This window comes from Macrotis lagotis, chromosome X (assembly GCF_037893015.1).
Source record: "Macrotis lagotis isolate mMagLag1 chromosome X, bilby.v1.9.chrom.fasta, whole genome shotgun sequence".
Classification (NCBI taxonomy): domain Eukaryota; kingdom Metazoa; phylum Chordata; class Mammalia; order Peramelemorphia; family Peramelidae; genus Macrotis; species Macrotis lagotis.
Window position 1 is genome coordinate 500194922 of NC_133666.1, and position 72089 is coordinate 500267010.

Here is a 72089-nt window from a genome sequence, read left to right on the forward strand (position 1 = left end):
TTTTTGATACTAGTAATTTTATTTTCTTCTATCTTTCTTAAATTAGATAAACCAAAGATTTGTCTATTTTATTAGCTTTTTCATAAAATTAACTCAGTTTTATTTATTATATCAATTGTTTTCTTCATCTCAATTTTATTAATCTCTATCTTGGTTTTCAGGATTTATAATCTGGTACTTAATTGAGGATCTTTAATTTGTTCTTTTTCTAGCTTTTTAAGTTGTATACCCAAATCATTGATCTCCTCTTTCTCCACTTTATTCATAGAAACATTTAGAGATATAAAATTTCCCCCTAAAATCTGCTTTGACTGCATCCCATAAATTTTGGTATCATGTCACATTGTTATCATTTTCTTGAAGGAAATGATTTATTATTTCTATGATTTCTTGCTTGATCCACTCATTCTTTTTTTAGGGTTTTTTTTTCAAGGCAAATGGGGTTAAGTGGCTTGCCCAAGGCCACACAGCTAGGTAATTATTAAGTGTCTGAGACCGGATTTGAACCCAGGTACTCCTGACTCCAGGGCCGGTGCTTTATCCACTGTGCCAACTAGCCGCCCCTCATTCTTTAAAATTGGATTATTTAGTTTCCAATTAATTTTTGGTTTATCTTTCCATGGCTCTTTATTAGATATAACTTTTATTGCATCATGACCTGAAAAACATGCATTTATTATTTTTGCCTTTCTGCATTTGATTGTAAGGTTTTATGCCCTAGTACACGGTCAATTTTGGTACAGGTGCCATGTACTGCAGAGAAAAAAGTATATCTTTTCCTATCCTCATTAATTTTTCTCCAGAGATCTATCATATCTAAGTTTTCTAAAATTTCATTTGCCTTCTTAACTTCCTTCTTGTTTATTTTGTAACCACAAAATTTATCTAGTTCTGAGAGTGGGAGGTTGAGGTTCCCCATAATTCAAGTTTCACTGTCTATATCTCCATGTAATTCACTATTTTTCCTTTAAGAATTTGGATTCTAGGGGTGGCTAGGTGGCGTAGTGCATAAAGCACCAGCCTTGGAGTCAGGAGTACCTTGGTTCAAATCCAAACTCAGACACTTAATAATCACCTAGCTTTGTGGCCTTGGGCAAGCCACTTAACCCCATTTGACTTGCAAAAAAACCTTAAAAAAAAAGAATTTGGATTCTAAGGGGGTGGCTAGGTGGCACAGTGGAGAAGAGCACTGGCCCTGGAATCAGGAGTCCTGAGTTCAAATCCAGCCTCAGACACTTAATAATTACCTAGCTGTGTGGCCTTGAGTAAGCCACTTAACCCCATTTGCCTTGCCAAAAAAACCTAAAAAAAAAAAGAAAAAAAAATTTGGATTCTATACTACTAGATGCATATATGGTATACTAATAACATAGCTTCATTGCCTATAATGACTTTTAAGAAGTAGTTTCCTTCTGTATCCCTTTTAATGAGATCTATCTTTGTTTTTTCCTTATCTGAGATCAGGATCCCTACCGCTGATTTTTTTTACTTCAACTGAAGCATAATATATTTTCCTCCATCCTTTTATCATTATCCTGTGTACATCTCTCTGCTTCAAATATGTTTCTAGTAAGCAATACATTTTAAAATTCTGATTTTTAATCCATTTTGTTATCCACTTCCATTTTATGGGAGAGTTCATCCCATCCACATTTACAGTTAGGATTACTAATTCTGTATTTCCCTCCATGCTATCCTTCCCCATTTATATTTTTCTCTTTCCTTTCTTCTTATTCCTCCTCACCAAAGTTTTACTCCCTTTCCCCTTTAACTTTCCTTTTAAATTTTAACTTTCAGTTTATCTTCACTTATACATTTGCCTTCCCCTTTATCAGTTCCTTCTTCTCTCTTCTTTCCCTTCTCCCCCTCTCCTCACTTCACTATAGAGTAGGACAAATTTTTAAACCCAAGAGGGAATCCTGGGCCAATTCCCTCTCTGGATCAAATCTATTGAATAGATTTTATGCAGTGTTCACCCCCTCCCTTCTTTCCCTCTGTATAATAGACCTTTGTGCCTCTTCACCTGGTATTAATTATCCACTAATGCCTAACCTATTCATTTTTTTACATTTTTATTAATTTATCAGGTTTTGTACTTACATTCCTTTTATCAAATTATGTTCCTTTTAGGGGCAGCTAGATGGTGCAGTGGATAGAGCACAGGCCTGGAGTCAGGAGGTCTTGATTTCAAATCCTGCCTAAGACATTTAAAAATTGCCTAGGGGTGTGACCTTGGGCAAGTTACTTAATCCCATTGCCCTAAATAATATATATATATATATATATATATATATATATATATATATATGTATATACATATATATATATATATACTTTTTTATCTGACTTTATAGTACTTAAAGTACATAGATCAAAGACTGTTTAATTGATTGCTTGATTTCTTGATAAACCCAAAGTACCATCAGTCAAAGTACAATCAAAAGTTAAATGATTGATTGCTTGCTTGATTGGTAAGCAGCATTGCTGCACAATCACTAAGTACCCTTTCCTCTACTGTCTCATTAGAAATATACTTCTCAAGAGTCATGATTCTCATCAAATTATAATCTATTTATACCTTACTCCCTGTTCTTTTTTAATTTTTTTATTTTTTCATCCATACGCACATGTATATTTTTAAGTTACAAAATTTCCTCAAGTACCTTCTGTGAACACACAATCCTCCTGACTCAAAGCAAAACCAAATCATTTCAAGAACCATTTGTACTTCCCCCACAATCATATACTCTTCCATTCTCCCTCCCTTTAGCTCCCTAACCACAGTACTCAAGTCCTTTTCTTTAAAGTATGGATTAAGATAAAATCACTTCTTAATCCCTTTATGGTCAACCTTTCTAAATATGTTCCCACCATCTGCCCCTGGGGTACTACAATCAAGTTAAATCAAGTCACTTCCAATTTAATTATCTATAGTCTCTGTAAATGTTCAAGTACTAGGATATTCTGAGGACTCTCTTAAGAACTTTATAATTGATTGTAAGTTATGGGTCACATTGGCTAAGAACTACCCAGCATAGAATGCCCTCAGAGAAAAGTGCAAATCTCTATGAGCAAAACATTTAAAGGAGGTCAAAGGAAACAAAAGACATATAAGTTTAGAATAAACATCCCAGGTTTTCTTTCATCTGGACTATTTATCTAAAACACAATGATGTCATCTTAGTCCTCTTCAACAGTATGACAAGAACCAACCATACCCATATCTTCTAAATCCATTCTCCTCAACTATATTCAACCCTTTAACTATTCTAAGAGAAATACAATTGTCAAGAGCTATAAGTGTTATATCTTCCTTTTGATGTTCTTGACTAACATTTGTTTTGTTTTGCTTCCCCCTTTCCATTTGTCTTTTTATGTATCTTTTTGAGTCTTGTATTTAGGGATTGAATTATCTGTTTAGCTCTTGTGTTTTATCAAAATTTTGGAAGTCCTCTATTACATTGAACATCCATCTTTTCCCCCTAACAGAATATGTTGAAATTTACCCATAGTGAATTCTTGGTTGGAATTCAAGTTTTTTCTCTGAAATATAGTATTCCAGATCCACTGGTCCTTCACTGTTGAAATTGATAAGTCCTATGTAAGTCTGATTGTGTTTTGTACGTATTTAAATTGCTGCTTGCAAAAGAAAAAACCTTTATTTGAGAATTCTGGAATTTGACTATGATAGACCTTTGAGTTTTTATCCTGGGGCCTCTTTCTAGAGGAGTTCATATATTCTTTCAATGTCTATTTTGTCATCTTGCTTTAGTATATTTGAATAGTTTTTCCTGATGATTTCCTGAAAGATATTTTCCAAGCTAATTTTTTGATCTAGGCTTTCTAGTAGTAGTCCAATAATTTATAAATTATCTCTTCTAGATCTATTTTCTAGGTCATTTTTTCAGCCTTTTCACTTTGTTTAATGGAATTTTGTAGTCTGTTAGATTCATTGGTTTCTATTTATCAAATTCTGATTTTTAGGGTTATATTTTTCTTCAGTTAGGTTTTGTGTTTCCTTTTCCACTTGATTAACTTTACTTTTTTTTCTGAGTTGCATTTCCTTTCCACTTGGTTGATTTGAGTTTTAGGTGAATTATTCTTTTTCCAATTGTTTGATATTAATTTTAGAGGAGTTTCATTTTTTTCCAGTTCTTCAATTTGAGTTTTAAATGAGTTGCGTTCCTTTCCAGTTGGTCAATTTTTTTTGAAGAATTACATTCTTTTTCCAGTTTTTTTTTAAAGGAGTTGATTTCTTTGGTCAGTTTTTCATAATTTTCCTGCATGACTCTCATTTCTTTTTTTTTCCATTTTTCTTATTCCTCTCTTCTCTGGTTTTTAAATTCTTTTTAAAGCCCTTCTATGAGCTTTTAGATTTGAGTCCAGTTCATAGGCACCTATGTGACTTCCTCCGTAGATAATTTTTCACTGCTTTCTTCTTCTGAGGTGGCATTGTTATAACATTATCTGCATAGTAACTTTCTATGGTTACCATTCTTTTAGCTTTATTGCTCATTTTGAAACTTTTTAGCTATGTTCCTGGGATATAGAGAATATAGACCCAAAGTTTTTATGCTAGGGCTAGGGTCTGATCCATGGCTTATCTTTGGCCAAGATATTTCCTATGTAGCCCAGGCATTGTCTTTGCAGAGGTTTGTTTATTCCTTTATGTCCTTTATGTCTGCCTATGCAGTGGTTTTTTCTCAACCAGTCCTGTCTTTTGCCTCAGTGTTCCCAGGGTTTAGACATTATTTGGGATTGTGACCCTCCTTACTAGCTTGCTATATAGCTGCTGGGACCTATGTTGTTGTCAAGCTGCCAGGACCTGGACTTCACTGTAGCTCAAAGCCTGCAGTTGATTTTCCCACTTTCCTGCCTAGCTGGGTTTTACTTCCCCCTTTCTACCCAAAGAGACAGACCTTCACTGAAGATCCTCCATGAGGTCTATAGCTGAAAACTTGTTTTGATCTTGTTTTTTTTTTTTTGGTGAGTTAGGTAGGTTTAATGTCTGTGTAGAGGCCTCATTTAGCATTGTATAGGGAAAAGCTCTGGGAGCATGCTAGCTTCACTTTGTCATCCTAGATCCATAAATATTATTTCTATACTATGAAGCAAAATGGTTCAGGATTATAAAAATTTCAAAATGGAGAAGCAATTTTGTGATGTGTCCTTGTGTTATGCTATCCATCATGAAAAGTTAAGTAGTGTATCTGAGATGCTTTAATAATGATAACTATTGAAAATTTGTGACATTTCACTCTATGCATATATGTGTACAAATATGTATGTGTGTACATATATATGTATATATACATATATGTATATATATACATATATATATATATATATATATATATATATATATATATATACCAGAGGTCTCCTATAATGCTTTCCTCACATTCTATTATTCTGTGGTACATGGGAAGTAGGCTTCTTTATTAAGATAGATTTTGCATGTTGGTAATTAAATCATCTGAAATAGAATCAAAGATTGAGCTGAATTAGAAGGAATTTTATGGCACAGTGAACATTATTGTGATATTATGTCTCCAAAGCTTTATAAAGATATTAACAGTTAAAACTGTATTAACACTTTAGGTCATCCTATATTTTATAGTGATGAAACTTTCCAAGAAGAGAAGTCTTATTTGTAAAATGGGATGAGTAGCCTTAGTGCTTAACCAACTTAACCATTACAAGTCCTACTTCCAGTCTAGCCCTCACTGCCATTATCTAGAAATATGAGCCCTATGAAGAAGGGACCAGCCATCCTCACCAATTTCCATACACAGGACCAATAAGACAATCTAACAGAAATAGCAAGAAGACAGATGGCACCACCATTCACTACTTTAACCACCATATTCCCTAGGGTTCACATAGAAATAACCCAGGATTCTGAATCTAAAAGCCTTGGGAATAACTGATGCTCCCAACCTAGTGGTCACAGTCATTATCTTTCAAAGTCACACCCTTTGAGATGAAACCTGACAACTGTTGCTGCAGGTATTAAAGTCAAATCTGTTGAAGAACCTGAAAATAATTCCTTAACTCTGTCAAATATTTCAATATCAGCAACTGGTATGAAATTATATTAAAGATCAGACATACTGCCTCTCTTGCTGCCATAATTACAGATCTCAGAACTTTCCATATGCCTCATATTGCTTATACATAGTGTTTTCCCTATTTGAATGTAAGCCTCTTGACAATAAACTGTTTCACTTTTCTATTTACATCCTTAACACTTAGCACAGCACAGAGTAAGTTCTTGTTCGTTCATTAATTATTATGAGGATCAAAAGATATAATAAAAATGTGATTTATTATTCTATCCTCACCTGAGTACGTCATTGTACCTAAAATGCTCTTAAGTATGTTTAATCAAAGTAAATTCATACAAATATTTTCAAATGAATCATTATGAAAATAAATTAAAATCATTCATGTATATATGAATTCCAACAAATACTGTATAAAATTCAAATTCAGAATCTTTAACTTGTCCAAAAAAGAAAATTTTCTCACAAATACATTCCTCAAATGACCCTTTCTGCATTGCCCTCTAAGGCTGACCTTCCAACAATGTTGATGCTGATGCTAATGCTAATGAGTTCAAACTCTGAGCATCCCTTGGAGGGAGCTGAGTGATGAAACCTGTTGGCTTCCATATATGCACATTGTCCACTGATCCTTCTGACTGACCTTTTTCTCCAGGGACATTCTATGCAAGAAACAACTCAGAGTGTTAATTATGATTGATTTACTAGACTCTTAGATGACTGTTTATATTATCCCATACTACCAGTATGTCCTCAATGACCTTTCTGAGTCTACTATACAGAGGATAATAGCCTACATGATTCATACAAAACAAAGAAAGAAAGAAATCTTATCTGATTGGTTGCCTCCCAGTGCCCAAATTGCATAAAACAAAAATCTTTGCATTTTAGGGTTTTTTAAGTTTTAAACCAATTTTTAATTAATTTCTGGGAGACTAGGATATATACATATACATTTATAAATCAGAATTATGGGAGCCTGAAAAAAATTGGATATGTAACATTTCCAGGACAGTAAGGAAAATAATTAAGTACACAAATGGTCCTTTAGATATCTTTAAACTATCAGTATAAGTGAAAGGTATTAGAAGCAATAAGAAATAGCTGGTGGGGAGGAGGAGGAGAGAGGAGAAAAAAAAGAGAGAAAGAGAGTGAAGTAAAAGGAAAATAAATTAAAAATAGAATAGGAAAAGGGGAGAAAGAAATAGAGAAAAGTAGGAGAGAGAGAGAGAGAGAGAGAGAGAGAGAGAGAGAGAGAGAGAGAGAGAGAGAGAGAGAGAGAGAGAGAGATTTAAGGCAGGAAAAATAGTTGTTACATTTTGAGATTGTTCCTAATGTTTAAGCATGATGATTCTATTTTGTGCTGTTTTAATTAAATTCAGACATGCTTAGCAAAGAGCATTCAGGTTTTAACTGCATTGATTATACAATATAATATACAAATATTTGCATTTGTTTTTAACATCATGCTAATTTAGCTATTATGTTACACTACTTATTTGAACCTTAACAGTTAAACAAAGTGTCATTACATAGCAAAGAATACTGTTTAAAGTTTAGATGCTATATTTTGTACTGTGTCATAGCCTAGGAAAGGAATATGATACCATCCAAATATTTTATTTATAGTTCTCTCTGTGTAATTTTTTCTCTTTATATGTGTGAACATGTAAATTAGGTACATAAGACTATAAGATAAAGTAATATAAAAGTAACACATTCCTCAAGAAATTGTAATAAAGGCTTCTTGTCAAATCTAATTAATTTTACCCTTCATAATGTAAGCTTAAAAAAAGTAAATGTTTTCCCAAATCCAAATGATATTCGCTATAGAGAACTATATGGACAAAGAGTGCATGGTCAAATGATGATATTAAGATAGATGGACTCAGTACTTCCATTGTGACTAAGTATCAGAGATACCAATAAACTAAGGCCAAAACTGAATAGGAGGTGAATAGGAGGATTTATGATGTTTGGGAATGGCCCAGTGCCATTTTCAGTAATTTTAAATTGGTCCCAGCCACAAAAACTTTTTAAAGCCAATATTCTTACAGTGAAGCTCTACGGCTATATATAATGAAAATATTTTTCTCATTATATGCTCAGCACCTAGCAATATGCCTGACACATAGTTGGCACTTCATAAAAGCTTGCTGAATGAATGAATGAACTCCATGATCTCAGAAGAATTAAAACTGAACACAACTCAAAGGCCATGAAAAAAAAGTGTAGTAGGTTAAGTAGGCTTATAACATCTGACTTAATGATGCAATGCATCATTAAATGGCAATGTATGTAATAGCATATGGTGATTCAAATATAGGAGGTAAAATTCAAACCATTATACATGACATGTTTAACAAGAAAGGAATTCATCTACTTTCAAAGAGATGCGGTGGAAAAAGAATCACAAAGATCTGAGTTTGAATCCTACCTTAGACTTAAAAAGTGAGTGAACTTAGGTAAAGTTACTCAGGTACTCTCAACCTGTTTCCTCCAATTTCTGATTAAACCAGTTAGAACCAACTCAAGCCAGATCAGACACGTTTAAACAAATTCAGACCATTTCAGACCCTTTCCAACTGGGTCAGACTAGTTTAAACTTGTTAAAAACAGGTCAGACTTGTTCAAATTTGTTCAGACCAGTCAAACCAGGTTTAAACCAGTTTAAACTGATATTACTATTAGATAGCAAAGATGGAGATGAGCAAATGTTTCTCTGAGATCTATTAAATATTAAGAGACCCCATCACATGGATGAATGATCTATAGAATGTATCTGAATGATTTTTGTCTAAAATTGAAGAATATAAGAAGGTCTAGATATGCTGGGATCTAGAAGTGAGGAAGTATAGGTCCACACTAAGAAGCAGTAAATATTTTATTTACATACAATAATAGCTAACATTTAAATAGAACTTTACAAATATTTTCTCATTTTAATATCACAACAATCCTGAAAAAGTAGGTAATATCATTATTTACATTTTACAGAGGAAGAAATTGAGGTATATCAAGGTTAAGTGACTTGCCCAGGGTCATAAAACCAGGAAGTATTTGAGACTGGTTTTGAATTCAGTTTTCCTGACTCCAGGTCCAGATCTGCCCACTGTGCCATGATGAGAAATGTGGAAATGTGGGGGCATGTATTTTGAAAGAAATACATCCTTGCAGTAAGCTAACAAAAATACATAGTATGTGTGTTCATATATATACATATATATGTATATATATACACACACACATGCACACGCATATACACACACAGGCATAGTACACTATCTATACAAGGTATAGATTAATATAATGTTTGACTAACAGCTCATGTATATTTCAGAGGTTATCTGGTATAGTCGCAAGAACTGGATTTAGAATTAAAGCATTTGGACTACAATCCCCGAGTAGCACTGTGACTTCATCACAAACTACATAACCCTTCCCAAATGATCTCACCTGCCTCTCCTAAGGTTCCATAGGATGCTTAATCATGTAGAAATGATTCAGTGAGCCAGATTTTCCCATTGCTTTGCTCTTTTCTGGATGCAAATTAAGTCCTACATTGTGTCTCAGGTCACCAGGCTGTTAGGCAGTATACTGAAACTGTAACTTACTGAATGGCTTCCAAAGAGAACTAGCTTCCAATCAGGGAATAGTGTAGGCTCTGAGAGATTCTGTCTCAGGAAATTCTAAAGAGCTAGCCAGTCAAGCTACACTTTTCACATGCAAATCTAGAGTGATTTGCAGAATTACCCTCTTCACTTATTTGTACCTGTAGGAAAGAATAGATTTCTTGTACCTGTGAATATCTAAGGACTAGTGTCTTCTTGGACAGAGTTTCCACTAGGTGACACACTCACAATCTTGTGCTCTGAACACATATTTAAAGTCCTTGTTGCCTACAAAACCGCAAAGGGTGGGTTCGGGTTAACAGACCTAGGAATACCAGGTGTGTCAGACTAGGACAAGAGGAAAAAAGCCTCAACAACTATATTGCCTCAACAGAATAAAATCAGGAAATGTACTAATTAAAAGAACATTTAATTGGTTAATGAGTTTTTCCAAGATAGGCAGAAAGATAAGCAAAGAAAGAAATGTCCAGTTAAACTGAGTTGTACATTTAAAAAACTGAAGCAAGATTGTATTTGCTGTTTTCAGTGAATGGCTTGCATTGAGATATATCACTTCAGTATGTAACAATTTAATTCATTTACAGCAATGTGTAAATTCCACCAAATGAGCTGTATTGAGACAAGTTATTTTTTTTCTATACTCTTTGTTTGGTCTTAATAGGCAAGCTACCTCTTGCATTACTAAGTAGATTGAACTCCAGTCTTATTCTCAAGGGAGAGCAAAAAGTTGCATTCAGTGATAGGGAAATTCTCAGCTTTCTGCTTCATTTGCTACCCTCACTCTCACTCCCAACCTTACCCCTTTACCATCCCCCATTCTCACCACTCCATACCTCCATAAACATTTTCCCTTGAAGTAAAGCAGTTATTCTGAGCTTAAACAATTTCAATCAAACAGTTCTACAGTAATGATAAATTATATTGCAAAACTAATAGTTAATAATACTCAAGTTGTTTTGGCATCCTCCTGTATCAGGTGGTCCTTACCTTTCAAATACTTCCTCTCCCCATCCCCAGAAATTTTCTGAATTATCAAATGATGAGTGATTTGCCCTCTTTCTTTCCTTAGGGATAGTTGGTTGAATTCTCCATGCATCATCACAAAGACATGGAAAAATAAATGTGGATGCAGGAAAATGAAACAATATACCTCATATAAAGGAGATGTAAGTGAGGTGAAGAATAAGACCTATTTGTGGTATCTTCAAAAGATCACTGTATATTAGATTTTATGAAAAATTATTAGATTCACAAATGACAATATGGAAAATGGACACAAAATATCCAGTACTTGAATAGTTTAGCTGTTTTGTTTTTTTTCTAAACATGGAAGTTCTATACATACTTCCTAACAATGTCTCCCTGTACCCATAAAAAATACACTAAAGTTTGAAATTTTCTGAATTTTTTCTCATTGGAATACAGCTGTGTAACTAAGCAACTGGACATTTTCACAGATGATACCATAAGACTTAATACTTATAAGTAATTTATGTGATTATAAATATAATCTAGAATAACAAAAGTTGAAATCTTCCAAAAAAAAGGTAAGCAAGAAAATGGAAAAGATTTTGATTTAAAATGGCTTTGAAACAATAAGTTTGACAAATCTTTTTTCTGCTTATTTATTTAGTTTGAGTAAATTTATCTAGCTAAAGAAGGGAACCATAAACAAAGTCTTTCTATCAAGAGCAATGACTGACAAGCAACTTTTGAGAAATGCAAACTCTCAGTTATTCTTGTGTCTGTGTGTGTGTGTGTGTGTGTGTGTGTGTGTGTGTGTGTGTTAACTCTACTAATCTAATTTGCATTAGAGCTCCTCTTTGTTCAATCTGGGGAGGGGGTTATTTATTTAAGCAGTTCTTTAATACCCTCACTTCATAATGGAAGATTTACAGGTATGAAACCAAACTGGTGGCAACTCCTTACTACTTTAATGCAAATGGGGAAGTGAATGCTCGTGGGAACAATGCAGAAATGCTTCCACATGACTTCCTTCAGATGAATTGCTGATAGAGTGCCCCACTGTTATAGGGTGTATTACTGACAGCAGGAAAAGTTAACCCTGCCCCCCTACCCCTTCTGAATAAAGTTATTAAAGCAGATCAAACTAATTAACAGTAGCTTAGCTCTATTGATTGTACTGATCCCTTCTTTGGAGGTGTTGAAGAATGTCTTTCCTATGCCACAAAAAAGTCTATTTTGGAAGAGGTTGATAGGCATCATGGATGGTTTTGGTCTCTTGGGGGAATTTTCATTCTTTGTGCATTGCTTTAGCTAACAGACCCATGTATAATAGCAAAAGGCTTAAGTTCTATGGGTATTACTTTCACTTCTAATAGCTAGCATTTTTATGGTGCCTTAAGGCTGGCAAAGTATTTTTCTAAGCACTATTTCATTTGATCCTCCTAACTATCAGTTTATAGATGAGAAACAGGAGAAATGACCTACCCAGGGTCACAAAGATTGTATAAGTTTCAAGTGAGGCTTAAACTCAGATCATCTTGACTCCCTGCTAAATTCTATATCCAATGTACCACTTAGAAGTTAAAGCTAATCTATTATCAGCAGTTGGAACTTTGATGTTTCATAAAAACAAATTGGAAAATCTTGATTCTGAAAATATTGGCAAATGTCTTCAAATTTCCTACGGATAAAAATTACATGAGAAATTTGTCTTTACTAAGTTGATTTAGTGAGGATTTTAATTCTCATTTTGTGTGGTCATAGCAGGTTAAGATATTCTGTCTTCCTTTCTTCTTTATTCCTTTGGGTAATTCTCGCCTCCCTAAATAAGAATATAAGGTCCCTAAGTATATTTTTGTTATCATTGAAAACTACAATTTGACTTTATTTCATAAGTGGTTGAAGAAAGCTATAAATCTTCACTTCACTAGAATGTAATTCTGTGAGGTTTAGAACTGTTTTTTTTTTATTTTTACTGTAAACCCAAGGTTGAGCATAGTACTTAAAGGCATGTGAGATACTGAATAGAAGTTTGCAAAATTAAATTAAGTGAGTATTCTCATATTTGATAGTTTTACATGTAAGCATCAGTTGATTTATTTACTCACTTTATGCAAGTGAGTAATAAATAAACCATATCATAAGCTTAGACTATGTGTAAACATTCCTTGAAACTTGATTGATTTTGCATAGTGATTTTGTTCCAATAGGGTAGGAAATTTGGCCACACTTTATAAAAGTCATCTCCAAGCTATCTGAGAACTGCAGTCATTTGAAAGACTAGGATAAGTTGACTTTCCAGTAAAATCTCTGGGAAGAAAACATATTTGATAGAGACAGAGTTCTCCTTTTTGGCTCCCCTTTGGCCAGAGAAGGGCCTTGAGAGCTTCAGAGTTCAAAGAATGCTGTTGTCATCTTCTCAGGTGTTTTTCTTTTAACAGTAATCATCAAAGGGTCTTTACCTCATTTTTTATCCTTTTCTAAAGCTACTTAAGCTAACTGACTAAAATGATTTTCAACTGATAATTTTGGAAGGGGGGAACATAGCAAGGGACTTGAGGTAAAGAATCTTTACTGATTTCCTCAGGGAGCCAGAATTATATCAGGAAAATACAATCTTGTTCTACATATTCTAGGGTCTGAGACTTATGTGTGAGAGTGGGAGTGGGATAAACTCCCTCAGAGCTTATAGGGGCTCCATATAACTAACTATACATGCAAACAACAATATCTCCTGAGCAAATATTCTTTTCTTCACACACACCTACTATCTTGATTTAGGGCCTCATTACCTGGACTACTACAATAACTTTCTGGTTGTACTCTCTGCCTCAAGTTACTTTTTCTAAGTGAATTTTCTAAAGTTCAAGTCTGATCTTATCACTCCTTCAAACACACAGACTTAAAATCCAATAACTTCCTATCATCTCCAGGATCAAATATAAAATTGTTCTGTTTGCCATTTAAATCCCTCATAAACTGGCCCCTTCCTCTCCACATACTCTCTAGGATCTCTCTACACTGGTCTTTTTTGTATGAAACACCACACTTGATCTTCTTTCCTTTTCCCCTCATTATTTCTTGTGCTGGAATCTTCCTCCTTTTTCTCCTTTCCTCTTGGCTTCATTCAAGATTCCACTCAAATTTTATCTTCTGTAGGAGGCTTTCAGAGACCTTCTGTCTCCCAGCTAGTTCATTCCCTCTGAAAATACCTTCAATTTATCTCATATGTATCCTATGTGTATTTAGTTGCTTGCTTGTTGTCTTCCCCATTAGAATGGGAACTCCTTCAGAATGTCCTTGTCATTGTTAAATCATTTCAGGCATGTCCAACTCTTCATGACTTCATTTGGGGTTTTCTTGACAAAGATGCTAGAGTGGTTTACCATTTCCTTCTCCAGTTCATTAAACTGAGGCAAGCAGAATTATGTGATTTACTCAGGATCACATAACTACTAAGTATCTGAGGTCAGTCTTGAATTCAGGTTTTCCTAACTCCAGCAGGTCTAGAAAGCTATCCACTGCACCATATCGCTGATCCTTTGATCCTTGAAATCAGAGACCTGTTTTTTACCTTTCTTTGTATCTTTAGGGAATAGCTTATTGCTGAGCAGAGTATGAACTTGACTAAATCAAAAGAAGTTAAAATAAAAATAAAGATGCTGATCGAATTCTTCTTGCAAACTAATAAAAGTGTTTCATATAATCATCATTGTGGAAGACCATCACTATCATCTTTTAAATAATACTGAAAAAAATCTCCAAAGTAGACAGAGTATCAATAAAGTTAAGCATGCTTTTAACTCTAGTTTCTTATACATTTTTTAATACAAATGTACCCAACTTAAAGATTACTCATATTTTCTAGGAGTTTGTTGAAAATTCAGTATTATGAAATAGATAAGTTAAGGTATAGTAATTCACATCATAAAAAATTGCTTACTTCATACAGGTATTCAGGGTTTCTTTAAACAGGAAATTTCTTGACTTATTTGAATTGATTAAATGTATTTAAATATATTAATATGCAATCATTCTCATAAATACACATAATTGCCTGGAATGGAATTTATACTCAATAGCATGCAAATTAATGGAAAACAATCCTCCATTAGTTTTGCTATTGGGAAAAAATAGTCTAACAAAACTACAAATTTGATCATTACAAATAAATATATATATATATATGTATATATGTATGTATGTATAGCTATATGCTAAGGTGTAATAGTTGAATGTTCAAATTTCTTAACTCTGATAATTCAAAAAAACTCATGGTGAAGGTATAACTGAACTAAACTATAGATACTTAAAAAATATAACTCTCTGCTATCTTCCATTGAAAGTCACCTGGATCCTGCCTCTGATATTTCCTAGTCATGTGATCCTTGACAAGTCGCTTTACCTTTCTCAGACTCATTTTTTTCATCAGTAAAATAGGGATAATAATAATCACAGTTGTTCAAAGAATTAAATGAGATAATACATGTGAAATGCTTTGAAAAAGTCTAAGTGCAGTGTGTGTTGTTAGCTATTATATTATTCTATTCTCTAGCCCCAACTTGATAGTGAAACTAAAATGATACTTGTGACTAAAATCTATAGGAGAAGGTGGACAATTAGGAAAAGAGCAGATCTGGAAATTCATATAATTTGTGGTTTAGGCTGTTCCTATCTCTAAAAATCAAGATTCTTTCCCTCTGCTGCTCCCTTTTCTTTCTCTAAGTTTGAGGAGAGACTTCTTAGAACCATGTGCAATGTTGTGAGTTGAAATTTATCACAAACATAAACTTCCTGAAGCTCTTCTGAGTCAAACAGGTTTTCTAATGCTTAGGGGATGTAGATATAAAAATATTCCCCACCTTTTAACCATCTTCTATACTTAATGGAATTAGAACATTTAAGAATTAAAAAGGGAAACTAGAAAATCCACTGGGAGATAAAACTATAGACTGATCATTAGGATAAATGCTTAGTATTGTTTGTCCAATAGTCAGTCAAAAGAGGTTTGGACGCAGTTAGCCACAATCATTTTGCCTTTTCCTTCTTGTAATGATAATAATGATGATGATGATGATGATGATGATGATGTGATGTTTACATAACATGTTAAGCACCCTGCTAAGCACTCTACAATTATTTTCTTATTTGATCTTCACAGGAGCCCTGGAAGATAGGTGTCATTATTTCCCCTATTTTATAGATGAGGAAACAGATTCAAATAGATGTTAAATGACTTGCCTAGGATCACACAGAGTCTCAGGCTAGATTTGAACTCAGTTCTTCCTGATCCAAGACCCAGTTTTATCTTCTGTGCCAGTTAGCTACCCCACACCCAGTAATATTCATTTAGGAATTGAGCGGTTAAGATTCTACTTAGGTTTTTATGAAATTGAACCACATTTTTGGTCCCATTTGTTTACCAAATTCTTCCTGATTGACCAACTAGAATGAGATAATACTAGAGCTATCTCTAGTATTTAATACATAAATTATTGTCTTTTACCTTAAGATTTCTTATTACATAATAAAATATAGCATAGATCACAAAATTTTAGGCTACAAATTTCTATTATCATAGGGCAACTTTTTTGAATTCATTTGGACCAACCAATTGCTGTGGTCAGTATAAAATCCAAGAAACATCTCCAAAAATGCAACCCCTTTTGAAACTTAACTGGAAGTCCTCAGGTTCTGCATGTAACATTTGCACATACTCCCATGCTTCCCACTGAACATTTAAATGGGTTGAAAGTCCAACAGACACCTTTTCTTAGATTCATAAATAGGCTCCCACCTCATATTAAAGGTCTGAGTTTAATTTGTTTAATATTCCCAACACTAACGATGCCTATTTAAGACATCCTTTTAAAAGTTTGTAACATTAATTTAATGGAAAAATGCCAATACCACTCTAAGAACTCTATTAGATTTTCTCCCTGTTAAATTAATGTTACTAACTTTTAATGGATGTTGTAATTAGATGTTATTATTAACAGGAATATTACCCAAATTAAAATCAGACCCTGAGAGCGACACAACTTAAATTTACAAGTGCATAAAGCATTAGTATCTGGACATTATACATATAAGTCATGAGGCCAGATGGCCTAGGCTTTGTTCCCCCATAACAAGTCACATATCCAGGCCATACATAGTTCTCTAAGCATATAATGTCTGCAGAAACAGCCCAACTCTTAAGGTGCCCACTTATGAAAGGAAGTTATGGCTTCTCCACTGACTCTTGTGGAAGAAGGGAGAGAGCCATCTCCCAATGTCACACTCAATTTAAAGGGTCACTTTCAACCCGGCCTGATTGGGTTCGGCAGTGTAAAATTGATTGTTTGGGTTGTAAAGCTTGCCTGCCTTCCTAGCCAATTGGAAAAAGGAGGCCACTAAGCTGCTAGCTTATTATGAGCTAGAGAGCCGGGAACAGAAGGAATGTCATGAATTCAAAGCCACTGAGCCTGTCTTTTGGTGAATGAGGAGAAGAGACAAAGTTCCATTTTTGTGTTGGAGGTAGAGCCATACTGGTGTGAGGAATACACCACACCTGGGATGCTAACAACTTCACCTTCATCAGGGATACTATTCCCCAACTGAAGAACCTGGGTTTGAAGGCTGCCAAAAACAAGAAATGGGACTTGACTCAAAAGTTTCAATTGCTCTGAAATCTTTCCTTTTCTCCAAGTCATCTCCTCATCAGTTCTCCCTAATAACAATGTAAAAGAAACTTTTGTTTTTACAAATAACTTCATAGGTACCTTTAAAATAATAATTATTATTGCTGTTATTATTAATTCAAAGCAAGAAGAAAGCTAAGTCCAAAGAAAGTCAGAATAATTGAATTAGAGGACATAAGCACTTTGTCTTTGAATCTGAAACTGGTCTGAAAGTTATGGACAATTCTGAGAGGACAAGGAAGTCATGGATAAATGAAGTGCTTTCAATTCAATTTGACATTTACATGTGAACATGGTAATAGGAATATAGCAAAGTTTCCTTAAGACCTTGCTTCTATAATAATCTAAGTCATCTAGATCATACTTCATATATATATATATATATATATATATTATATATACTCTCGAGTCTCACAACCATCTTCTTTAGTGCTATTAACTCCATTTTAAAGATGAAGCAACTAAGGTGAAAAAAGGTTAATTAGATGACCTAAAGCTAGTATATATTAGAAGCGGAAATCCAATCAAGCTCTTTTAAAGTCCAGGTCCAATGTACTGTCTACAGTTAAATTACCACTACAATCTAATGAGGGGGATGGGGGAATGGCACAAACTAGTCTATGAATAATGTGTCATAACTCTGTTATCATAACAGAACGAAGAGGTAGGTAGATGAGATCTGAGAGTGAAAACTGCCATCTGTGATGGATTATAAGGAACATATAATGGAAGAGGTAGTTTTAGTTTTAATTTTAAAAGATGGAGTAGTGCAAAAATCAGACTTCCAGGAAAGACATTCCAAGCATAGAATCCATACATTGCTCCAAAAAGAACAAAGGTAAGAAAATGTTGCATACATTCAAGAACAATGATAAGTCTGGTTTGCCCAGAGGATGGATCATGAAGAAGACCCAAACCTATATTAATAATGTTATCTTTTACTACTCTTAAGTCATATACTTAGTTACACAAACAAGACTTTTCACTATGGCCCAAATATGTCTCTGTGAAATAGTGAAAATAATAATAGTACATATCAATATTTATATATATGTATATTTATTATATGTACAGCTAGGTGGCATAGTAGAGTGCTGGGTCTAGTGTCAGGAAGCCCTGAGATCAAATGTGACCTTAACCACTTACTGGCTGCATGACACTGGACAAATCACTTAAACCTGTTTGTCTCAGGTTTCTCATTTGTAAAATGAACTGGAGAAAGAAATGGCAAACCACTCCAGTATCTTTACCATGAAAACCTTAAGAAGGGGTCACAAAATTTGGACACAACTGAACAATATTATATGTATATATATATATAATATATATATATATATTATATATATATACGTATATATGTATATATGTATATACATATATTTATATGAGTGCATATATAATAGTATTCATATATATATATATATATATGGTATATATGGTACATTACTTCTCTAATTCCTCAGTTTTCATCTCTATCAAAAGAAGAGTTTAAATTATATGAGCTCTAAGATCTCTTCCACCTCTCCATAGGATGGATAATTAGCTCTTTTTATTCTCCACAGAGGTTTTTGGAAGAAAAAGAAAAAGAGGGAAAAGAAATTTGCTTCTAGAATGCCCAAACAAGACAATATTCTCTTAAATTTTCAACAACTAAGCTACACAGGCAACTTTCTTTAAAACCATTGATAAATAAAGGTCTCAGATTCTTTTAGAGTTTGCCTAATTTTAAGAGTGCCAATGCCATACAAACATGTGTTGTTATGAATTTGTAGGAGAACAGGATTGTGATTAACCATCATATTCCTATTTAAAAGTCAGTGCCAAAGAGCAATAATAATGTGAAGATGACATTGATACAGAACAGGCCAGGTAACTGAGATCTTTGGGAATGATGGAAATCACAAGAGATTATTTCATGATTATTTAATTGTCTGGTATTTTCTTTGGCTTTGATTGTACAAAACACAAAGACTACTAAAAGGAATGGCTTCATTTTTTACTGGGAGAGGGAAGTGCACAATGGTCAGAGCTCAGGTTTTGGAATCAGGAAGACCTGAGTTCAAATGAAGCCCCAGGAACTTAGGAACTATGTGACCCTAGGCAAGTCAATTTTTGTCTACCTCAGTTTTCTCAATTATAAAGTAGAAATAGTAATAGCACAACCCAGAGTTGATGTAAGGACCAAATGAGTGAATATGTGAAAAAAAGTACCTGGCATATAATAAGTTCTAAATAAAACCTTGTTTCCTCCAGTCCTTCAAAAGGATTTGCATGCAAGTCAACCAAAAGTACTCAGCATCCCAGAACCTGAGATCATTAAGGAATACCAGTCACCATCTTGTTACTGACCCAAACAAGAATCTCTTCTATCACATCTCTAAAAAGTTGTTTACCAGACTTTGCTGAAAATCCTCTAGTGAAATGGGACTCTGCCTCCTGGGGCAGTCATTCCATATTGGAACTACTCTAATTGTTAGAATTGTATATTTCAATATATCATAAATCTTTCATTCTCCTTCATCTTATTTTCTTCTCTTTGGAATTAAGCAGAGAAGTCTAGTCCATTTTCTACACAATAGATTTGTAGTATTTGATGGTTTCCATCACATGCTGGGTTAAAACTTATATTGGAAGCCAGCTGTAGTGGCATTCTCCTGTCATCCCTTCTAATAGGGATAAATAAGGAAGATGGGACTTCTGATTTCAGGGATTTTCAGATTGTGTCAATTGTGTGTCTGCAATTTTGTGTCTATCACTAGTGTAGTTAGGGTTAAAAGTTGAGGGCTATCTGACTAAAATGGGAGAAAGTGACCCAGGAGAAAAAAATGCAGGTTAAAGTTATACACTAATCAATTGTGGGATCAGGTCCCTGGTTAGCCATTACACTTTTAACCTGGGAGAGGCAGGGGTCTCAAAATTAAGTAAACTCAAAAATCATGAATTGGAATCCTATGACCCGGGTTGCCAAAATTATTCCAATCCAGTAGCATCCCAGACATGCATTTGAAACATGAACTGCTTAAAATGCTCTATCACTCAATTATGCAATTAGGCCCAATGATATTAGCACATATATACAGAAAGGACATTTTTATTTTCATCTTTAAAAGAGGAAGATTTTTTAAATCCTTTTCAAAAAATTAACTCAAAGTCTCATAGATATTTTTAGAGAAAGGGAGAAAAACTAATTTCAGATCTGTGTTTTCATAATTATAAGGAATTCAAGATATGAGAATTCCTTCTATAGAGATGGAAAAGCAGCTTCTCAGTAATTTAGCACTCTAAACTTTAGAATCTAAAGAGTTGCCTGAGGACCCTGAGAGTTTTTGACTTGTTCAGGATCATAAAAGTAGTATATGATCAAGTTAGGGCTTGAACTGAGATCTTTTAGGGACCCTATCAACTACATCATGCAGTCTCCAAAAATAATAAATAATACAAATACATAGCTATTTTTCTTTGAGCCACATTATGTGATAAAACAAGGAAACAAAAACACATTCCTTCCTACTTTGTTTTCCTCTGGATAAATATTAAAAATCAGTTGGTATTTCCCCTTAGGGTACAATAACTGAGACCAGGATTATTTCCCTCAGAATTGTTCCATGTGAATCCCAGAATGGTTGGGGATTTTAAATTTGCCACAGCAAATTGACAAAATTGATAATCTACATGTGGATGATCAATATTAAACTCCTTCCAATAGCCTTAATTAGTTTAAGAAAAGCCAATTACGTTCATCATATATTCGACATATTTGCTAATGAACTACTTCTTCCCAGTTTGCAGAAGCAAACCAGAAGGGAGGCTTTGTTCTAACATAGACCTCAAGTTCTAATATGTCTCAATGACCAAAGCAGATCAGTATTTCGAGAGGGAGCTCATTTCTCCATGAATCCTATTCTTTGTCAACTTCCTTTGAGTAGTTTATTGTTTGTTTCATGAGGGTAAGAGAGAAGCTATAATCTCTTTATCAAAGGAAATGGCAGCCAAGAATAGTGTAAATAATAGTCATCACCAGTCGAGGTGTGTCAGTCTCCAGGCTCCAGGTGCCTTTCTTTAGTGACATTGCCAGTCAGTCACAGCAGAAAGAATGGTGGTATTCAACAGAATAGCCAAACTAGATCATTCTTTATACCCAGTTAAACAACAATCCCCCCATAAACAAAAACAGATACACACATACACACACACACACACACACACATACACACACACACACACACACACACACACACACACACACACATACACAAAGACTGCAATTGTACCTCTGACTAGAAAGCATAAATGCAATCCATTTATATGTCTTTCAAAAAGCACCTCACAGACTCTTCACAATCATAGTAGTTACTTTAAGGAATTATTAACAATGTTCACATTAAATATTCTGATCATAACAAGCCATAACTTCCACTGGGGGGAATCAGTTTTGATTCTCCACAATTATTTTTTTTCTTATTTTAATCACAGGAACTAAATAAACTATTCAGAATATACAATCAAATGACATACAAAAATTAGCCCAAGGCAATAAACGCATCTTCCTTGTGTATACATTATTTTGATTCTGCCTCTCAGGAGCTTTGTTCTTAGTCTTTTCAGAAATGCTTATTTCAAATATGAGTTAACTTAGCTCACAGATTTCCATTTTCTTCCATTGACATGGAACAATCCTTGAGTCTCAACATGTGGAAACATTTATCTTTCTGTCTTTCTGTCTGTCTGTCTGTCTATCTACCTATCTACCTAGCCATCTATCCACACATCCAAACTAAATGATTTCCAGGGTCATATATGGTGCAAGGGGAAGATGTTCCCCACTCCAGGTTTAGATCATCACCCTTATATGGATTTCTAAACTATTTGACACATAACCATATGATTCATATAAAACATCTATTTAAGTTCCACTCAATATACTGATGGTCTTCCTCTTGACATCATGTGCCTATTAGTTGCCTATTATTCTTGCTATGCATGATCAGCATATTTTTTCCATTACTAAATCTCACTGATAATATCTTTTACATTATTTTTCCCATGCAATTCTTAAGTCTACTTAGTTCGATCAAGAACTTTGTCATTGCCCTTTGTAAAACTTTCAATTTAATTAACTGAGAAGTTAAAAACATGAGATTTTGTTTCCAGAAAAAATGTGAAAAGATTAATAAGTTGTCCTATTTGCATACTGATAAAACTAGTCTGGTGTGTAAGCCATATTACTTCATATCAGTATCAGTATGGATAATAAGCAATCTTCATTCAAAGTAAGGAAAAGTGAGTGGGGAGAAAGGACCTAGAAAAGGGAAAGATCAGAATAAATAAAACTAATGTATGAGATGGTATCTGAGCTAAGATTTGAAATAAAGTATAGATTTTTAAGAAGCAGAGGTGAGGAGAGAGGATAGCCCAGAAATGAAATGTAGTGTGTTTACAAAACAGTAAAATCAGTTAATTTGGCTAAAACATAAGAGGAAATAATGTATAATAAATCTGGAAAGTTCCAGTTAGGAACTAGATTAGGAAGATCTTTTAATAGCAAAAAGTGGGGTCCTTATTTGATTCTATAGAACATAGGGGAAATTATAGCAATTTGAGTGAGGGAATGCTTTAAGAAAAATCACTTTGGTAATTTGTGGATAATGGATTGAAAAGGGGAGAGATATGAGGCAGGATGACCAATAAGTTTGTAATATTCTTGGCAAGATCCAGAGTATCATGGTGACCATGTGTCAGGAAAGTAATAAATGTGAGATATATGGTGGAGGTAGATTCAACAAAAGTTGGCAACCAATTAGAAAGGAGAAAGATGGAAGAGCAGAGGATGACCCCAAGGTTGTATACATAGTTGATGGAAAGGAGGGTGATATCCCAGAAATAAGGAAGTTGGAAAGTGAAGTGTGTCTAAGCTAAAATATGATTTTTATTTGATACATTCTGTTTGAGATACCCTATGAGAAATACAATTCAAAATGTCCAATGGGCATTGGGTAACAAAAAATTGGAACTCAGGAGAAAAACAAAGGATAGGTGTTTAGCTCTGAGCATCATAAGGATAGATAATCCCTTAAATTCTAATGCATTTGCTGAAAGGAGAGACAGAGGGTCAGAGAAACAGAGCTAGAGAAAAAGAAAGAGACAGAGAGACAGAGAATATTTAGACAGCATGGTACAGTAGAAAAAGCAAAGGTTTTGTAATAAAAGGATACAGATTAAAATCTCAGCCTAGCTATTTAGATATATTTCTAGGCCTTTAAGATCACTTTCAGTTCTAAATTTATAATCAGATTATCAACAATTAAAAAAAAAAAAGAAAAGACCATCCAAGACAAAGACTTGGAACACAGTTCCAATTAGGAGCAAGATTGGATGATGTTGGTGATGTAGCAAAATAACCACCAGATAGGAAGAAAGAACCAAGAGAGAACAATGTCATGAAAACCCAGAGAGGAGAGAACAATCAAAAGAACAACTGTATAAAAAGCTGCCAAGTAATGAAGAAGATTGGTGACTTTGGAAAGAGCAATCTCCAGTCCTCTGTTAAAAGGGAGTAATAGTGGAGGAGGCTTAAAGAGTGAAAGGGAGGTTTGAAAGAGTATATATTAGCAATGAGATAGTCTATTAGAGAAGAGCAAGAAAGAGAGAAAAAAAGTAAAGAAATGCAAGCAAGCAAGCAAAACAAGTCCCTACCTTCAAGGAACTTAAAATTTAATGTAATTTGTCTGTAAGTATACAAGCATATACATATCTATCAAACTATCTATATCTATATAGATGGATATTTACATCCCTGCCTTCAAGGAGATTGCAAAATCCTACAATATTATGTAAGTTTCTATACACACAGAGAGGATTTTGAAAGCCAGAAAAGGGAGGGAAAAGGAAGGACAGCTCACCAATCAGCGCTTGGGTCCCAGGAATAAGATTTCCATTTTCAGTTGGAGAAAGAGGTAGGTGTGTGAGTTGTATGGCTTCGATCTTTATACCAATAAAAGACCAGCTGGAATTATGTAACACAAATTCATGATAGATCTAGTCTGTGCCATTGCCAAAATTTTCCTAATACCATTCAGCAACAAGTGAGCAACAAAGAACAAAGAAAATGCATTTTGGAAACAATCCAAAGTTGGAATTTGACAAGGTATAAACAGTATTAGGACAAGGGATTCACTCTAACTGTTGGATTCGTTATAGCTAGAGGATTGTTGTCCAACAGAGAGGGCACAATCCAGGTAACATAAATTTGTAGTACATCCAATTGGCATAGTTGGGTGACTTCCTCCAGTGTATTCAGCCAACACACAAATCTGGAAGTGGCTCCAGTATCAGTATCCAGGAATTCTTGGTAGAATTGAAATAATTTCTGTTATTTTTGGTTACTTTGTTCATGATTCTCTATATCCGTGCCTCTTGATTCTTGTGTTCATGGTTTATGGGCATGAGACTTCTGCATATTCTACATGTCTTTGAAATCCTTTGTTTCAAATCATGTTTGCCAATAAATCCATTGTCCTCTACTACAGTCATTTTTCCACTGATGTCACTAAGCATAAATTAATTTGGGTAGATTCTGCAAAGGTTTTCTCTTCTTTTCTTCTTTATTATCTGCAACAGATATGAAATTTAAAAGTACAATTATTTTTATCCTTATTTCAAATGCTTATCACAAGTCCTGCAATACAAGATGAACAAATGTTCCATGAAAAGAAGTTTTTTGCTGCCTTTCAATATAAAGTGAAACTAACTGCATCCTTTCCTGACTTTACTTCTCTAAGGAAAACTTGTAAGCTGTCCTCTCATATCACGGCAATTTCATTTTTGTCTTCTGTCTTCATTTGAATGAGAATGTCAGGCTCAACTTTATTCAGTGCTCCAACTAGTATGTCCACTCCTGGACACTGGAAAAGAATTTCACATTGTACCAATAACTAAATTAATATGCACAGGTTATTTTTAAGTCACTCCCCTTTCTTCCCATCTACCAAACACTCAATGACACTATAAAAACAGAAGAGTCTGTAGAGAATTGTGTCCAGTTTTTGTTATTATCAATGTTATTATTTGTTATTATTATTACTATATTTCACTGTTTCATGAATTGTCATGGCCAAAGAATGCATGACTGTGTGACAAACCTATTGATAATAAATACCTCAGTATCTAGCTAGGCTAATAAAGGAGATTTGGATTCTTGTTGAAATCATACTGAAGCTTTTCAAGAAAAATAAACATAACAAGAACTTGGGATTCAGGGTTACTCTACCACATGGTCAGGTAACAGCTTAGCACTTTGTGGAAAGGGCCAAATACATAGTTTAAATGTAAAACCATTATACCATCATGAATGTTGATTCTTTTTAATAACTATACTGGATAGAGTATACTGTTTTCTTAAGCCAATTGATTTCAAATCTATTATGATAATCATTTCCATTTGCTTGCATTTTTTCTCAGTGTGCCTGCATGTGTGTTACATGACTGTAAATTCCACTTGGAGCAAGGTGGACATTTTCAGTTGATGGTACTCTTTCTAGAAGCTGTTTATTGTGTTATAGTTTTCATTTTTTCTTTTAATTATTTATTTAAAATTTAATTTATTTATTTTTATGGTTATGTGTAAAGATTATTTTCAACATTCACTTTTGAAAAGTTTTCTCTCCACCAACTTTTACCTCCCTCTACTTAGAATAACAAGTAATCTGATATAGGTTATATATGTACAATTATATTATACATATTTCCATATTGATGATGATGATTTTTTTGTCCCTTGTTTTGAAGAAAATCATGACATGCACATAAATTGAATTTGAGTGATGGAATGCTGTGCAAAGTCACCAGTCTCACTTTTTTTCTGTAAGTCATCTGGGTCCAGTGGCCATAAATGAATCAGGATGACTGAAGATAGAACTGGATGCAAGGCAATGAGAGCTAAGTGATTTGTCCAAGGTCATATGCTAGTAAATGTATGAGACTGAATTTGAACTCAGGTTCTCCTGACTTCAGGATTGGCAGTCTGTCTACTGCATTATCTACACATATTTCCATATTAGTCATACCATGAAAGAAGAACCATAACAAAAAGTGCAAAACCATGAGGAGGAAAAAGCAAAAAAAAAATTTTTTTTAAGGTGAAAATAGTATGCTTTGTTCAGCATTCAGATTCCATAGTACTTTCTTTGGATGTACACGGCATTTTACATTGTAGGTCTTTTAGAATTGTCTTTTAAGGGGCAGCTAGGTGGCATAGTGGATAAAGCACTGGCCTTGGAGTCAGGAGTACCTGGGTTTCAAATCCGGTCTCAGACAGTTAATAATTACCTAGCTGTGTGGCCTTGGGCAAGCCACTTAACCCCATTTGCCTTACAAAAAAAAACCTAAAAAAAACCCTAAGAATTGTCTTTTATTACTTATTTTTGAGAAGAGTTAAGTCTATCATAGTTGATTATTGCACAGTGTTGTTAAGGTATACAATGTTCTTCTGGATCTGTTCACTCAGCATCAATCTATGTAAGTTTTTCCAGATTTTTCTGAAATTATCTGTTTGATATTTCCTATGGAGCAATAACATTCCATTATAATCATATACCACAAGTTACTCAATTATTTTCCAATTGATGGGCATCCCCTCAGTTTCCAATTCTTTGCCATATAGGGCTTCTAAAAATATGGGATTTGTATCTTTGTTTTATAATCTTAAGACAAAACCAAAAAAGTATGAGTGAACCCTTTGTCATTGCTGTGTCTATATTTCTATGTCAAAACCATGAGCAGTGATGATGTTAGGCTAGGAGAAGGCACTTGATGTGTGCAAGAATGACTTCGGGAGATAGGCAACTTTAAAGTAATCTAGGCAGTATTTCTCATTTCCAAAAGTCAACTTTGTGTTGTTCAATTATTTCAATTGTGTCCCTCCTTGTAATATTTTTTTGGCTTTTCTTTGCAAAGATGTTTCCTTCTTCAAATCATTTTATAGATGAAGCTAAGACAAAAAGGGTTAAATGACTTGCCCAAGACACACATTAAGTAAGTGGCTGAGGTCAGATTTGAATTCAGGAAGATCAGTCTTCCTAACTTTAGCTGTGGTCCTCTATCCGGTGTAGATTCAGTCTAATTTATATTCATATATAAAGGACCTCCTCATATATCAAAGGTCTGGAGTCATTCTCAACTCACTAGAGATATCAAATAGACTTCACTAACTACATTTCTATAAGCATGAGGGATCCTAAAAATGCTATGCTTATCATGCCAATAGAATTTTTATGATTCATGGCAAATAGGTATTTGCATGGCCAACAGGTATTTCAGGATTGCCTTAAGACATGCATTGACTGAAAGAGAATGAAAATTTCCCTTTTCCTGGGGAGACCAGAGTTGGATTTGTGCTCTTCTTCAAAGGGAATCTAAGAGACCAAGGCAAGAAATGACTTTCTACTTTCATTTGTCCTAAGGCAATCAGTAAGTGAAAGGTCCAGAGGTTCACCAAATCACTGAATTTTAGTGGACTGCTAGATCAATATGAGTCAGCAGTATGATATAGTAACCAGGAAAGAGATAGCAATTGCAAGTTTTATTGATAGGCTTAGTGTCAAATTTGAAGGAAGAAATAATCTCATTATGCCCTCTCTTGGTAACCACATTTGGAGCATATTATTTAGTCGTGGACACATTTTAGGAAACAGACTGGTGATCTAGAGACTATGCAGGGAAGAGTGGTTTCAAAAATTTTGAAGGTTCTGGAGTTGTATACATTGAAGGAAGTTGGAATTTTTAGCCTGGGTCAGAGGGAAGGGTGGAGGAGGGGTAGAGAAGACAGAGAGAGAGAGAGAGAGAGAGAAGAGAGAGAGAGAGAGAGAGAGAGAGAGAGAGAGAGAGAGAGAGAGAGAGAGAGAGAGAGAACATGACTGCTGTCTTCAAGAAGAATTAATATTTGTTTGACTTAGAACAAATACAAGATATTCCCCAAAATCTTAGTGCATTTTCAAACTTAAATAACATTTTATAGCTTTAAATTTTAACAAGATTTTGGAGACACTATTTAAAAACATACAGTATTATCATAGGCTTCCTCTGAAGGCGAATTTCCTCTCTCTGAAGGTCCTTAAAGAAATCTAAAGGAGTATTTGATGAGAATTTGAAAGGGGGAGTTTTTATTCATATGTGAAGTGGACTACCCTGTCTCTGAGGTAATCTCTAACTCTGAAATTTTGTGTTTTGGTCATCTGGTTTTACAAGTTGGAAAACAATGGTTCAAAGATATAGGTGACTTGTCCAAGTGAACTGGGACTAAAGAAAAGTGGATAGTAAAAGACTCCAATGAGTTAGCTACCCAAGAGCTATAGACTAGAGTGTGAAAAAATTAGCCTTTGGGGTAGCTAGATAGCACAATGCTTAGAGCACCAGTCCTGGAGGCAGGAGGACCTGAGTTCAAATTCAGCCTCGAACACTTAAAAATTACCTACCTGTGTGATCTGGGCAAGTAACTGAACCCTATTACCTTGCAAAAACAAACAAACAAACGAATGAATGAATGAATAAATGAATGAATGAATAAATAAGTAAACAAACAAATAAACAAACAAATAAACAGAATTAACCTATTTATCCACCAAATATGTTCTACATATTATTATTCCCATGACTATTGATGCTATTAAAAATAATATCATAAATGTAGCTATTTAACTCACTTCCTTGAGCTTACCTTGGCTTCCTCAACTGTAAAATAGGGATGATATGAACATGTACCTCACAGAACTGTTGTGAAGATCAAATGAGATTTTTGTAATGCATTTAAGATAATGCCTAGCATTTAGGAGGTATTTAATAAAATGTTTTTTTCTTTCCTACCCCACCCCACCCCCAATCTCATCAAATCTACTTTATGCTGGCAATTAAACAGTGATCAATTGGATCAATTAATCATAATCCAGAAGCAGCATGATATGCTATAGTTTTATAAACCCAAAACATAAACTACTGGGTCAAGGGCTCGTAGACTTCATAAGAACTACCAAGAGAAGTGGAAAGTAAATGTCAGAAATCAGATTTAGCTCAACGTCTTACACCCTATGTCACAAAAAATTCTATATGCATGTTTAAACAAAATACAAATAATTCTGATGAGAAAAATGGAAGGAAATATATATTTAACACTGATTTCTATATGAAAAATTCTAAACAAGGGATAGAGTGATCATAAAGAGTAAAATAGACTTTAATGGTGTACATCTTTTAGACTGATGTCTCTTGAATAATCAGGTATTTTATTGAGGAAGTCTGGTGATATTCTGGTCATAAATCTAACTGATATAATATAATTTATAAAACAAGCATCTGGAGGACCTTATAATCTGGAGTCTATTTGGTCTCTGCAGTAGATTATTTCCATGATTGACAAACACCTTTAGTAAGCAAAATTGAGGATACAGTTTCTTAATTTTCTTTGTTCAATCTAGTTCATCCCAAAGCCCCATTCTAATAATAATTTTTAAATGAGTAAATTAAAACACAAATAATTACAAAGAAAACTGAAAATAATGAAATAGTAATTATTTAAGACTTACTGGTTCTATTTTAATTTTTAAAGTTAATATGAAAACATTTGTATACAATTATTATTGGTGTTATATTAATCAATAAATCTATGATTTTAATATAAGATATCTATATTTTTCTCTAGCTTTTATAGTGCTTCTTTATAATAAAAAATGTGGTCTTATATTCAGTACTTTTCAATCATTTTATATGAGTATGATTTGAAAAAACTACCATCTTTCTCATGTTGAAAATTCCTTAAATATACCACATGGTTCTTTCTAGTTAAGCTTTTCTAAAGTTGAGAAATAATAATAATAGCTGGTATTTATTTATTACTTTAAATTTTGTCAAATGCTTAAAAATGGTAGCTCATTTGGGTTAGTAGTTACACATTCTCTAAGCCAACATTTATGGGATATTAATTTTTTTCACATTCTTGTAAATTTTTAACCTAATATATCATATAATATAATCTCTAAATACTTTTAAGTTAATGTTATCTCCACTAAAATGACAAAAAAAGGGAAAATGATCAATGTCAGAGAAAACCGGGATTCCAGTGCACTGTTGGTGGAGTTGTGAATTATTCCAATTATTCTGGAGAGCAATTTGGAATTAAGTACAAAGGGCAATAAAACTATGCATACACTTTGATCTGTCTATATTGCTAATATGTCTATATCCAAAAGAAATCATAAAAAGAGGAAAAGACCACACATAAAAAAAAAACTTTATAAATTTGGGAATGGTTGAACACATTATAGTATATATGAGTGTGATGGAATTGGATGGTTATTGTCCTTTGTTATCAAAGAAGACCAAAATGACATCACTATGTTTGAGACAAATTATAATATGTCCGATTGTGGCTGATTAGACCAATATGAGCTCGGAATGTTCTACCACAAGATAGGCACAAATAGACAAATAGTCCAGGTGAACACCTGGAGTGCTTACTCTAAACTTTTACATGCATACATATATATACATATATGTATGCATGTATGTATGTATAATGTTTCTTTTGAGTTGCTTCAATTCTGCCTTCTTCACATCATGCTGGGTGGTCCTGTACCAGCGTCTCTGCTGTATAATCAATTCTTTTTTATGTTTTTAAAGTTCATCCATTTTATTTTATTTTTTAACATTCATCCCTATGTTTATGTTATACAATCAAGAGGCATTCAGGGTGTCCCAGTATCACTTCTTCTAACCTCTTTGTGAAGGCTTGCTCTGTGTGAATTCTCCATAAAATAGTCTTTTTGGCAAGTGTACATCTGGCATTCTAATGTAGTCAGTCCATTGTGGTTGCATTCTCTGTAGTTATGATGGTAGTTTGGCTCCATAAAAGTCCTCAATGTCTGGTATTTGTTCCTGCCAGGTTATCTTCAGAATCTTCCTAAGACAATTTAAATGGAAGCAATTCAGTTTCCTGACATGGCACTAGAAGATTGTCCAGATTTCAAAGGCATATGGCAATGAAATCAGCACAGCAATTCTGTAGACCTTCAATTTAGGGGTTAGTTTAATACCTCTTTTCTCCCTCACTTTCTTTTGGAGCCTCCCAAATATTGAGTATTTCTGGTAATGCTTGTGTCAACCTCATCATTAATGTGTACCTCCCTCAAAGGACACTGTCAAGTCCACAGAACTCAAAAGTTCTTCATTTGCTATAATCAATGATTCCACATATGAATGGTGTGATGCTGGCTGATGGAGCATCTATGTTTTCTTGGTGTTGATTATTAGACCAAAACTAGTACAAGCAGCAGAGTATGGATCCATACTTTATTGCATCTCAGTTTCAGAGGCTGCATTGAGTATACAACCATTCATAAACAGAAAGGCATACACCAACACTCCCTCCACTTTGATCTTGGCTTGTAGTCTTTTCACATTGAATTTGCCATCAGTGTGGTAGCTGACTTTGAGGTCATGTTCATTCTCAGTGAAGGTGTTTGATAATATGGCTGAAAACATCTCACTAAAAAGCATGAGAGCTAGAACACTTCTTTGTTTCACTTCCTTAGTGATTGGGAAATCTAGAGAGCATTGTCCACTATCCAAGCATGCCCTCATGAAATTGGTATCCAATACTGATGAATTTCTCTGGGCAACCAAATTTTGACATAATTATCCATAAACTCTCATAAACTGACAGTACAAAAGATCTTGGTCAGATCTTTAAATGTTGTAGTTTAAATGTTTAGTTCCTGGTATTTTTCCTAGAGCTGTCTTGCAGCAAATACCATATTGACTATTCCTCAACCCTTCTGAAACTACATGGGCTCTCAGGGAGGTAACTATCTTCCAGGTGAAGGACCAGCCTATTGAGAAAGACTCTGGTAAGAATCTTACCAGCAATGGCTAAAACAGAAATAGCCCTGTGATTGTCACAGGACAATCTATTCCCTTTACCTTTTTAGAGATGGACTATTGAGGAATCAATGGATTTCTTGGGACAGAATGGTCTTCATGCCATATAACTTGGAAAATTTCAGTTAGTTCTTGGATAAGCAATAGAACCCCTCCCCCCACCACCTTTGTAGATCTGAACTGGAATAGACTCAGCACCAGGTTATTTGTCACTTGAAAGGAGCCTAATGGCATTCAAAACCTCTTCTTCCTTTGGAACTTCAGTTAGGGACTGATTGACTTCAACTTGAGGTAAATATTCAATGACTTCCTCATTGATTGATAATGGTCTTTTTTTTAGGTTTTTGCAAGGCACATGGGGTTAAGTGGCTTGCCCAAGGTGACACAGCTAGGCAATTATTAAGTGTCTGAGACTGGATTTGAACTCAGGTACTCCTGACACCAGGGCTGATGCTTTATCCACTATGCCACCTAGCCGCCCAGTTGATAATGGTCTTTAAGAACATTATGAAAGTATTCAGCCCATTTCTCTAGATCATATCCCTATCATTGATCAATGTGGATCCATCAGCACTGAGCAGTTGAAATGCAACATAGTACTTTGATCTATAAATAGCCTTCAGAGCATCATAAAAGCACTTCGCTTTGTTACTATGCTTAAAACTGAATCTCATCTGCCTTCTTAGTGAGTCAAGAGTCCTGCCTCTCTCAGCATCACTTTCACTTTACTTTTGATGTGATTAAAAGCTGCCTTCTTAGAAATGGATGAACTATCATACTGGTATAAACCCTGTGGAGTTTTCATTTTTCATTTATCAGTTTCTGTATTTTCTCATCATTTCCATTAAACCAGTCTTGGTGTTTACAGTGTTCTGGCTCAAAATAGCAATGTAGTACTGTGCACCAGATCACTGAAAGCTGCCCACTCTTTTTGTGCTCCACTCTTGCCAACTCATTTTCCCCTCCAATTTAGCAATAAACTGTTCCCATTCATAGAGACATTCTAAGTTCTTGATATTAATTCTTCTAGTAATGATTTTGCCTTGCGGCTGCTGCTTTGGTTGAATGTGAATATTTAGCTTAGAGAGAATGTGTCTGTGGTCAGTCCAGCACTCTGCACTGCACATTGCCTTTGTCACTCTCACACTCTGTGTGTCTCTTTTCCTTATAATCATATAGTCTATAAGATGCCAGTGTTTGCTATGAGAGTATATCAAGGAATTTTTATTGTATTTATTGACTTTAGGTGAACAGAAGACATATTTGTGATGAAAAGGTCATGAGATGCACAAGTCTTCAATAGTAGGTGACCACTGCTGTTGCTGTTTCCAACTCCATTCTTCCCAAGGATTCCCTGCCATTTGTGATAATCTGAGCCTTCTCTAGTATTAAAGTCACCAAGAATTATAAGATTATCCTCTTTTGGTACATTTTGGTACATTCATAAAGTTTTTCTTTAACTGCCTTAGAGTTGGTCCTGGTAGAAGCATAGACACTGATGAGGGTAGAATGGTATTTTCCTGAAAGTAACAATCTCATTGTCATGAGCCTGTTATCTACTCCTTTAGGCAGGCATTCAAGAGTATTGACTAGAATAGTTTGACTTGGTTCTAAAGCTGGACCTTCTTCCAGTGGACACCAAAATAGGTTTCTAAGAAGAATGGGGAGAGAATATACAACTCCCCTCATGTGGGAAGAGTATGAGGAAATGGAACTCTATGAGTCCAGAAATTTAAATTTAAAATACTTTTACAGAAATAAAACATATGCAACTAGATAGGTTATTTCCTTCCTGTATTTTTTTTAAGAAAGAATCTGCCTAGTACCAATTTTTAATTATATTTATTGTATTTTTCTACAAATGATTTTTATTATGCATTACTAAAATATTCTTGTTTAAGAGTAAACATAATACCCCCTCCCCCCAAAATATAAAATATAGATCCTCATGAGCAATAAAATAAAGGAAAGAGGAAAACATTTAAAATTAAAATTAAAAAAAGAAATGATAATAATAATAGGGGCAGCTAGGTAACACAGTAGATGGAGTACCAACCCTGGAGTCAGGAGCACCTGAGCCCAAATCCAGCCTCAGACACCCCACCAATCACCCAGTTGTGCGACCCCGGGCAAGCCACCCCAACTCCACTTCCCTGAAAAAATAAAAAAAACAAAATAAAATAATAATAATAATAATAATAATAATAATAATAATAATAGGGCGGCCAGGTGGTGCAATAAACAGAGCACCAACCCCAGAGTCAGGAGCATCTGTGGCCAAATCCAGCCTCAGACACCAAATAATCACCCAGCTGTGTGACCCTGGGAAAGCCACCCAACCCCATCCACCCTGTAACCCCTGCCAAAATAATAATAATAATAATAATAATAATAATAATAATAATAATAATAATAAATGTGCTTCAGTCTGTGTTCCAACACCACCAGCTCTATCGCAAGTGGATCACAATCTTTAGGATAAGTCCATCACAAAAGCTACTTCCATAATTTTCCACTGTTGCCATTGCTGATTGTAACTCCCTCCATTTGTACTTCCTCAGTACCATACACTACATTTTCTCTTTCCTTTCACTCTGTCCCTCTTCTTAAATGTGCTGTAGGGTAGCTGAGTGGCACAGCAGACTGATCACTGGCCCTGAGGCCAAGAGACCCCAAGCCCACATACTACTATTAAGGCCCAGCAACCACCGGCCGGCCCTATGGTCCCAGACAGGCCATCTAATCCCAGCCCCTTACAAGAAGTAAAAAAGAAAATGTGTTAAATCTGACTACTTTTCCTCATGGCCCACCCTCTCCTCCATCACTCACATCCCCCCATCCCCTGTCCCCCTTCTCTCCTTCTTTAGATGTCTATATCCCATTGAGTATATATATATATATATATATATATATATATATATATATATATATATATATATATGCTGTTTCCTCCTAGCCACCTCTGATGAGCATGAAGGTTCCCTCATTCCCCCTCACCTGCCCCATTCCATATCATTGCAATAGCTCGTTGTAATAAAAAAATCTTATTATATGAAATATCTTAGCCTATTCCACCTCTTTTCTCTTACTCCCATTGCATTTCCCTTTTAGCCATTGATTCCATTTTTACACCATATTTTATCTTTAACTTCAGCTTTCTCCTTTGCTTCATCTATAAAGCTCCTTCTACCTGCTCTGTTAATTGAGAAGGTTCATATGAGTATTATCAGTGTCATTTTTCTATACAGGAACACATGTAGTTCATTATCACTAAGTCCCTCATATTTTCCCCTTCTCCACCAATCTCTATGCTTCACCTGAGTCCTGTATTTGAAGATCAAACCTTCTGTTCAGCTCTGGCAATTTTAACAGGAGCATTTGAAATTCCCCTGGTTCACTGAAAGTCCATCTTTTTCCCTGGAAGAGGATGTTCCATTTTGCTGGGTAGTTGATTCTCAGTTGCATTCCAAGCTCTTTTGTCTTCTGGAATATTATATTCCAAGCCCTACGCGCCTTTGAAGCAGTTATTGCTAAGTCCTGCTAGCACAAAATTTTAAAAACCAGTGCCCTTGTGAACTATGTCATCTCCTCAGGAAATGAGTGCTTTGTTCGACAAAGAGAACGAAAAAGGAGATAATGTTGGAGCATCAGGGAAAGGGCCTGAAATCAATTTTAGCAGATTAATTTGGACAGCTGGGATGAGGATCAAGCACCTAAAAAAGGATGGGGTGGAAACAGGAGTTGGAAGAAAAGAGGAAATCCATTTTGCCTGCTTCCAAAGTGTGGTTTATAGACACCTGGATGGAGGAGAGGGGAGAGTCAGTGATGTCAGAATCAGGGCACTTTGTAAGCTAAGCTGGCATTTTTAAGTATTGGAAGAAAAGGCAGCAATTCCCCAAAGTGATAGGTAGATACTCATATAAGCAAGCAAGTGGTGGGGGAAGGAGGCAGGGATGCCACACCAATGTACCACTTTGGCTGATATGCCTTCTTAAAATGCTATCCCTGGCTCAGGACAGTACCTGAGAGAATGAAAAGTAGTCATTTTGCAAATGGTTTGAGGGGGAAAAAAGTTATCCCTGCTGGCCTAAATTGTAGTAAGCCTGAGAAATGATGATATGCTTCACTTACACTATTGGTCCTACTAACCCACACACATTCACAGACATAAAGCCTGCCCACTATAATAGTACCCACTTATGTACCCCTAAATAGCTCTTAATTTTACCACAGTTCAGAAAACAGGTAAAATTATTTCAATTTCTTTTTTTTCTTCTTTCCTTGAATACTGTTTTCTTGAGGGTGGTGAATAGATCTTAACTTGACCTGACCAAAATAACAACTACAAAACCCACACAGTTCTTCTTTAGACTCAGGCCTATGAATAGATGGTTATTTTCATGGCTGATACTGCATTTTCAAAGATTGTAGGCCCCGTATGCATACTAATAGACAAAACAGATTCACTGAGTGATTTCTATTTAATTGAACTTATGATTTCATTAATGTAGGGAGTGGTTGATGAGGAAATTCTTTCTACCAATAAAATGCTCACCTGCTCTGAATTTCACAGTCTTAGAACTATCTGGCATACTGAGATGTTAAATGTCTTTCCAGAGAGCAAATGATTAGTACCATCAGATGTTCAAGTTTTTCTGAAGCAGAAGGTCATTCTCTATTTACTCTATCCCACACTATTTCTCAAATGAATCATTATTAAAATTAAATTGTTTTTATAAGGCAAATGGGACTGGATAATAGAGATAATGGAATAAACTTAAAAGAGCATTCAGTAAATATAAATCACATTATGGCTATATTCTGCCTTCCAAATATTATTCATAACACTTGTGGAAGCTATGATTGACAATTTTTATCCATAATCTGAAAAATTTTGAATAATAAACCAGATTGTTTCAGTACACAGTCTTTTATTCCTGAGACTTAGGTCTTTGTCAAATTGGGTCATGGCACTATAAGAAAGGTCAAAGTCTCCCACAGCTTACATTCATGCATAATATGGTTCAATCATAAGGCAATCTGGGTTTCAAGATGACTAATAAAATTCAATAAAATAAAATTAGTCCATTTGATTAAATAAACACCAAGTTCCAAAATCCCTTTTAGAAAACAATAGTATTATGACACATAATAGCAATACTTTCATTTATATAATACTTTAAAGTTTGAAAAGTGTTTTAGATACTTATTTCATTTACTGAACTCTCATATACTACAAAAATATCCTTCAATAACTTACTCCATTGAGATTACTACACTAGTGCACCATTTTGAAATATCAAGATTAGGTTGTTTTGTATCTAAAAGAGAGCTCAGTATAATCTGTTCAGAATCCATTCATTCCACTGATTATTCCTAAATAAAATTAGTGGCCTGAAGATGTCAGTGCAGAAGTCAGTTTTTGTATAATTTGCTTGAAAAAATTAACTAAGACATAGCGAAACTTTAACTCACTATTTCTTTTTTGTCTTATTTCCCATCATTAAATCAATAGAGATTATTCAGCTCCCATGGCCAACAAAAGAAACCTAAAAGAAACAGTACATAATAAATGTATCTATAAAGGAAACTAAGAAAGAGACAGTGAGAAAGGAAGTCCTGTATCATTCTTCCAATAAAAGTCTGCTGCTCAGTGATAGAGTCAATCACAAGATGTTATGAGAAAAAAAAAGGAGAAAGGATGAAAAAGATATATGGTTTCTATCTCAATAACATTTTTCTAAGCAGCATGTGGATAAAGGAATATAAAACCCTTCATTTCAAAAATATCAAAGTCCCTGTATGAGACATTCACAGATTTTAAGAGAATCCTGGAAGAGATGCATAAACAAAAGGAAAACCTTAGTTCTTACAGCTCAGAAATGGAGGCTGAATTACTATTTCTTTGTATCAAAAAATACAGCATATTACAGTCAGCCCAGATTCCAGGAATAATTCTCTGAACTAAGCAGATATTTTAGCCAAAAAACAAAAAAACAACAAACACAGAGTTACATTTCAATGCATTCACTGCTTCAGCAATTTCTTAAAATCTTAAGCCAAGCATTCCACAAAACCAAAATCATGCTTCAAAAATATTTAATGATTAGGCACTTTGTCATTATAATACTAATAACTCAAAAGCATTTCCTGTTCACTCAGTAATCATTATACCCCATAGCAATTAACACCTTGCCCTTCAGACTTGGAGTTTATTTAATCCAGGATATGGTTATCACCTTGCAAACAGGAAGCACTCACAAATAATCATCTAACCATATCCCTTAGGCCCCAGGTTGCTGGGGTTCAATAGGCCAATGGAGCTATGAGTTTAGCCTTAAGAAAACTGGGCGTCAGCTTGGTTGGCATTTTCTACTGACCTTTCTTTGATAAAAAAAAAAAATATTGCAGTGTAAGAGTGATACTAGTTTATAGGCATTGAGAGTGGTTAGCAAAGGAAAACTTTATAAAGTATTTATTTACATTTAAAATCACTCTATGAAGACATACCATTTTCAGGTTGCTGGAGATGAGGCAAGAAATTTCTTTCTGCACATTTTATTTCCTGTAGCTTTCTTTTTAGGTGCTAAAGGAAAAGATTTATGTGGAGTTTGAAGTAAACCCCGATAATCCCTTTAAACTGGATAACCTTTATATCTGAAGGAACTCAGTTAATTAGGTCTGTTAATATTATGTGATATATTAGAGTGTAAAATAAAAAAATGAGGATCAAAGCAACACCAGTCAGTCCTGTTCAAGGAGAAGGCAGTGACATGAAGAAGTTCGGTGTGATTGTACCATCCCATTCATACGTGCTCAGGCTCAGAAATGTGGGAGGAGGCAATTTCTCAGTAGTGATACTGAGCAGACCTCTGTCACCACATCCTTTGTTCACATGGACTGCATAGGTTGGATGAAATGTATTTTGGCAAAGTAGCATGGACTGCTGCATCTGTTTTAGTAAGGTATACTAAGCTAAAAATGACAGCACAGATTAAATGCAATAAAGATCCTAGCACCCAAATAGCAAACAAATGGTTAAAGGGGATATTGGAGTGGAGAGATGCTGAGTTTGAAGAAAGATGATATGTGATTATTTTAACTCCTTTTTTTTCACTAAAATGGGCAGGAGATGAGTTCTATATGAGTTGAATAAGAATTGAATATAAAGCTTTTTCAAGAGAAAATTAAGAGCAATATAGATTTCTAAATATCTGGAAAAAACATCAAAACATTGGACAATAATAAATAGCAATGCTAACTGAATCTAAAGGAATAAACAAGACTGTTACTAGACCAAATTGGTTTGGTGGGTGGATGATACTCTAGAGAAGGAATTATATGCTCCTTTCTTTACTGGGAAATTTTTTTTCAGGTTTGTTTTTTTTTTTTCAAGGCAATGGGTTTAATTGACTTGCCCAAGGCCACACAGCTAGGTAATTATTAAGTGTCTGAGGTCAGATTTGAATCCAAGTACTCCTGACTCCAAGGCCAGTGCTCTATTCACTGCACCACCTAGCCACCCATACTGGGAAATTTTTGAAGAGAGTCTTTGTATCTCTAGTACCTGATACAGAGTAGGTGCTTACTAAATGGTTGTCAAAACAATGAGTTAATCAGTCAATAAATATTAAGCACCTACTATAGAAGTAGCCGGTGTCTGGAGTCAGGAAGACCTGAATTTAAATGACCTCTGTAGTTTTGTGACCTTGGACAAGTATCTTAGCCTCTGTTTGTCTCTGATCCACTGGAGAAGAAAATGGCAAACCATTCCAGTATCTTTGCCAAGAAAACTCCATACAGGGTCACAAAGGATTTTACACAACTGAACACCTGAACAATACAAAGAAAGACCAAAGATAGACTTTGACCTCAAAGGGCTTACATTCTGATGAGAAAAAAATAACACACATAAAGTTTAAATGGGGGGTGGGAGAGTGACCATCATTAGGGCATTATGAAGTTCTGCCTTGTGAGTCTTCTTAAAATAGAGGATCTGAGCAGCATATTCTGATGTCCATTCTCTACCCTCTCCAATCAAAAGGAAGGAGGGGTCAAGGAATACAGGTAACAAGGAGGTGTGAGCTTCAAATTTGATTAGATCTTGCATGAAGATGAGACTGTCTGTTTCTCTGTCTCTGATTTCAATGTCTCTGTGTGTTTCTAACATACATACTAATACTAATTCGCAAAGAAGATCCTTCTGGATACTAATATCTTGATCTTAATTTGTACATAATTATTTCCCACATTATTCCTTTGGCTCTCTAAACTTTGTTGACTATTCCTGAATTCTATTTATTTAAGGCAGTAGGGTTAAGTGACTTACCCAAGATCACACAGGTAGGCAATTTTTAATTGTCTGAGGTTAGATTTGAACTCAGGTCCTCCTGGCTCCAGGGCTGGTGCTCTATCCTCTGCATCACCTAGCTGACTCTTAGTCCTGAATTCTAGAACTTGTCAAGGTAAGACAATTTTGACTCTCTTCTTGTGAGCTTAATAAGTAAATGAACACACACTACTTACAGACCTGGTTACAAGGGATGTTTGTCTTTTGTTCTTGAAGAAGACAAGACCATGGCATCAGGGGAGGTGATGTCATGGCAAGCACATGAATTGGATTTGAATGAAGGAGTACTGTGCTAAGTCACCAGCCTCACTCTCTCCTCCAGAGTTATCAGGGTCCTGTGACTAGATATGAATTAGAATGACTGAAGATGGCCCTGAATGTGAGGTAAGCAGGGGTAAGTGACTTGCCCAGAATCACCCAGCTAGTAAATGTCATGTTTCTGACGTATGATTTGATCCCCCATCCTCCTGACTCCAAGACCAGGGTCAATCCACTGAGATTGCCTTGCATCCAAGACCATCTCCAGTCGTCCTGATTCATATCTGGCCACCGGATCCAGATGGCTCCAGAGGAGAAAATGAGTCTGGTGACTTAGCACAGTACCCCCTCACTCAAATCCAATTCATGTGCTTGTCCTGGCACCCCCTTACCAATGGGTACAAGCATATCTTTTGCAACTAGTGAAACTCTTCCTTATTATCCCTTGTTTCACTCAAGGTGACAACCATAGAGCTTGAAAATGAGAGAACATGTCTTCTCATGCCAAGGACCAGATAACAACCATAGAGCTATCCAATGGGGAAAGCAGCCTATGCCAAGAAGGAGGAAGTCTTTCAAAAGATTTTTGTTTTTGCTCCCACCTCAACCTAAGTAACCCATCAGTTTAATGTTTAAACTCAAGGGCATTAAACTTTTCAGGATGATTTCTGATTTTAAACTTACAGCAGAGGAAGAGTTAAAACTAATCCTCTGCAACAATAGATGTTGTTGGTTTCAGGGGAGGTGCTGAGGTGTATTCTTTTGATTTAACCATTTTTTCTTGATTTCCCAGAAAACTGAATTGGGATTAAACTGAAAATGAGCAAGGAAAATCAAACCACAAAACACATGGGTATTAATTACAGTTTGGAGTTATGAGTGCTTGAAGCCCATTTTTCTAGGCAAGGGACAAGATCAAGAATAGAACTGGACATCTGAGATTCACAAACCCACCCTGTCTTGCCTAGGTTCAGTGTGGGAACCAAAACATCTGCAGGAAAACATTTACAGAGACCTGTGATTTCTTCAACCATGTGTGTGGAACATATGCTTGAGAAACTGTTAAATGTAAGAGCTCATGTTGCCTTGTCAAAAACTTATAGATCAAGTGCTCCCTCTTCTTGAATATTTTTAATTGTTCAATTAGTTCCATAAGTATATTTGGAAAGCAAATCATGAGTTCATATTCAAGAAGGAGAGTACATGGAGCTGTTTGAAATTATCTTGGCTTTGAAGAAGCTGTTATTTGACTGAAATTGTAGAATGTGTCTATACAGTTTAGTTATTTCAACTAATTGCCTAGGATAGTCACTGAACTGTGTCAGTTCAGTGATGGATAGAATATGCAATTGAGTTCCTTCTCTCAAGTCTCTGTCAAATAATCAAGATACTCAAACCAGTTTGAACCCCACCATAGCTTAAATTGGAATTTTTCTTTTTTGTTGCTGGTCAGAGCCCAGATTATATATCACTAGAGAGAAATTCTCTCCACTAATGTAGATCTCTACTAATGTTGATCTGACTTAGAGACTAGAGAGACAAAGAGATTAGGGGACTTGACCAGGGTCACAAAGTCAGTTAGTACAAGAGATGGAACCTGAGTCTAGTTCTTCCTGACTCTAAGGCCAGTTTTTTACTTATATATAAATAAATAATTTTGTAAAATGTATTTAATAATAGTTACTATGTACAAAGCACATATCCAGGCACTATACTAAACACTTTACAATTATTATCTCACTTGATGCTGATAACTATCCTGGAAGGGAGATTTTTTTTTATCCCTACTTTATAGATAAGGAAACAGAAGTTAAGTGACTTGCCTAGGATCACGCAACTAGTATTGTCTGAGGTCAGATTTTTGAACAGGTCTTCCTGACACCAGGCACAGCATTCTATAAAACAGAAAATTATATACGCACACACACATATATGTGTGTGTGTGTGTGTGTAAGTGCATATACTTTGAATAATGCATATTGCATATATTAAAACACATAAATATATATATGTTTATAGACCTTTTGACTACATTGCAAAAAAGAGAAAATGAGACAATGACACTTATAACAGTAGAGAGAGGGCTATGGCTGCTGGTTAAGTCCATTAACAAAACGGAACGTAATTTTGAAATTTTTTCTGAACGTTTCTGCTCTTTATGCTAATCATTCATGAGAAGATATTGCATCTAATCCATTCCTTTGGTCTTTAATTGGATTTTATTAACTAGCATCTATTGTTAGACTAGAACAATAACACAAAAACTGGGAAAAGAAAATAGACTGAATGGCATTCTCATTGTGGTAAATAATTTGAACAGGTGGGCAAATTGAAATATTTAGTGATTTGCTTTGTTTTAGTTTGTATTTAAAAGTTTATAATGATCAAATACTTAAAAAAGAGGATCCTCGTATTGAGTTTGAGTCTATCTGTAGGTGTTCCATAGAGATGCTCATAGCTAAGTGCTGGTGCTTTCTCTCAGGCATAGCAAATTGAGATATCTGCTTTTTTATAGTTGCTAGATATGAGAACAATGGAAAGAAATAGGATTCTTCTCTCTCTTTTTTTGGGTGCAGGACAGGGTAAAGGGGCACATTGGTAGGCACTTTGAACGTTAGTAGATCCTTATTTGTTGAGCTTAGTAAAGGAAAATCATTGCTCATCATTCCCCAGGATATAGGTGAGAACATAGGTTAATTCACTAGATCTCTGTCACAGAATGAATGGTGATCTTCAGAAAGAGAACAGATTGAAAAAAGAATATGCCGGCTTATCCCTGGAAACAATTTGTGACAAACTGTGAAAAGCATTTTTATTTCCAGCAAAAGTATCATAGTGAATTTCATACTTTTCCTTCATGGAGGACAGCCTTGGGGTGAAAGTGAATACCAGTATTCAGTCACTGTATAAGATCCATGCCTGTCTTCATGCTAGCCCTCAAACCTTTATAATTAACACATGGGCATGGAGTATAATTTCTGAACAGGAAAATTGGATCACCTCTAATAAAAACCATCAGATTGTTCTCTTTTAAACTATTGTATCTGGGTGGCTAGGTGGCGCAGTGGATAGAGCACCGGCCCTGAAGTCAGGAGTACCTGAGTTCAAATCCGGCCTCAGACACTTAATGATTACCTGGCTGTGTGGTCTTGGGCAAGCCACTTAACCCCATTTGCATTGCAAAAACCTAAAAAGAAACCTGTTGTGTCCTCTTAAATCATGGTTTGAAATCAATGCTGTTAGTGAATGGTTAAACAAAATACCAATGTTTGTGCCCTAGGACTATCTAACAGAAGCCCCTTGAGGACAATTCTGTTGCTCACAGAGAGACTTTGAAGTACCACACACACACACACACACACACACACACACACACACACACACACACACACACAGAGAGAGAGAGAGAGAGAGAGAGAGAGAGAGAGAGAAACATGCCCCTGTATTTTTTTTTCCAAAGATAGAATCACAAAATTCTAGAACTTGAAATTTGAAAGAATACTCCAACAGTCATCTAGTCTAATACATGTATAAAAGAAAACTCCATTATGATATATAAAAAAGTGGGCCCCTAGACTCTGCTGGAAGATTTCTAAGGAGGAAGGGAATGGTTCTTCAACTCAAGGCAGCCATTTCACTCCTGGGCCTAATTAACTTCCAATGTTCATAAGAATTATCAATATAACATAATAATATATAAAATATAATAACAATATAATATTTAAGAACTCCAAATCATGTAAAGAACAGTCTCACTTTTTTGCCCTCTTCTTTTTTTTTTAGTTTTTTTTTTTTTTCCCGCAAGGCAAAAAGTGGCTTGCCCAAGGCCACACAACTAGGTAATCATTAAGTGTCTGAGGTCAGAGTTGAACTCAGGTACTCCTGACTCCAGGGTCGGTGCTCTATCCACTGTGCCACCTAGCTGCCCCTTGCCCTCTTCTATTGCCAAAATATTTTTTATCTTCCCTCTTTGGAACCAAAAGCACTTCATCTCATTGTGTATGTAACATATTAACTGAATTTTTTATATTATGCTATTTTTAAAATTTGTCCATCAAAACCCCTTTGATTCATCTGTATTAATCTGTTCTCCAGTTTGTGAGCTCAGTAGGAATAGTCACAAGTGCTTTCAAAACATTGTGATAAGAATCATGTCCTCATCCAGACCAATTGAAAGAATACAGAAGCTGAGAGACAAGGGATTCTTATGCTTTGAGCTCTAAGAATAAGTTATAAGCTGAAAGTTTAATGTGTGATATCATAAAGAGTTCACTAGTCAGTGACCATCTAAAGGTGAAAATTGAGTACATCTCCAAATTAAGAAACCATCTGTAGTGAAAACAGAATTTTTGAATAAGAATATAATTCACACTGAAAATGAATACAGTAATCATGTCTTACTGAGTGGTTCAAAATATCCATGAAAAAAATAAGTCAAAAGCATCCAAATCAGGAGATTGAATGAGAAGAAGAAAAATATTCATTTCCTAAGCAAATAATATTGACATTCATATAGATCAAGGTTTTGATGCAATTTGAACCATTTCTTTTTTCTCTCTTTGTGAGATAGGTGTTATCCAATTTTACAGAAATCAAAAATTTTAAAAGTTATCTAACTTGTCTATGGTGACACAGAGAGTAGGGATCAAAGGTAGCATCTGAATAAAAATCTATTTTCTAATTATAAATCCAGCCCATTCCACTAATTTGAGTATCAGTCACTTCTATACAATACCATAATATTTGTTGCTGTTCAGTTGTGTCTCACTCTTTGTGACCCCATTTGGGGTTTTCCTGGCAAAGATACTGAAGTAGTTTGTCATTTCTTTCCCCTGTTCATTATACAGGTGAAAAACTGAAGCAATCGGGGTTAACTGTTTTGCCTCAGGTCACACAGCTAGTAAGCATCTGAGACTGGAATTGAACCCATGAAGATAAGTCTTCCTGATTCCAAGTCCAGTAAATAATAGGTGGCATTTATATATCATTTTAAAGCCAAATTATTTTGATATATTATTACCTTATCGAATCCTCATACCAATCATGTGAAGTTTTATTATTATCCCTATTTAGAAAAAGAAACTTAGTCTTTGAGAAGTTTAGTGATATGTTCAGGTTCACACAATTCATAAATGTCTAAGGTAGGATATGAACCCAGACCTCCTCACTCAGTCCACTGTCTATGTAATTTGTATTTACTTATAAGAATACACTTCACAATTACTCTAATGGTAATAATTGATATGCTTAACCAAAGTTCACAAAAATACCCTATTGTTAAAATAAGTGAAAAGAATAAAATTAGCAAAATTGGGGGGTATTTTGGGTGATCACTTTTAGGCAGAACATAATATGGGACTGACAAAAATAAAGTAATAAGCTCTTTTCCCCCATCCCTAATTTGTCTGAGGATTCATCAAATGATATATTTCTGGATTTTACTAAAATACTAAAACCTACCTACATAATATCTTCTATTGTATTGAAATAAGATGCTCACTATAAATTTTAAATCATTCTAATAATAATCATGCTTTGATCATTCTAAAAGGTTTATTTATTTTCCAACATAAAGAGAGTTGTGGGAGAGGAGTAAAATTGGCCACATCCTAAAGCAAGAATTAGAAACTGAGAAGAACATACTGTACCTTAGCTTGGGCTCAAGTTACTGGCATCTGGATGCACAGACACAAGCAGTAAATTGGGGGTTCCACCATAAATCACCCTAACAGTGTGCATTGTAAATGTAATGCAAGATCCCCCCCTTTTGTAAGAGTCCCCCTCTAAAATATACCATGACTATGTATACTCAGAACAATTCAAGTGACTTCATTTCAAAGTGACAGAAACTGCCGTTCTCACTCTGCAATTTAAAAAATGATTTTTAACAATAAATAGCAGTTGAAGTGAGTCAATTTAGCAGTGACAAAGAGGGTTTTTGACTATAAACGTGGTGCTTAAACAGTTATTTTAGCAGTAGACTTGTCAAATTGATGTAGTTGGGCATCATAAAAACTGTTTAAAACTGTAAATTTAACTGTTAAAATTAGCAGTTACATTGTTGGCAGCTAATAGCTGTTAAAATGAAGCAGTAAGAAACCCAAACAAAAAACAACTCCCCCCAAAAAAACCTCAAAAGCCTGATTTCAATTTTCAATAATTAATTTATAAATATATATAAATTATATATATGCATATGTACATACATATATTTTTCAATTTCTCTTTGCTCCAAAGTACCTGATAAATTGGCCCAATTAATCCACAAGGAATAGGTTTCCCTAAAACACATATGGTATTTGAAGAAGAGCAGAAGAACTTGTTCAGCATTTTACTAGCAAACCAGAGGTTAAAAACATAGACCTGAGGCACAGAACATAGCTTGGTAATTAGCTCCCGAGGGTGAATTCCTTTACTCATGGCTCAACTATAATTTGCAGGGCTATCCTTGACTAAGTCATTTGGTCACTCTATGCCTCAAGTTTCCCCATCTATAAAATGGAACTAATAATATTTAATGTAAATCAGCTTGGTTTAGGAGCTAATGGGTTTGGGGTTGAATACAACTCATTTAAACTCTGCAGCTGTGAGTGCAGGGGAAAGATTTTTTTCTTTACCTCATTTTCTTTAGAAGACAGGGAGATTGAACGGGTCTACTGAAGAGGGACAGCTGAATACGGTGGGAAAGTTGGCTTATAGTTTAAACCATCCACTTGTCTGGGGCAAGTACAGTCCATGTCTGTTTTCTCTCTTGGAATGGCCCCAATATCTGCTGGTTGTTCTGGGGGAAAAGTTAGACCACCAAAGTAGATTCCAGCAATTTCTAGTACTGTTAATTTAGACTCAAGTATCAGTAATGGGAGGAAAAAACTTGATAGGGAATAAGAACCCTGAATCAAAGGTTAGTCAGAAAATCTTTTAGTGGTAGATTAAAAAAAAATAAAACAAAAAAAAATTACCAAGATAGGAGAAGGATAAGAAGAGAGGAAATGATGCATACAACATGAAAAGATATTTGGCCAATTTGCACTGTCCCTGCTATTGACTCATTATTAATCAGTTAATTCAGTGAAAATAATTTCTTAATAAACAAAACTCAAGCTTTGCTGTAATGAGATTAGTATAAATTGATTTAGTTATCACATTCCTAATGAAGGCTTTTAATTATTTCTGACATAATGTTAATTTTTGAATGGCACTCAAAGTGATTGAATTAAATGTTTATATAGAGGATATGCTATTAAATTCAGTGAATTTTTTCTGCATTTCAACTATTTTGTCAAAAAATATTTATTAATTCAAGCTACAAAAAATTAGATAGTTGAAGTATTTGTGAGAAATCATAAATAAATTTATTATTTTTACTTTATCTGTTGAAGATGATCATATGCTTGACTTTAGTAGATTTGGTCCAAGCACAAAGAGGACTTTTGGAATGATAAGAGATTTAGACTCAGTTAGCTACAAGATCAAAAGATAGCTTCCATGCATCCTTCCTCAATCCTTTCACTGCCTAGTTCAGTCTTTCCTGCCAACTTTGGTCCCCATTATTAGAAAACTGCAAATATACATACATATATATATACATATATATATATATATATATATATATATATATACACACATAGATAGATAGATATACATACTTCCTCAAATACCCTAACCTCCAAATTTCTCAATTTCCTCATTGCCCTCACCCCTACCATAGCTACACACAAAATATTATTCTTGATCTTATCATCACCCACAAATATTCCACATTTATATTCATGAATCCTGAAATTTCTTTCTATAATCCCAATCCATTGTCATTCCACCTCTCTCTGTGTTTAGCAACTCCAAATGCTTCTTTTTTGTCCTCACTAACATGTCCAACTCCTTCACTTCCCAGTTTGCCCCAGGATACCATCACTTCACTGACTACACACTCTTTTTCTTCTCCATCTGAATCCCTTGGGGACCAAATTTGACCCTGCATTTTTCCCTTCTTTAGAGTCTTTTTGCCTCTTCATCTTTTCGAAGATCTTGCTCCACAGAGCCTCAGCTTTGGATCATTCCCACTGCCCTTTGTTTTCCCTTCTATTCATGTACTACTTAACAAAAGTGAAAAAAAAAATGAAACTGCTATGGCTGAGTCCTCTACAAATTACTTACTCTTAACTCAGGCCTCACTACTAGAAAACAATCCTTTTACAACTCTCTAATAGATAGCAGCTGTTCTAAACCTTTTCACTCTTCTTAAAGCTCCTTTGTCTCTTTCTCCTTCTCTTGATCTAAGAAACTTGCCTCATACTTTGCTGAAAAACCCGAAGCTATTCATTGAGACCTCCCTCTTCTCTCCTCCTTATGTCATATAACTCAAGTGCCTTCTGACACTATCTACTTCACCCTTATAACACAAGAAGCGACCCTTCTTGACAAGGCAATCCCCTCTCATATAAAAGTGATCCTATTTTCAGGGACTCAATTGTTGTTCATAATTCCTTGTAGAAGATGACCAATAACATCACTTAAGTGATGTCTTGATTTATGCATGAATTGGATTTAAGTGAGGTCTTCAAGGTCTAATGGCAAGACAAAAAAGTCAAAATGATTGGCCATAGTCCAGGAGGCAATGGATGTTCTTGGTTTTTTTAAATAAAATTTTTCCCAAGTCTTAGTTTGTCTGGGGCAATGTCCATAAAACAACTTAATAAATGTTTAATTACTGACTACATTCTCCAACAGATTGTTTCTATTAATATTCCCACTCTCAATGATATTTGCTTTTTCCCATTCTACTGGCTGCTTCTTAACTGCCTACAAACCTATCTATATCTCTTCTTGAAACACTCACATGTTCCTCCCTTCTGTAGCTAAAATCCTTGAGAAAGTTGGGTGCTTTCAATTTCTTTCCTCTCACTCTCTTCTAAACTCTTTGCAGTCTGGTTTCAAACATTATCATTCAACCAAAATCTGATCCTCAAATTATTCATAATCTCTAAATTGCTGGCTAACAACCTCTTCTCAATTCCCAACCTTCTTGCCCTCTCTATAGACTTTAAGAATATCAATTGCCCTCTTCTTGATACTCTTCTCTTTTGGTTTTTTTTTTTTATATCACTGCTCTTTTTTTCCTCCTACTTGTCTGACCATTTCTTTTCAGTCTCCTTAGCTGAATCATCAACCAAAACAAGCTTTCTAAATTTTAAAAACCTCCAAGGCTTTGTCCAGGATACTCTTCTTTTTTTCATTTATACTATTTTTCATTGATTTCGTCAGCTTCCATGGTTTGAATCATCATCTTGATGCATAATCTGTTTTCTGACCTTTAATCTTAAATCTCCAGCTGCCTATCACACATCTAAACTGGATGTCCCATGGGCATCTGAAACTCAACACATCCAAAATGGAATTAATTATCCCCCCCCCCCCAAAAGCACTCCCCACTTTGTAATTTCACTATTAGTATGGAGGTTACCACTGGCTAGAAAAACTACCTATCATCCTTGACTCCTCTCTCTCTGCTCTTCTGGAGCCAAGTAGAACACATCCATTTCCTCAATCATTTGAGTTCTTCAAATCTTTGAGAATAACTTAGTCAGACCTCCCTAAACATCCTTAATTTAATGTATAAAAAAGATTCTTATATGGAATCAAATCAAGACTCCTTGTTTTTACCCCTTCTTGTTACATATTTGTTGACTAACCATTTAATTCTTTTTCTTCAAAATTCTCTGCAGTATAGAAGTAATTTATGTGCTGTGTTCTAGATATTAATAGTCCATAGCTAGATCATATTATAATAATATTAACATGAGAAAAATCAAAGTCAAATTCATTTCAAAAGATAAATGTTTTGCCTTAAAATTAGTAGAATTCAAATGTAAGAAGATATACTGTCTTTGCTGATATTCCTATGCCTATAGAGTACTTAACATAATGAAGTAGTACAGTCTAACTGACAAAAAATAAGAATGGATTTTCCTCTGTTCCATGGGGTTTTTATAAAGCAGTCATTTGAGCCATTTAACTTCTTTGTTCTTAAATTTCATTATATGTAAATAGATGAGCATAATATCCATTCCTCCACAAGTTACAGGGATGTTACAAGAAGAAATTATAATGAAATTCCATTCAAACTTTCTTTAAGGTTAACAAATGTTTTTCTTATACTTATGATTCTTATAATGCAAATATTATCTCCATTGAATAGATGAGGAAACAGATTCAGATAGGTTTAAGTGACTTATTTATAGTCACACAGTTATGCAAAAGTTAGTATTCAAACCCATTAAACTAGAACTTTATCTTTTAGGGCTTCAATTTTCACAATTATAAAATAGAAGAGTTGAACTGGATTATCTCTAAGTCCTACCAATTTCAAATTCTATGACCTATTAAATTTCTGGCAATAAATGAAAACCTACAAATCAAAGAATTCCTGAGCTAGAAAATGCATAATCCAGTTCAACTTCTTATGTGAAGATGTTTCTTGCCTTCCAATTGTTAAAGCTCTTTCCCCATGAAAATACTTTAGATTTATTTTTCTATATATGGTTAATAGTCCTTCCAGTATAACATTAAGTTCCTTGAAGTGTTTATTTGTTGTTGTCCCCAATGCCTTGAACATTGTAGTTGTCTAGTTATTTTGTTGGCTTGAATTGAATTCTGTGCCTGATGATTAATTCTCATTACAATATCCTTGCCAAGTCATGCCCTTGTCCTTAAACACCTCTAATGTCAGAAGATCATCCATTTAATTTTTTGAGTCAATTCTAATCATTTCTGCTTCTTGACACTTAGCTTAAGTCTGCTTCCTAGAAACCTCTACTCATCTACTCTAATTCTTACTGGGGCCAAACAAAATGAGTCTAACTCCTTTCCAAAATGATAATGCTCCAAATATTTGAAGGTAAAGATGATACTTCATGCTAAATCTTTTCTTCCGAAAGCTCAGCTCTTTGATTTCAACAATAGCCACATGATGTGGTTTCCAGCTTTCTGGGTACTAATTTTTGATTCTTCAACATTTATATTCTTTAATGCATCTCTAATCTAATTAATGAAACCCATAAACTTTTTGATAGTCTGAAAGAACTAAACAATTTTCTAACTCAAAAAACTAATAATAGCTGGTACGAAGTGAATTAGATTGGAGATGCATAATAAACCTGCTGAGGTAAGTTGATGGGTTTTGGTTTGGGATTTTTCCCCAAGATATGGGTTTTCAGATTTCATCAGTATAGGGATATCCCAGTGTATGAAATTCCTCTACTGATGCGAATCAGTAAGTACTCTAAATGTATTGTCTTAAAGAATGCACTAGGGCAAGAAGTGGCTAAATAACCAGGCCATGGGCACACAACTAGAGAGAGCCCTTGCATCCACATCCTCCATTAATAACCTTTATCCAACATTTCATAGTACCTTCCTCAAGATAAATATGTTATTAGCCTTTACTATTATAATTTTAGAAATAGGGAAATTGAAGGTCAATAACATTGTTAAGGTGACAAAATTAGCAAAAGTCAGAAGCAGGATTCATACCAAAGTCTTTCTGTCTCTAAAACTAGTTCTATTCTCCCTTTTTTTGTTTTTAGATTTTTCAAGGCAATGGGGCTAAGTGGCTTGCCCAAAGCCACACAGCTAGGTAATTATTAAGTGTCTGAAGTCACATTTGAACCCAGGTACTCCTGACTCCAAGGACGATAATCTATCTACTGTGCCACCTAGCCACCCCTAGTTCTATTCTCTATGCCAGAGGTGTCAAACAATTATAGCCACAAGACTCCATGAGTACAATTGCAATCAGACTAAAATTGAATTGGAAAATACTTAACAAAATTTAAAGTAATACAATTGAGCATAGGTAATGTTAAAATGTAGTTTTCTAAGTCAGTATATAGCCCCCAAAGGTAGCTAAATGGTGGAGTAAATAAGAGTTGTAGTCAAGAAGATTCTTCTTTCTGAGTTCAAAATTAGTCTCAGATATTTACTGGCTGTGTGACCTTGGGTAAGTCACTTAACCCTGATTGTCTCAGTTTCTTCATCTGCAAAATGAATTGGAGAAGGAAATGATAGACTATTTCAACATCTTTCCCAAGAAATCGTCAAATGAAGGTAAAGAGTCAGATATGGCTGACAATGACTGACCCACAATAATGTTATCTCTCAGGGATGCCCTTGAATAATGTAGTTGCCTATTTCTTTTTCAGTTTGTCATCACTGCTCTGTGTCACACTGTCTCTGATATCTAACTTGGGTATGAGACAATGCCAACTGCTGAGATAAACTTACATTTATATGTCTTAGTTCTCCTTAGACTTAGGCCACACAGCTCTCAGAGCTACACATTATTTTTCCCTGTGGTGAATTTTTTCAACATTTTTATTATATGTTATCATTGCATTAGCAAGTACCACTGGGGCAGCTGCCCCAGTGGTACTTGCTAATGTAATGATAGTATATAATCCAACCTCAGACTCTCAAAACTTGCTAGCTGTGTGACTCTGGTCAAGTCACATAACTCCCATTGCCTCACAAAACAAACAAGCACAATTACATTATTTATTTAGCCATTATACTAATATTTTGTACTGTTTTGTATTGGTTTTAGCCAATCTAATGCATTGGTCAGGATCCATTGATATCGTAGCATGGCAACCTGAGGTCTTCTGGTAGGACTTAAGTCTAAAATATTTTTAGACTCACATTGATGGGCCATCAGTTGATACACGATCTTAACAATCATATTATACCAGTTATCTATAAAAGAAACTGTTAGATTATAAAATAAAATCATCAGAAACCTTAATGGACAAGGTAGTACATACTTTCATTAGAGTATTTACATTTCCTCTCTAATGTCATCATTCTACTGTTAATCAGCAACTCTATTTGAATGTTTAGAATACAATCCTATAATTAAAGTATTCTGGAAAAGCTCAATTTTTTTTTACAAATTAAAAATAAGGAAACTGACTCTATATAATAAATTAATTCGACTCCTCAATGTTATTGTTATTATTGTCATTATTATTATTGTTATTACTATTACTATTACTATTACTATTACTATTACTATTACTATTACTATTACTATTACTATTACTATTACTATTACTACAAATGGGTCTCCACATGTCACCATGACTAAAAAAGCAGGTGATACTTTTGGACCTGGTTCCACTCTGATGGGACTCTCCTGCTCCTAGAGATTTGATTTATTATCAAATTTAACATGGATTCCAAATCAATTTAGCTCACTGACTCCCTCATAATAGGAAGTACAGCCATACTCTACATTGCCGGCCACTCAGTACTAATTTTCCACATATTGTATTTAAATCCCTATCCATTATATGAATTAGAATGTAGATAGTCAATACTGTAGACAAACAAACCAAGCCTGAGTTCCAAAACTGTCTATATATGCCTTACACAGTCTGTATTGATGCTGTCTCTAATACCTAGCTCATCAATAGTGAAAGTAATTACATTTTAATCATTTAAAAATAAAACTATTATTTTTCTCAAAACTAGAAATAATGACTTAATCTCCTCCCTATGGTTTAATCAGCCTTTTAAAGAAGATGCCAAAGCACTTGAAAACATATATTAAGATGTGTTTAGTTTGGGGGATGGGATATAAAATAGTTAAGACTCCCCACTCTTCCCACTCTCCTCCCAAAAAATTCCAGAAATCAAATCATCATATCCCATCCAGTTAAATGTCAAAGTGAAAACTGAGATATCCCCACTGGTAGCCTCTTGTCCTAGGTTGATCTTGTAATGATCATGCTTGAAGTACCCTCTCAGAGTCTTCAAAGTGGCACCCAAATAAATACTATAAATATGGCATGTGGAACTTCTGCAAAGTCAATAGAAACATAAGTAAAAGCAGGAGAATTTAAAATGTAATATTGAACAAGAGAGAAAACCTGACATTAGGATTAAGTAAAATGGCTATTGTACCACTTCTTCTATTTTCCACTCTGGGCCCTGATGACTGTAAAGAGGAGGGACATAGAAGACTGTTTCTATAATTAATTTTGCTTTGGAACATCTAGATGGCACAGTGCCCAGTCTGCAGTCAGAACAATTCATTTTCCTGACTTCAAATCTGGCATCTGATACTTAACTAGCCATGTAGCCCTTGGGTAGACATTACCTTTGTTTGCCTCAGTTTCCTCACCTGTAAAATGAGCTAGAGAAGAAAAAGATAATGTGGCTGCAAACTGACACAACTGACACAACACAAAGACACAAATGAACAACAAAAAAGGTGAGATTCTCCCCCCCTCAACAGAAAGTATTCTATAAAGATAAGTTGTCATTATTGAGATTTAAAAAACAAAAACAAATCTTTCTAGGCTACTTGTGCCCAAAAGTCACTTATATATATATATATTTTTTTGCTTTGGGCTTATAGGGAGACTTCCTGCTTGGCTTTCCCTCGCCCTTTTATAATAAGCGTCCATCCATATCCATGCCCATCAAGGGAGTTCTAGCAGATAAACCTCCATAGCTAGAACATAGCTGAAAGACTGTACATCATAATGACACAGTGGGAGAACCAACAAAAATAAACGGTGACCCAGGGTTCTGCTGAAGGCCTTCCTTGGAAGGGATGGCTTTACCTTTTTTAAAAAAGGTGCTAACTGGAGCGGGTGCAAAAGAAGGTGGGGGGGGCGGAGAGAATTAACAACTAGAACAAAAAATTTCCTTCATTTACACTTTTTTGGCATTTAGCATCATTTTCTCAAATTGCATCCCAGATCTAGACTTGGGCAGGGAGTAAAAAAGTGCAATGTGCACACTGAATTCGGAAATGAACCTTGTAGTTATCTAATTCTTGGAATAAATAAGCTAGGGGCTCATTTGTATAAAATATGAATTGACCCTGAACTTTACCCAAAGACTCAAATAAAAGATTAATTACCCAAAGTACTATTTTCACTTACTCTGACTCATCTATTTTTTTCTTTGCTAGCTTTATAGCATTTTATAAATCAGAAAAAAAAATACCACAAATGTTCTATTTTTTCCACTAAATTCAAATAGTTGGTTTAGTGTGTCTTGGTGTAGAGCTGGGCCAAATGACTCATATCATGGATGAGCTTCTCCAATCAGTTCATTAATTACAAATAGATGAATTATTATTATTGTTGGGACCCCTACAGTAGTGATAATTTCAACAATATTAATAATAACTTACCTAATTAAGGGTTCAAATGTAGAAAATATATTATCTCACTGATCCTCAAAGTAACTCTATGAGGTAAATATTATTATATCTTTTTTACAAGTAAGGAATCTATGACCCATAAAAGTTTAGTACTTGTCCAATTAGCTGAGCCAGATTTTGATCTCATGTCTCCCAAGTCCAGTGATTAATCTTCTATACTATATGCCCTCCTGGGGGGGGGGAACCTTTTAGCAAAATACCTTGTGAAATCTCAATAATTCAATGTTGGTTTATTTAAAAAGAAGGGCCTACACCACCAGAGGGAATATTATTTTTACCACTACTGTCACTTTTAAATAAAAAAATAGTTGATCCCACCACTCTGCCAACTTTCAGTAGACATAACTTCAAACTTTGAATTTTAACCTGAACCTACCAAACAGAAGAATAAAGTCCCACTTTTAAAAATATAGGCATCTTGTTTTCTCATATCACCTTTATTTCCAAGTGTATTCCTTTCTCTATCAGATATACATTCTTTTCCTGGTCCTTCTTACTTAACTTTGAATCAATTCTCCTAAGACATCTCATACTTCCAGTATTTTTCACTTTCATCATTTCTTTTTCTGCAGTAGCATTTCATCACATTCAGTTATCATAATTTCTTTTACCTCTTACAAAATTAGGAAATATCTACTACTCAAAAAATACCAAGATACAGTTTTTCTACTTCTAATTAATATGATTCCCTCTGCCCTTTTTTTACCCTATTTAATAACATTTATTATTTCTTTTAAGTCAATAACTTTTATCTCTGACTACATAAAGAATTTTTAAATGTTTGAAGTATTTAATGAGGAACTATAATATAAATCACATCCATCCCTTCCTGTGTTTTGCTAGTCATATACATCGCATCTACTTCTAGGAACATGAAAAGTTCAATTCAGTCTAGGGCACATTGTCTATTATAGTTTTATTGAAATGATTAGGGTATCTTTCTTTCTTTTTTTCTTTTTTTCTTTCTTTCTTCCTTTCTTTTCTTTTAAGATAGCTGCAGGCCCTTCCCTCCTGGCCCAGCTGCTGCTGCCTCAGACTCCAGTGAAAATGAACAAATAAGAGGAAGGAAAAAAAATTGGAAATACCTGAAGAGAATAGAGAACAGGGTGATGGGGTAAGATGGATTACTTGAATTTTCCACCAATCACGGAACAACACATTGGCTAAAGCATTGATTGATGAAGTATTTAAGTCGTCAATCTCACATCACAGCCCTTTTCACAAATGACTGCAGAAAGGGGTTGACATAGAGCTGGTATCAATGGAAGTTGGCTTTGCTACGAAATATAAGAAAGACCTCGAGTCCACAATTTGCTCCCTTGCAAGATGTTCAATAACCACTTTCGACGGCCACTTTGCCAGCAAATGTTTCACTTAAAACGTCGGTATTCTTTACTCAGAACTGCCGTCCAGTTCTAAATTTATAGGCCTTTAAATATGTGGGAAGGGTTACTGTTGCTTTAGTTTTCAATAAGATTTTCCATAATGGAACCTTCATCCTCCAGTATGGGGGTGCCACTATTTGACAGAACTAAAAAACTACATTTTGGTCCTTTTGAAAATGTGTTAAGCACCTACTTAGATTGTGTCAAAAAATGTGCTCTTAGTTTGAAATTGCCTTCTGATCCTTAGGACATTAAGGGGATTCATGATAATTGTGGTCAAATATTTGAAGAGCTGTCATGTAAAGGAGGTTTGTTAATTGGTTAAGTGTCTCAGTTAGGTATCTGGAATTAGGAAGACTAAAGTTCAAGTGCTACCTACTGACTATGTGACTGAGCAAATTACTTACCTCTATCTGCCTCAATTTTGTCAACAGCAAAACAGATTTGTAATTGTGAGAATAAAATGAGATATCAGTAAAATACTTAGAATAATAGTGCTTGCAAATTGTAGATACTTAAGATATGATTGTTTCTACCCTTCCTTCCAGAAGGTAGAATTATGGCCAAGAAAATTTAGGCAGATGCAGATTTTAGCTCAGCATAAGCAGGCATTTTCAAATTAGAGCTGTCTAATAATGAAATTGATACCCTCATAAGAGAACAAATTTTTCATTCCTAAAAGTAGTGAAGTAGAGGCTAGTAGTAACAAAATGCTTTAAAAATATCCCAGAAATTGAGTACTAACGAAGAAATTCTCATACTCAATGAGAAGTTGAAATGGATGACCATGAGATATCTTCTAATTCAAAAGCCTAGGATGTCCACCTATGTTAATTGGGGGAATTGGACATTAACAATGCAAAAAGGAAGCATTCAGAGGATCAGAAAATATTTCTGAATCAACAGTGGCATATAGCTATTTGGCTGTTGATTCTATAGTGCTTCCAGATTAATGTCAAGACTAGGTAAAAAGGTCAATTGGGGAGTGCCATTCGGTTTCCCACCTCTGTTGTAGCACACCTGGTTAGGTCATAAACAATTGTAATTAATTTCCAGAGGAAACTCTTACAAGTAAATGCTCTAGCACATAAATTTATTTTGATGTCACATTTCCTTTCTGAATCTAATAATATTTTATGAGACCACACAGAGTGTAGTTCTGCTTTACATTTTCTTTTGTTTTCCCTAAATTATTCAATGGGCTATAAAACTTGATAAAAAAAAGTCAAAGAAATAAGAGTAACTAATTGATTTTAGCAACCTTAAAAAAATTCTAAGCAAACATTTAAAATTTTTCTAACTACTGTCCTTCAATCTCCAAACCTAGTATGATTTATGCTGGAATGATTAAATCTCATCGCTATGTAGCATTTCTTTTATTTTTTTTTTCCTGGACAAATCCTCACTTAAAAATACTCAGTTAAAAACTAGAGAATTGCATCTGTCATTGAAACAATATAGATTGTAAAAGTTAGAGAGAAAATCCTTTTCATATAAACAAGTTGAGACATAAGGAAGTTTACCAAATTTTACAACTCAAAAATCAGTTTCAGACCTTGGAAGGAAATAATCAGACCAACTCCAGGAATCAGTATTTTTCAGTTATTCCCTTCCTCTTCCTTTTAGGTGCCCTTCTCTGGCTCCACACCTTTCAGAATATCCCAGTTCTCAGGTATCATATGCATAGTGATTTCCAAGCCCAAAAAGGTCCCAAACTTAGTTGCACTTATCACTTAGAGAGTAATCTTAGAATCTAATGAATGGACCTTACTCAAAGCCTTTTTAGCTTAGTAGAAGTAGTCAGTTTGTGATTCACCGTAATAACCTTTATGAACCCAAAACAGTAGTGTGATATGGTACACAAGATAGTTAATATTGTCTTGAACTACATTGAGATGGATGTAGATTCTAGGAATAGCAGATAATGGTCCCTCTATCTCTGATCTTGCAAATCTCACCTATAGTATTGTACTCCATTCTCATTACTATATTTTGATAAAAATAGTGATAAACTAGACAGTGTTCAGAGAAGGGAAACCAAGATGGTGAAGGGCATTGAGTTCATAATTGGAACTGATATATTTAGCCTAGAACAAGACTTGTTTGTCAGAGTGAGCCTGTAGTATCCTTCAAGTATCTGAAGGGCTGTCACATGAGGAAGGATTAAATTTATTCTTTTTGGGTTCCAGAGGGCAGAACCAATCCAGTCCACAAGCATATATTAATCACTTCCTATATGCTCAAGGCAGGTATACAAAGAGAAGCAACAACAGGCCTTGCCCTCAGAGCTCACTCAAATAGGAAACCAATATGCAAGCAACTAGGGACAATGGAAATATATGCAGGTATATTAAAGGTCGTTTCAAACAGAATGTACTAGGATGGAGAGGAACAAAGAAAGGTTTCTCGCAGAAGATAAAGAGTTTAGCTGAGACTTGAAGGAAACTTTAGAGGGAAAACCAGAGGTGGAGATCAGGAAGGAGAGTAGTCGAGGCATGGGAGACAGCCAGAGAAAATGCAGGATGTCAAGATATGAAGGGTCTTGCATGAGGAACAGCTAGTAGAGCCAATGCCACTGGGGGTACTCTAACCACTGAGGAATGAATTCAGGAAGATTATCATGTTCAGAAAGCCAGGGAGCCTGTGGGAAAATGGAGTAGATTGAAGGGTGAACCTGTAGATGAGTGAACAGAATGATTGAGCCTTCTTGCACCCATAGACATTGCATCAAGGGAATTTGCCCAACTTCTTCTGGGAGGTGGTCCAAGAGTCAGTGTCACTCCAAGTTTGAGATAAGAATAACCACAATCCAACTGTTTTAAGTTTGGAACACTTTAAAGCTCTCCAAATCTCTGGCAACTGCAAGCTAAACAAAAATTTCCAGCAATTAAGTTGTTTATAAATTATGACTGAAACAGTAACAGTTTAGAGTGGAAATGTTTTTGGGGAAGTTATAGAATTTTCCAGAGTCCAATTTATCACTAATTGATCAATAATAAAAATGAAGGAAAGCAGTTTATGATCTCAGGAGTCTGTTTAAAACTGGAAAGAGAATGCAATGCTGATCTAAGCAGCACATTATTTTTCCTACTCTTTGCCAGAACAGGTACTGTATCTGTTCTTAATTTGAAAAGCCACCAGCTGATTCATCAAGGAAATGTGATATTCTTATAAACAAACTAACATCAAAAGTCAATTGTGCAAGGAGTGCACTCTGAAGAAAATGACTTGAAATTATTGAAACAGATAAAGTTTGGAAGCCATCGCTGTTGTATGAAGAAATACAGGATGGAAAAATAAGGTATAATGTAATATTTAATCTGTCAACTAAATTTGACACTTTGTACAAAACAAAACTATAGTGTTAAGAATTCAGTTCACCTGATGCCACTATTGGACATTTTAAGAGCATCATCATCATCTTTCCAGTCACCAAGATTAGAAGCTTCAAACAATAAAAAAAGGAAAAGATATTGAAGAAACAAGAAAAGGCAATGAGGAAACAAAACTCTCACTATTTGCAGATAATATAATGGTATATCTAGAGAACCCTAGAAAATCAACTAAAATACTATTTGAAACAATTAGCAACTTTAGCAAAGTTGCAGGATACAAAATAAACCCATGTAAAACATCACCATTTACATAAAATCCAATAGGAAGAGAGATAGAGAAATTTCATTTAAAGTAACTGTAGACAACATAAAATACTTGAGAATATACCTCCCAAGACAAACCCAGAAACTATATACAAAACACTTTTCAGACAAATACAGATCTAAATGGATAAAATGTCAACTGCTCATGGGTAAGCCAAGTTTATAAAAAAAATGACAATTTTTACCTAGCAAGTTACTTATGTAGTGCCATTCAATTCAAACTATCAAAAATTATTTTACAAAACTGGGGAAAAATGGAGCAAATTCAATCTGGAGGAACAAAAGGTCAAGAATCAAGGGAATTATTGAAAAAAAATGCAAAGGAAGATGGTCTAGCTGTACCAAATGTAAAACTATATTATAAAGTGGAGGTCATCAAAACTGTCTAGTGCAAGCTAAGAAATAGAGAAGTGGATAAAGGATTAGGTGCAAAAAGTAGTAAATGACTAAAGTAATCTCTTTGATAAACTCAAAGATTCTAGCTTCTGGGACAAAAACTCATTATTTGACAAAAAAAAAAAAAAACTCTTAAGAAAACTGAAAAATAGTTTAGCAAAAGCTAGGCATAGACCAACATCTCATACCCTATATCAAAGTAAGGTTGAGATGGATACAGAATTTAGACATAAAGGGTGATACCAGAAGCCTATTAGGAGAACAAGGATAGACTATAGAGAGAAGTTTTTGACCAAAGAAGAGATAAAGAATATTATAAATAGCAAAATGGATACTTCAACTACATCAAATTTGAAAGGCTTTACAAAAATAAAACCAAAGCCACCAAGATTAGAAGGAATGCAGAAAGTTGGGAAACAATTTTCACACTTAATGTTTCTGATAAAGGACTCATTTCTAAAATATATAGAGAACTGAGTCAAATTTATAAGAATACAAGTCATTCCTCAATTGACAAATGATCAAACAATATTAACAGACACTTTTCAGATGAAGAAATTAAAATTGTCTATAGTCATATGAAAAAGTGCTCCAATTCATTATTAAGTAGAGGAATACATGTTAAAACAATTCTGAGAGGTACTATCTCTAATCTATCTGCTTGGGTAAAATGACAAAAAAGAAAATGATAAACATTGGAGAGGATGTGGGAAAACTGGGATACTAATGCACTGTTGGGGACTTGTAAACTGATTCTGGAGAGGTATTTGGAATTATGCTGAAAGGGCAAGAGAATTGTGCATAATCTTTGATTCAGCAATATTGCTACTTTTTTATCACTAAGCGATCAGAAAAAAGGAAGAAGATCCAGATGTACAAAAATGTTTATAGAAACTCTTTTTGTAGTGGCAAAGAATTGGAAATTGAGGGATGCCCATCAATTAGAGAATGACTGAACAAATTGTGACATATGAATATAATGAGATATTATTGCTCTATAAGAAACAATGAGCAGTCTGGAACTACACCCAAGGAGCAATAAAATTGACTAGGCCTGTATCCAGAAGAAATCATGAAAAAGTGGGAAAAGTCTCACATGTTCAAGGATATTCATAGCAGCTCTTTTTTTAATAGTGGCAAAGAATTGGGATTTGAGAGGATGCTCATCAACTGGGGATTGACTGAACAAGTTATGGTGTCTGAATGTTTTAGACTACTATTGTTCTATAAGTAACATGAATGGATGGACTTTAATGAAGCACAGAAAAAATTTCATGAACTGATGGATAGCAAGAGAGCAAAACCAAGAGAACATTGTACACATTAACAATAACATTGTGAGTTGATCAAATATATCAAGGACAATCTATTATGGAAAATACACAACCAAAGGAGAAAAAAAAACACCGAATCTGAATATATGCCTATGTTCACTTTTTTAAAACTTCTCTTATGTTTTGCCTTTAAGTCCTAATTTTCCCTTAGTCCTAATTCCTAGTACACAAAATGACATGTAATTGGGAAAAATATTTGAAGTCATTAACAAATCATAAAATAAAAGGTTTAAAAAAAGATTAGAAACCTTAGAGTTATTCCTGACTCCACCCTTCATAACCTATGAGTGGCCAAGGCTTGCAAATTTTTGTTTTTTAGGTTTTTGCAAGGCAAACAGGGTTAAGTAGCTTGCCTAAGGCCACACAGCTAGGTAATTATTAAGCGTCTGAGACCGGATTTGAACCCATGTACTCCTGACTCCAGGGCTGGTGCTTTATCCACTACGCCACCTAGCCACCCCTAAAGCAAGTATGGCTTGCAAATTCTGCCTCCACATCTCTTATTCTGTCTTCTTCTCTCTACTCAAATGCTCATCACCCTATTTTATGTCTTCATAATCTCTTGCCTAAATCATATCAGTAGCCTCTTAATTGGTTTCCCTGACTCGGGTTTCTCTCCTCCTCAATACATCTTCCACAAAGTTGCCCAGGTTATATTAGGACAAGTTTTTCCATGTCATTCCTCTGCTAAAGAAGCTCCAGAGTCTCCGTATTACCTCTAGGATCAAATTCATTTAAAGCCTCCAAAACCTGACTCCAACCCATCTTTTCAGACATTGATTACATTTACTGCTCTTCATATTTTCTGGTTTAGTCAAATTGTTCTTCTCACAGTATTCCTTCTCCTTTCCTGTCTCCATACCTTTGTGAACCTGTCTCCCATGGTTGAATGGACTTTTTTATTGGTTCCACTCCCCTAGAATCCCTTTGTTGTTATAGTTGTTCAGTCATTTCAGTCATGTCCAACTCTTTGTGCTCACATTTGGGGATCATTTATAGGCAAAAATACTGGTGTGTTTTGACATTTCCTTCTCCCTCTCATTTTCCAGATGAGAAAATGGAGGCAAACAAGATTAAGTGACTTGCTCAGGGTCACATAGGAAATATCTAAGATGAGATGTGAACTAAGGAAGATGAGATTTTGCTAACTCTAGACCCAGAACTCTATCCTTTGTGCCATCTAATTGACCCCTAAGAATCCTTATCTTCCTTTAAAGTTCAGGTCAGTCGCTACCTCCTTCATGGGGCTTTTTCTGATCATGTCAGCTGCCTTCAACTCCTCTTCCATACTACAGGTATGGAAGTTAAGAAATAGTTTGTATTCACTTTTCTATATACATGTTATTTCCTCTGATACAACAAGTTCATTGAAAATAGGAACAATTTCACTTTTCTTTTGCATATTCAATGCCTAGCATTGTAACTGGAACATAATAGGAATTTAATGCTTCTTGATTTCAAATATTCATAGCAGCACTTGTTTAATAAAAAAAGAAACCTGGAAATAAAGTCAGTGTTTATTCTTAGGGGAACAGCTTAACAGGCAATGATATATGAATATAATGAAATAATATTATGCCATAGGAAACACAAATATGAAGAATTCAGAGATACCTATGAAGATTTCTGGGAACTGATAGAGATTGAAGAAAACACCCAGAAAACAAATATAATAAGGTATGTAAAAAAAGAAAGTGAACTAAATTCAACATTGGTTCAGAGGAACGATAATAAAATATACCTTCCTCTACTTCATAGAGAGGGGACACCACAGAAATAAAAAGTTATAAAAATCACTCATCATTATCCTGACTCCTAGTTTTACTTTATTAGAAAGGAAGATTGATATTGGAAAATGAGCATGGTAGGTTTTTTAAAGCATTACTATAATTAAAAAAATTATCTCACCACTGTAATTTGTATGAGCACTTTAACATGACCTGCCTCTTATTGTTATTCAGCATTATAGACAGCTATATAGACCATTGGTTGAAGAGACATTATATACTCAAATGCTTTATTGCAAAAATTCTAATTAATGGTAATTAACAAATAGAAATTTAAAAAAAACCTTAAAACTTTTCAAAAGAGGTCTAAATGATTCATTAGGAGGGAGGATACATATTAATTCCACTGCTAAATGTTTGTGCTGTAATATTTCAAAACAGGAAAGTTAAAACAGAAGGCGAGAATTAAACATCACAGCAATAACAATCATAGCCACTTCGTCCAACTATTTTTAATAACTTCCCTAAGACTATAAGAGGAATGAATGGAGGGTGCACATACACACACACACACACACACACACACACACACACACACACATTATATGTGAAGCCAAATGATCTTAATGATCCTAATTATTTGAAACAATCTTTTTACTGCTAGATGTTGCTCAAAAAATTGTGTTCTGATCATTTAGTCTCACTCAAAATATTGTAATTTCAGAGAAATTTAATGATTAATTCATCATGTTAAATTGACAAGCTATCTCAAATCTTTAATACCCTCTGATCAGACCACATCTAAAGTATTGGGTTCAAACATTTGCAGTAGAATATAACCATACTATAAGGCAGTCTAAGCATAGTAAGATGATTAGAAACAATGCCTCTGAGGAAATGACGATAATTGGCCTGAGGAAGATTTAAGTGGTAAGCAGAAGATAGGATAGCTATCTTCAAGTGATGGAAAGACTAGCATGATGAAAAAAGATTATTTTTGTTCTACTTGGCCTTGAAAAGAACCACTAAGACCCATCATAGTAGAAGTTTTATTCCTAGTAATTCCTAGTAATTAGGAATGGGGAATGGTACCTAATTTTATTGTTATAGGGGAACTCGGAAGTAAGGAAGCTCCCATTATGAATATAGGCTAATAACTATACAGCAAATTGAAGAGCTTCTTAGAACACTGAGAAATGCTATGCTTGAATTAGACAGCCAGTATGTGTCCAAAGCAGATTTGAACCCAGTTCTTCCTGGCATTGAGGTCACATCTCTATCTAGGACACACTTTTCCCTCCTAATAATTAAAACCAACTAAATGTGGGATGGACCACCTCAGGAGATCTTTTAGCAATGGTTGGACAGTAACTATTTTGGTTTCTTTGCTTGGATGAAAGCTGGAATTGATAGTGATAGTATAATATAACATATACACCATAGTTTTCAAAGTCTTTCTTTAGGTGTCAGCATATCTATTCATTATTAAATTAACTCTATACAAATTTCTCATTTAAAATAATAATGAGGGGTGACTAGGTGGCACAGTGGATAGAGCACCGGCCCCGGAGTCAGGAATACCTGACTTCAAATTCGGCTTCAGACATTAAATAATTACCTAGCTGTGTGGCCTTGGGCAAACCACTTAACCCCATCTGCCTTGCAAAAACTAAAACTAAAATAAAATAGAATAATAATGAGGGGGCAGTTAAGTGGCACAGTGGATAGAGCACTAGCCCTGGAGTCCAAAGGACCTGAGTTCAAATCCAATCTCAGATACTTAATACTTACCTAGGCATGTGACCTTGAGCAAATCACTTAACCCCATGCTTTTTGAAAATAAACAAACAAAAAAAGTTTTAAAAATAAATAAAATAATAAAGAATTAGTGAAAAGATTGTAAATTTAAAAACAAGTGTCAATTACCTATTAGATTTCCAACACTTTTTTTCATATTATTTACATAAAAATATTAAATTCCTGTTTATGAGGTAAAAAAACTCTAATCAAAGATAATTGTTTCTGCTCCAGAACACGAAATTCCCTAACTACATAGAAACAATGTGACTTCTAGATCAGGTTACTGTTTTCCCATTTGGCCTCATAAGTCTCAATTAAACTTCAGGTGTTTGATCCAAGGACACTGCAGATATTGCTTCCATACTAGAATAATCCTAGGAAGGCATCCAACTTTCTCATCTGAATAGGCAAATCACTTCCTAAAATTTAAAATAGAATTCACTATTCAATCTTAGATAACATTAGTCCTCCCATGAGTATCCACTATCAGCAGCTTCATTTTGTTTCATGCTTCTACATTTCCAACTAGAGCCTATTTGTTCCCTATGTCCAATTCTCTACTTCCCTTAAAACTTCTCATTTCTTAAAACTCATCCAAGACTTGGTTGAAGCAGCAATCCTTTCCTTTCTTCTATTTTTTTGCTCAAAAAATTATATTTGCTGGTCTACATTCTATCCCTCATTCCATAAGATCTGTCATAACCAAGAAACATCTTAATTTTCAAAAAGTACCCACAGTGAAATTACATAACTAGAAAGGAGTGGGGAAACCTGAAAGTTAATATCAACCTCAATTGAAATAACTTGAGCTTTGTAGTTTCCACAGCTGTGCAGTCACCAGGAAGCTGTCTGGCTACATGTGTGTGTTTTTGTTTTTTTTAACATCTGTCAGTTAAATTAGAGATCCAAATATACAATGTTGCATTAAAACCCATTTTATGGATTTAAGTATTTTAAATCTAAGGGGAAAAGCATGTCCTATACAGGTATCTAAATATCACATTTTTCTTCTGTGGCAGACAGATTTTAGTTCTGATACAAATAATGGGATGAAAAGTAAACTTTAGCTATTTCTTTCAAATGGAGAGTCTAAAATTTTAGAACATTCAACATGAAATATTTAGGTATGCATACAATGACAAAAGGAATATTCATTTTTCCCAAATTTTAAAATTTTAATGCTTTACTATGTGACTACATTTTGCTCAATTTCCTCACTGTGTCATCAGACTTTATATTAATATAGTGCATAAATGGATTATAAGTTAATAAATCTGTATACATATAGAGAATGATATAGATAATAATCACTGGGCTATCTACTAGGAAATACTAGTATGATATAGTCCCTGTTCTTAGTAAATTTGCATTCCACTGGTAGAAACAACACATGGGGGAAAAAGGTAACTGGGAAAAAGTCATAATGATGGTGAGTGGAACAAATGCCCTTTCCAGAGGTGATGGAACAAATAATTTCAATGATATCTTTTGTTTTTATATTAACCCCTGTATCCTTCTCCCCTCCTCCTCTCCTAAAGTCATCCTATAAGCATGTGTGCATTTAAAAAAATAGGAAAGAGAAAAAATGTCAAAAATTGAACAATACATGGAAAAACCTGAATATGTGTGTGTGTGTGTGTGTGTGTGTGTGTGTGTGTGTGTGTCTATATACAATGCTGCACAGTCATGGACTTCCCACCTCTGTAAAGAGGGGGAAAGGAAGTGATTTATTTTGTCCCATGTTTGTCCTTTTTAAGTTTTCAACATTTCTTTTACATTATTTTTGATTATATTATCCATTTACATTGTCATAGTCACTGTTTATTTCTTTTCTTCACTCTACTTGCCTCATTTTCATCAGTTCATGTAAGCCTCTCCAAGTTTAAGTCAGTCAGTCTATAAAGATCTATTAAGTACCTATTATGAGGAATACCAAGAAAGGTAAAATACAGTCATTAGCCTCAAGGAGTTCCTTGTCTAATGGGGGAGTCTGTATAACAAACAATTATATAAAAATAAAACATGCTGCATACAAATAAAGGTAAATTGTGGAGGGAGAGGCAACAAAAAGAAGGTTATGGATGGCTCTGGAATTAACATAGATTAGGAAAGTCTTCCTGTAGAAGGTGAAATATAGTTGCAACTTGAAAGAAGCTAGGAATGATAGGAAACAGAGATGAGGAGGAAGAGCATATCATACATAAGGAAACAGAGTGAAAATGTCCAGAGTTACGAGATGAAATATCTGAGTCAAGGAATACCAAAAAAAAAATCAATGGCATTGCCAATGTCAGTCTTAGAGTACATAGAAGGATATAAGATTCAAGACTTGGAAGACTTAGTAGCGTCAGACCATGAAGGATTTTGAGTGTCAGAGAATTTTACATTTGTTCCCAGAGGTGACACTGGAGTTCATTGAGAATGTATGTGTTAGGGGAAAGAGGATAGTAGAGCAGAGAGGTAAAGAAGTGACTGGCAGTCTTGTGCTTTAGGAAGATCACTTTGACAGCTGAGCAAAGGATAGACTGGAGACTGGTAAGAGACATTGTGTAGAGTAACAGGCAGAACAGTTTCTTTGTATTCATCATCTTTGTCTCTTTTTTATTATCCACCATTGCAATATTCCATTACATTCATAAGTCACAATTTATTTAACCATCCCTGAGTGAAAAGCATACAACCTTAGAAGAATAGGGTTGTTTTTAATTTTTACCAACAATTTGAAGCCAACTTCCACATAAGACATAGTTCAATGATTCTCAAGAGTGTGTTGTGAATTTCACTGGTATATCATGAAATATTTTTTTTGAAGACTAAAAATTGCACTAATTTTATTTAAAATATATTTTCCCTGCTCAATACACGTATCATAATAAGTATAGGGGATCACTGAACCTATGATTTCATTGGGATAGGGAACTTCCAGTAAAGAACATCCTCTAATCATGTCAATCATTTTGTATAAAATTTACAGAATTTAATAATAAAATAAATGAAAACCTAAATGTCTCACCCACTTTTCTGAGTTGGACCTAACAAGCCAATACTCTGGTAGTTCAATTTAAAAATTGTAAAATAAGATACTATAGTGATTAAATAGTTAACAAGTGAACAGTTACTTAGCCATGACAGGGAAGGATATTCAACAAGTTGAATTCAAGTTGATTCAGCTGAGCAATGTTCCCTGACTTCCACTAGACATGTATCAGGCTGCTTGGAACTACTCAGTGCTGTTTCTATTCATTGACAAAAGAAAATATCAATGGCCCAAGTTTATAATCCCTGAGTCAACCACATCTTGAGAATAGTGTCAGCCTGTTTAAGGCAAAACTAGCCTAATTTGCATAAGAAAGGTGAGGTGGTTAGGATATTGCTCCCATCACTGCAAGACACACAGAGCTGGTAAGTACCCAAGGCCAACTCTCTAGTCCCTCTTCCATGCTGCCTTTCTAATAAGTATGGTTTTTGCAAATAAACAAAACTTGCCAATTTCTCATAAACACTGACTTCAAAACTCATAAACATTAAATTCACAAAAGGTTCAATAAAATTGGTGGTAGACATTGTTGATTTTTCAGTATGTCCAACTGTGACTGATAAGACCAATAAGAACTCAGAACGTGGTTAGACACAAATAGACCATGCACACATTTGGGATTAATTCTCTTAATGTGTGCTTCTTTCATTTCTTTTGAGCTACTTCAATTCTGTTTTACTCATAAAGCACAGTGCTTCCTCTGTTGGGAACATACCACACTGGGAAGTCCTGTGCCTGTATATTCTATGTCATGCAACCAATTCCAAATCCCTTTAGAGAGACTTTGAAAGTGTTCTTGTTTCACTTTTTGATAACCATGTGAACGCTTGTTCTATGTGAGTACTCCATAAAATAGTATTTTTGACAAACCTACAGTTGACATTCAGACAACATGACCAGACTATCAAGGCTGCATTCTCTGCAGTAGAGTTTAAATGCTTGGAAGTTTAGTTTGAAAAAGGACCTTAGTGTTTGGTATTTTATCCTTCCAGGTGGTCTTCAGAATCTTCCTAAAACAATTCATATGGAAGCAATTCAGTTTCCTGGCATGGTGCTTGTAAACCCTCCAGGTTTCACAGACATACAGCAATGGGGTCAGCACAATGGCTCTATAGTCCTTCAGTTTGGTAGTCAGTTCAATAAGTCTTCTCTCCCACACTTTCCTTCAAAGTTCAAAACACTGAGCTAGCTCTAGAAATGAATGTGTCAACCTCACTAGTAATGTGTGTACATCCCTTGAAGTGAATTTATCCACAGTATTCAAAACTTTTCCATTTGTTGTAAACAGTGGATCCAAATATGGATGGTATTGTGCTGGCTGATATTGCACCTGTGTTTCTTGGTATTATTTGTTAGACCAAAATTGGCTCAAACAACAGAGAAAGGATACATACTTTGTTGCATCTCAGTTTCAGAGATAGCATTGAATTCAAAAACATCTGCAAATAAAAATTCATTTACCAGTGTTCCCTCCACTTCAGTCTTGGTTTGTAGCCTTATCAATTTGCAGAATTTACTGGTAGTGCAGTAGCTGGCCTGGATACCATATTCATTATATTGGAGGTGTTTGACAGCATGGTTGAAAACATAAGGTTAAAAAGCATTGGGGTTAGCACATAGCCCTGTTTCACTCCACTGGTGACTGGGAAAGCACAAGATATCTGCAGCGAGAATATGGAGAAAGTAGCCTGCACCCCCAGAGATGGTAAGGGAAGTCTGCAGAGATTTCTTTGTTCTCCCTCATGGTAGGACTTTGTGGTTTGCCTGCACTCAGAACCAAGTTGCAGTTTGGGCTTCCATGTTAAGATAGCTGGAACCCTCTTTATAGCCCCAGGGCAGAGGGAAGTGGGGGGAGGCATCTGCATATCAAAGCATACACAATGGAGCATAAGATATTAGAGGAAAAAGGTCACAGTGGGGTGTTCCCCCCAAAAAAAACCCAAAGCCTTGGAAGTGTTGTCTTGGGCTGAGGAAATGAGTAAACAACAGAAAAAGTAGAATAGGACCATAGAGAATTACTTTAGTCCCATGAAAGATCAAAATACGTACTCAGATGATGACAAAAATCAAAGCTTCCATATCCAAAACCTCCAAGAGAAATAGAAAATGGTTTACCCCCAGTAAACCATTTCAGCAGGTGGGCTAAGCCAGATTAAAGGAGTCTCAAGCTCATTGGTGAGAAAACTATGGATGAGCTCAAAAAAGACTTTGAAAAGCAATTAAGAGAGATGGAGGAAAAATTGGGAGGAGAAATGAGAGTGATACAGAAAAATCATGAGAACCACATAAAAAGCTTGGTGAAAGATATATATATAAAAAAGGGGAGGTTGGTGGCGTAGTGGATAAAGCACCCGCCCTGGAGTCAGGAGTACCTGGGTTCAAATTTGACCTCAGACACTTAATAATTAACTAGCTGTGTAGCCTTGGGCAAGCCACTTAACCCTGTTTGCCTTGGAAAAAAAACCTAAAAAAAAGATATACAAAAAAATACTGAAGAAAACAATATGTTAAAAACCAGTGTAGGCCTAATGGAAAAAGCCAAACAAAAAGCAAATGAGGAGAAGAATGCCTTAAAAAACAGAATTGGCCAGCTGGAAAAGGAGACAAAAAAGCTCTCTGAAGAAAATAACACCTTCAAATGCAGAA